General features: G+C 42.8%; 1 protein-coding gene and 1 long non-coding RNA gene across 3 annotated transcripts; both read left to right on the forward strand.

Moving 5' to 3' along the window:
* The first annotated feature begins 350 nt into the window (after positions 1-350).
* On the forward strand, positions 351-40117 carry atp2a3 (ATPase sarcoplasmic/endoplasmic reticulum Ca2+ transporting 3). 2 transcript variants are annotated; one of them, XM_015961763.3, is made up of 22 exons: positions 351-813; positions 10483-10500; positions 10805-10887; positions 15809-15913; positions 16033-16171; positions 19466-19546; positions 19630-19715; positions 19846-20310; positions 26940-27028; positions 27655-27757; positions 28321-28452; positions 30638-30754; positions 31437-31655; positions 31730-32065; positions 32557-32777; positions 32857-33059; positions 33292-33377; positions 33470-33603; positions 33845-33962; positions 36558-36675; positions 36775-36809; positions 36900-40117. In XM_015961763.3, exons 1-21 carry the CDS (start codon positions 696-698, stop codon positions 36777-36779), a joined length of 2976 nt encoding a protein of 991 aa, XP_015817249.3. In that variant the 5' UTR covers positions 351-695; the 3' UTR covers positions 36780-36809; positions 36900-40117. The 2 variants fall into 2 exon arrangements, with proteins under 2 accessions (XP_015817249.3, XP_015817248.3); XM_015961762.3 differs by lacking the exon at positions 36775-36809.
* A 10787-nt stretch (positions 40118-50904) lies between these two features.
* Positions 50905-52985, forward strand: LOC139072343 (uncharacterized). Its single transcript, XR_011521859.1, has 3 exons — positions 50905-51781; positions 51855-51946; positions 52362-52985. It is a non-coding gene; the product is annotated as an uncharacterized lncRNA (long non-coding RNA).
* Positions 52986-60287: the final 7302 nt, after the last annotated feature.

The following is a 60287-nucleotide window of genomic DNA, read 5'->3' on the forward strand; positions in this document are numbered from 1 at the left end:
CTCCTTCCAACATGATTAAGACGTGTTTGTGATTATTTAACTGTACCCATTAAAACTGCCCAATGAGATAACTTGAAAAGGAACACTCACTCGCGTACACGGGAAAATCACACGGCGGGGGCACTTAATTCACGACACCGGCCCCCTTTCTCTCTGGAGGACAAAAACAACGTTCCCACATAACTACTGACGCACAGACTTCACTAATCGTGCCTCTAAAAGTGGGTCTTGAAGCTCGGCGGTTGACATTGCACCTAAAAGACAGCATGACGTTTATCCTGATGTGTCATGTTCGGCTAACGTTTAGTGTTTTGAAGTGGCTGCGGGAGGCAGCGAGACCCAGAGCTCAGGTACGCCCGGCCAATGGGGGCGCGGGAGGGGAGGGCTCAGCGGCGGGAGGTGGTGTGGTGGCGCGCGCACACACAGCACACCCTCAGGTGGGGATGAAGTAGCAGCAGCTGCAGACGGACGGACGCAGCGCCGGAACAGCGGACGTTTCTTTTTCTTTGCCTTCACCGGGGGGAGCAGGTGACAGAGCAACGCCGACCGCCTGAGCGCCTTCACCGGGGGGAGATCACCAGCGTTCCGCCCCCCCGTCCTCCCCTCGGCCACCCACCCAGCCGACCCGCGCGCACCTTCCCGGTAGATGTTACCCAACTACATGCATTTCTATCCGCTCGTCTAAGTTATCCAAGATGGAAAATGCGCACACTAAGTCTGCGACTGAAGTTTTGGACAACTTCGGCGTGAACGAGAACACTGGGCTGACTCTGGAGCAGGTCAGAGTCAGTTTGGACAAATATGGACCGAACGGTGAGTCTAGTTCCTTCATTCCAGCTACAAAGGTGTACTATTATAGCCTGGATCGATTCACTCGCTAGGAAATCCCTCAACTGTCGTTTTGTTTCAAGCTGAGGCAGGTCGTGCCCGACAGAAAAAAACTCCCTCAGGCGCAAGTAGAAGTGGTGCATTCATTGATGCCTTTGCTGAATGTTATTCAGTGGCTGAAGTTAAAACATCTGGATGAGATGTTCAGTAAACTTCAGCCTGCTGCAGGATTGGTCTCGGACAGCTGCTGAAGCACACCTACTCTTGACAGGACCCCTCTGCACCCCAGGTGTGTGCAGCAGTGTTAAGGTGTGACAACAGGCTGTCATTGCTGAGATCAGGAAGTGCAGAGCAGGCTGCCTCCGGCTACCAGGGTGGAAGACCGACCATCAAATGGTTTAGATGGTGAAACAGACAATCTTGAACAACCTGTTTTCACTTTCAGCGTGGCGTGTACTTTACAGGTCACATTACACGATTTAAAAAATAAAAAGGAAGTCGGTGTGCTGCGCCTCTGGGATCTGCAGCCGAGAACAGTTTCTGTAGGTGAAGCTTGACTTCATTTCCTGTACGTGATGCTGCTGCTGTTGGTGGAGTGTTCTCACATTCAGCTCCATCCTGACATCAGCACACCTTCTCTCCTACATGGCCGTTCATTTGCATGTGTGGAGCAGAGTGGCACATTGTGCCCGTGGAACAGTAGCCCTTTTGTTGCAGGCCAGCCACCCAGGGCTCATAATGACTTCATGGGAAAAAGAAGCAACGTCTTACCACAGATAACATCTCTTTCGCTTTTAGCCGTGAACTTCCTGCCTCGTGTGAGCACCCTGCAGTCAAACGCTGGAGGGGAGGGAATACCCTCTTCCCTTCTCTGTGTGCTCAGCTCTGGAGTCATCCACTGCCACGGCACGAGCTGGAAAATAAAATAGAAATACATATATCACCAGGATTGGACGCATTTATTCATTTCACTGCATGTTGTTGCAGTGATGCACCACTGCTTCCATCCCCTTTATAGATGAAGCAATACCTGCATGTGAGCCTGTCTGTTCTGTTCCACGGAGCATCTGTTCAGGCGGGCCGATTGCTGACCTCTCTCCATGGGAGTCGTCTAGGTAGCAGGATGTGATTATCACCAGAATCATTAACTTCAAACATGTCAACAGACAAGCTCTCCTCTGAGCTCAGTGTTTGGGCATGAGCTGGTGAAAAAGGAGGGGAAGAAAATGACATGATCTACTGGATGTCCAACTAAGAAATAACACTCCTCCGCAATCCTGCAGCACTTTTCCACCCAGCCTCTGGATATTTGGGAAAGACGAGGGATTTTTTTGTTTTGGCTTATTTCTAATGATTAGTTCACATGTTAAGGAGACTGCAGACATGGGTTTACATTGATGGGTGCCAGAATTGTGCAGTTTAGAGGTGATCAAAACCATATGAGTATAAAATAAAAACATTTTCATGAAAATTACATCAAGTACCATAAAGCACATTGAATTAGTTTTATTTAGGATAAGATTCATTTAAACGTTTCCCTAAAAATCCATAAAACACACAAGCACCAATTAATTAGAATTAATTCTTTAATCAGTGAAATGAAATAAATATGGAAAACAGTGCTGCAGTTGTGTTTTGCTCTCGTTCTGCCATTGTTGCTATATATATATATATATATATATATATATATATATATATATATATATATATATATATATATATATATATATATATACTTTATTAATCCCAGAGGGAAATTGATTGCTGTAGTAGCTCAGAATAATAATAATGATCAAGTCATCAAAGAGTTGTTGTATATTACAATGGCTGTTGGCAGGAAGGATCTCCAGTAGCGGTCAGTGTTGCAGCGAAACTTAAGAAGCCTCTGACTGAAGACACTCTTCTGTTGTCGGACAGTCTTGTGAAGAGAATGCTCAGGGTTGTCCATAATTTTCTTGATTCTCTGGAGAATCCTTCTTTGCATTATCTCCTCCAGCGGTTCCACAGTCGTCCCCAGAACAGAACCAGGCTTTTTATTAGGCTGTTGAGCCTTTTCAGGTCCCTGCTTCTGATGCTACTACCCCAACAGACGATAGCTGAAGAGATTACACTCTCAACAACAGACTTGTAGAAGATGTGCAGCATCTTGCTACAGACATTGAAGGACCTAAGCGTCCCCAAGAAGTGCAGTCTGCTGTGTCCCTTCTTGTAAATGGCTTCGCTGTTCTTTCTCCAGTCCAGTCTGTTGTCCAGGTGAACTCCAAGGTATTTGTATTCCTCAACCACCTCCACTTCTTCTCCCATGATGGAAACAGTGTTTGACTCCACCCTGTTTCTTCTGAAGTCTAAAATCATCTCCTTTGTTTTGTTCACGTTCAAGGTCAGCTGATTGTTTCCACACCATGCCACAAAGCAAATTTATATATATATATATATATGTATAATTTTTTTAGAGCAACAATTAGTTGCACGGGCCAGCAGTAAGATGTTTTTACAAGTACAGACTCTTATTGATGTGTAAATATGATGAAACTTTGCAGTGTCTCATCACCCCTGACATGTAAGTGATGTGATGGCTTCACTCCCTCCTCCATCCCATCCTGCAAGGCAACGTCAGACTTTCTGATCCCTCTCTGAGATACTGGAAAATGAGCTGAACCGCATCTGGACGGGCTCCTCTAACTCGCTGCGGCTGGCCTTTTTTTTTCACACCTTCCATTTACGGTCTGCTGGAAGCGCCGTTCCTTTCATTCGCAGCCACGAGCTAATCTTGCTGCCGGGGACTACGAGTACCTCGTTTTTACAAGACAGTTTATCACTTTCATTGTGAAGTGGCTGTCTCTGATGTAGCAGAGGAAGTCTCTCTCACACACACACACACACACACACACACACACACACACACACACACACACACACACACACACACACACACACACACACACACACGCGCACACGCACGCATGCACACAATTTCTCAACCTGTGGGTGCACAAGGAGAGCTTCTGCTCTTGTGGTTGATGATTGTGTCCTACGCACCCACAAACTATTTTTTTAAACGTGTACTCATTTTTGACTTCGTCTGAAAGAGCTCATTGTCTTCATAGACTTTCTATCTTTTTCTTTTTGCAGTTTTATTTTTACATTTGGATGTCATTATTGAACCAGAAGGGATTATCCATCTACGTGATGTTTTCCCCTAAAAGCAAAATTTGCACAGCTGCTGATTAAAATGAATAGTCCTGGCTGTGAAAAAGCCTCAGCGCTCACTTTCCGTCTCTGAAATTTTAAATTTAATGAAATATCACGACACATTTATTCTGCTTCCCGCCTTAACGATGCTGTTCCTCTTCCTGTTTTGTAACTCAACAAAAAACGGCCCGACTTTGTCACTCCCATCGTTTGAAATATGAGAGACGTTGTGTCGTTTCCTGCTCCTCCTCCAAGGCCTCTATCACCTTTGCGGTGCTACTCTCAAAAATGTCCAGTTGGGCTGCTGTAAACATTTGTAGGCAGGAAGAAGAAGTAGAAAAATGAAATAAAAGGGAGTTAGCTTATAGAAAAGCAAGTTTAGCCATCGAGAATGCTTTCAGAGGGGCTGAGATCCTGTTGGAGCTCGTCTCTTCTTCCCTCCCACCTGTTCATCTGTCAGTCATCGTCACGGCAACCTTATGCTGAGATGATACTGAGTCACAGGGCCCTGACTCACTTGGTGGATGCTGAGCTGCAGCAGTCTGGTCCCACTGCAGGGATGCTAACGTGTTGGTGTTTTGAGAAGAGCCTAAAGTAGTTTTAAAGATGTGAAACACAGAGAAAACATTTTTGAATTAATATTTCTGATTGTAATGGGTCACTCTTGAGTTTTTCATACAGGCTGAACACGAAAATTGCTTCCGATGGAAAATAGACATTGAAACTCGAGGATTTAAAAAGCCTGACAGATCTACATTACATTCACGGACTGGCCCATCTCATCTCATGACGAGGAAGGCTGTTGTTGGTTTAGCGTCCAGGAGACAACAGAGAATATTTCGGCTAGCAGAAGCTAATTGTTAGCATTAGCAACCCCACCACACAGCAGAAGCTCCTTCAGGATTGTGTTATTTGTGGAGATAAACACCCACGCTGCAAGCCAGTGGTAGAGTCTCATCGCTGTTATCCATTCCGAGATGTCCAAATATCAAAATCTGCCATCTGAAGCTGAGTCGTTATGTAGCTCACTTCTAGTTCCTGGAAGTGGTGCGCTGGTGTATTTTGATATGGCCAGTGAAGCTAATCAACACGAGCAAACACATAAATGTCGATAATATTAATCAGTTTTATAGAAACTGAGATAAAACTTATCATGGCTGTAGCTCACTCTGACCACCATCTCATTCAATCTCTCTGTGGGTTCAGGCCTCCTCATTTGTGGTAATGTTTGTCTTGTTAGAAGTTAACAAAGTGACTTAGTTTTCCATCTTGTTGCTCTTTACCAGAACATGTCTCTTGTACCTATACTGCATGTGTGTGTTTCTCTACATCCAGAGAACCGACGTTTTCATGACTAACTTTCTACAACTTCGTTAGCTTCTGTGATTAGTAAACGTGTTCTGCACCAGAAGTGTTGCTCTGGTTTCCAGACCCAGAATATATCTTATAAATAGCTTAGTGTTAACACAGATTAAATTTTGCTCTGGTGTTTTGGGGATTGCTGACTATTTTTTCACGGCTTTCGGCTACCCTATTTGCCTACAAGGTGGCTGAGCGCCATCCTTCTAGTCCCTTCAGATATTCAAAAATGGCTCTGTGCACAGATGTGACCTCGAAGAGGAAGCTTTAAGCTCAGAAGAGATATCAGCTCTGTGCTAATCATCTCATGCATGTCCTGCTCTGTTGACAGTGTCTTTTCCTTTTCCTCTAAATCTTGATAGCCATAAAATGTCCCTTTTCTTTTTTTGATTCTTCATGTAAACTCAAATTTAACACGCAGAAGCATTTTCAAGTGCAGTTATGGCTTACAGTAACACTAATTTCCAGCTTCTCCACCCTACTGGTTGAAAGTGGAATTACAACTGTCGTAAACAACCCTACAACAGCCTGCTGTGGCTAGCACTAACAACAAGCTAAGTGGCAACAAAGTCAGGTCACCATCAGTCCGTGAATTCCTTTAGCTTCCTCAAACTAGTGTAGGACACGCCGATGTTCATCCGGTTTTAGCTCTTTATTTCAGCTCCAAAGCACACACTCGGCACCTTTTTGCTGCCGTCTGTGATTTCGTAGCCGTGGCACTAGAATTTTAGCCACGGCACCATGCCATGCCTGAGCCTATGTAGAGGAAACACTGCGCCTTGCCTGCTGTTGGTGGTCGGAGGGACCAGGGAGCCTGCTGTTTGCGTCGATACAAGGTTAAAAAGCAAGTTTATTCCAGCCCTAAGTGCCGTTTCTGGTTAGCAGAGGGCTGCAGAGTGCTGTCCCATGTGAAGTTGGTAGTTTCTACCTACACAATCACTAAACCCCACTTTTAAAGTCAATAGTTAGTGTTAAAAACTGCTTAGTGTCACTTTAAGTTGAGCTTTTCTTGAACCATATTCATGAAATTTCTAAAATTCTTGTGTAACTACTGATTTTGTCGGTGGGTTGATATTATAAAAAGGCTTGAGGTATTATCAACGAAGTCAAAACGGTTTGCAGCAAGTTGTTGATCACTGGATAAACAAAAGGTTCTGAAATGAGAAAAAATAAACTGCATCACAGATCTAGAAGCCTTTTCACACGTCCGTTTCACTGCTCAACATGCTCCTCTTATAGCATCAGCAGCTTTTAGGTTCTTTCGAAGGTTTACTGAGATGCTGCCTAGAATTCAAATAACCATTCTTTAGTCTCTTTGTTGCATACTACAATATGCACTTAATAACAGACTTGGCAGAGGAACCAGCTGGAATTTGACCGATATTTGTTTTCTGATGCCAATGCCATTATTTCAAGTTCATGGTCAGCCAGTGGGCGATATCTGCTACCAAATTCTAAAGCCAATTTTCATGGCCATTATCTGAACGTTTTCTTCTTAATTTGCATGTTACTAATAAATCACAAAATTTCTGACGCTGAATCTGCTTTTGAACACTAAATTTGACCATTAAGTCTTAATTTTGAGCACTGCTCAGTGTTAAAACCAGACATCGAACTAAACTTAATCAAACAAATCAATTAACTGAAGTATTATACACTCAATACTGGTATAAATGATTACATTTTAGCTGGACATAAATTTTTAAAGCATTTATTGTGCAGATGATATTCAGGAACGTAAATAAATATTTGAATTAAATTCTCCAGCAGCTCCAGGCTGCCCGAGGATGTGCCTGACAATCGGCTTTACTAAAGCGGTATATCAGCCAGTGCAGATATATAAAAAATAAAAAAGTAAATACCCATCTAGTGAGGCAGCCAACCAATATATCGGTCTACCCCAGAACCAACACATTCCCACATCATAATCCAGCCACCACCATGCTTTACTGCATGTGTTTGTAAATTGTTTAGACAACTTGGGTGAATAGTTTTTTTTATTTGTGTGTGTGTGTGTGTGTGTGTGTGTGTGTGTGTGTCTGTGTGTTAGGGACAGAGATGATAATGTTAGGGTTGTGAATGCAGAACATTTATATTTCACATTGGATATGGTTAATGCATTCAGCCATTTTTCAGTGGGAGAGCACATTAGGAGATTGAGTGGATATGGAAAGCCATCATTAGGGGTTACCATCGTGGTATTTATAGGTCTGTGTTATGCTCGCCTGGTTTGTAAAAGGCTTCACATCCTGGAGCTGAAGTCTGGGCTCTTGGCTCTGCTCGGCATGTGACTCGCTGTTGACCAGCTGGCCTGTTAGCTCGTTTGCTAGGAGGCGTGTCTGACTAGTCTGCGTGTCACCACCCATGCTAACAGTGCTTTTCACGCCTCCTGCACTGAGGCTTTGCTGACTGCAGTCAGGCTTTAGCGAGTCTTGACAAACTGAAGAGAATGTCACCTCTGTTGCCGTGGGAACAGCTGAAAACATTCATGTGTTTGTAGTTTACATGCCACAGCCTGAAGTCTGGCTTGTTAAAATTACTCTTCAGTTGTTATTTTTTAAAATAAACGGAGCAGGAAGAGGAGAGGAAGGGGTTTAGCTTTTATCAGCGTTTTGTTTGCAGTGTGGATGAATTGATAGTCAGTTTCCTGCTGTACTTCCGGACTATCTGGACGCAGAAAACGTCTTCCCCCTGCTGTTGTTGGCAACAATCTCCAGGAAGTGTCTCCCCTCGGCTTGGTTTTTCTGCTGTTCGCAAACAACCTCTTTTATTCATTGTCTGGACTGTGAGGGGAGGAGGCGGAGATGTGGAGCTGGAGAAAAAGCTGAAGTCAGTGTTCAGGAATGTGCCTTGGCAAGCCTTGGGTCGACACAGCCCAGATGACTGGGAGGGAATCCTTGGCAGAGGGAAGCCGGGGAACCCCGTTCAACATATCCAGCTCCTTTTCCTCCCACCACCTCCCCCTTACCCTCCCGTCTGTCTTGTCCTTCCACTCGGTTTCTTTGTCTGCAGCCAGCCTGTCTGCAGTGCAACCAGAGAGATGTGGAAATGGAGAAACACTTTTTTTTTAATGTGCCTGACTGGTGGAGCATGGAAAACAACAGAACCCACTTCTGCTGCAGCCAGAATGTCCCCTGTGAGTTCAACCGTGTCCAGTCTGAACCTTGAAAGCCCTCCAGACAGCCTGTTTGGAAAGCTATTCCCAATGACTCATCAGCTATTATTGCACAGGCTGAGGAGTGCTGGACCGGGGTAACCTCTGCACATAAAGGTTGTTTTTGAAATGAAAATGCATAGCTGAAAACACGGTGGATCACCTGCAGGCGCAGACATTGGTGAGTCTGTGTGTGGAGCTTGTTTTGGTTGCAGCAAACCCCTAATTTGACCTCATGCTAAATGAAGTACCTATGTTTTCATTTATTCCCCCTTTTCCACAACAGAGAAGTTCTCCCTGCGCCACACGAGGAGCTGCGAGACGTTTGTTTTTGGAAAGAGGCTGCAGCCTCACGTCACCGGCTTTCCTCTTTCCAGCCCCTATCTGCACACAGGGTCACGTTTGTTACTCGTGCAGCGCGCTGAGGTCAAAACATGCAGGGGAACACGAGGTTTCCACATCACCACGGAGAACACTGCTGTCATTTAATGTTCCGTCCCACTTCCTTCTAAATTTAGCCACTTGCCTCCAAACTGGCTTTGAAGATAATAAGCACGTCTAAAAGAGCAGGGGCTAACACACGTGAAATCCAGTAGGATGGGGGCTGGTTGTGACGTAGAACCTGCTCAGCAATAACTTTGGTGAGGACTCGCTGAACGCGGTGACTAATCACGCCTCAGCCCTCGCCGTGGCGACACTGATCAACAGCACTTGTTGTTTGAAATGTTTTTAGACCACGACTGATGTGCCTTCCACTCGCACCAGTGACTCATGTGCGTGGAGGGTGTTGTGTTCTCCTCATCAGCCACATGAGATGCTCAACTTGTCTCAAGCTGCCAGAAGTAGAAAATAATGCATCATTTGTTTTCATATTGACAGAAAACTTGACAAGATGACAGAAAAGAAAAAGAAAACGTTTTGGTTTGTTCCGTTAGAGCCGTGCGGCGCCTACACGCTAGTGTGATGTTGCTGCAGCAAATAAAGCACGCTGATATTTTGGGAGCATCGGATACATTTTTAGCTAATCTAGTTTAGTGGGTTTCTGTGAAAAGCTTACAAACAATACATTTTTAATATCTGTAGTTGGCTCTACGAACAGCCTCACTTTTGAAAAACGGAGATGATTCGCAACCGGATTGATGAGCTAACGGCTAATCAGACTTCGGTTAAGATCAAAGTGGTCTTGCTTCCACTTTGAGTTGACTCAAATAGCAAAACATCCATAGGAATGAATGCAAACACGGCTGTGTAAACTTTAACGTTGTTTCTGGGTTTGAATTATAAATGTTAATGGAGTTATTTGCAAATGAAAATAACTGCAGCTATCGATGGAAGAAGTTCATGAAATAGCATATGAGTTGTAGAGGATGGAGTTGTTTTAATGCGCTACCTCTGGTTTTGGTCCTGTGCTAACTAGCCGTTAGCTCGTAAACCAGGTCAGCGCTAACCTCAAGTTGGCGTCCAGAGTCCCGGGTCGACCCGGGTGCTGCTCATGTTGCTGAACATCTTCATAATTGATTTGAGTTGTTTAGTCACAACTTCTGTCCACTTTGGCCTAGGCACTAATTCTAACTAGCCATTAGCTTATCAATCAGGGTTGAGCTGATTCTCCAAACCGAGGTTGTTCAAAGGCCCCTATAATAAACCCAGAAAGTACAGGAAATTCATGTGTGACGCCTGTGTTGCTGTGTAAAAGTCTTTCTTTAGAGTTTGATTTTCTGTCCCAAACAATATGGCCAACGAGAGCACTCCTGTTTCACCTCAACGCGCGGAGCGTTTAATCCTAATCGAGCTCAACAGTTTCGCTTCTCGGAGTCTGGTTGAGTTCATCAAATGCATTAACTTCTTTTTGTTTTTCTCTCCCACACCCATCCCCACCCTCTGCACCTCCGGCTCCGCCACTTTTTATTCCCCTTGCGCCCGGACCCGACGCGGCGTGACATCCACAGAGCTCCCGGCTGAAGAAGGTAAATATTGATTCTTCTAATGAGCTGCAATCCTCCTCCCTTTACCGCCTGATTAAGTGTCTCAAGAATGGATCTTTACTTTTCTATAAACTCTGAAGTTCCTTTGGGTTTTCCACCCATAAGCACACACACACACCACCATTCTTCTATAAATACACACACCGTCTTGCTTTACAGCTGCCTGTCAGGACTCCCAGAGCTAATGTCAACACCTCTTGCACGTGGGCATCTGTAGTCCTGTGCACTTAAGGCTTATATAAAAGGTGATGCATACAGGTGTGTGACGTTGATGTGCATGTTTCAGGCAAGTCTCTGTGGGAACTGGTGGTGGAGCAGTTTGAAGACCTCCTGGTTCGGATCCTGCTGCTAGCTGCCTGCGTCTCCTTTGTGAGTAAAAACCAGCCTGGTCAAATGTCACTAGCTCTCCTGGAATTCCCTCCAGGTCTTTCAAAACAACAATCAGATCTAGGTGGCTTTAGAAGTCCGGCCACATGGAAAACAGGCTTTTCCAGACTGTGTTTAAGGGATTTCTGCGACAAAGTGGAAATAAAACTATCAATCTGTGACCCTGGTAGCATCCAGAGGGAGGGGGAGGTCACAGAGGGAGGGAGCCCTGCCTGTGTAATAATGTTTTTCCATCAATTCCAGCACTTTGAATGAAATAGCTGTTTCTGTTTCTGAGAGTTGGAAAGTTGCTTTAAAAACGTTTATATCAGAGATCTCACGGCTGCAGGACGACATGGTGAAGCCAGATTTCTTGTGACCTTCAAAAAAACAAAAATAAAAGGTAGAGTTTCCTCCGTTTCAGATCTTGCTTCCCTGTGAACGGGCACGTCTGTGATCCTTTTATTTGCTTGCTGTTTTAAATATTTCCATTGCGATGTGGGAGCGGCGGGAGATGAGTGAAGCTGAGGTAAATTTAAGCCCTAAACCAGGACTCGTTTGGTTTGCTATTTGAATAAATTCAAATTGAAATGATTAGACTCTCCTGTCTCTTTTGCATGATGCTACAGTGGAGTTTATCTCTAAACATCAAGGCAAAAAGAGGTGAGGCAGCAGAATTCATTTACTTTTACATTAATGCCACAAAATGAGTCACAACAGGGCCAGAACCTCCCAGAAAGCCACATAGCCTCCAACTACTATTGTAGGTTGAAAAGGGTTAAGGAAGAAGTCTGAACAATGATTTTCATTCAATTTGATGTTAAGAAATACATTTGTTCCTTTATATTCCTGAGACTCATCTCCATATTCATTTATGCACGTTGAGCGTAAGAGTTTTATGTCTTTAAGCAAAGCTAAATTTCATTTCTGATTTCCAAAAGCAAACATTAATATTCCTCAACAAATGTCACCCTCTAGGAGTAAAACAGAACTACTTTGCACTCCATTTGCAGTCATTTTTGGTGGGAAAGGAGGAGTGTGGCACTCCAGCTGCTCTCTGGCTTCGTGCTGATCGTTCCAAGTGTCATCTGTGCTGAGACGACCGCCACTGTTGCCCTCTGATCTCGGCTCGGTCTGACGGGAGATTTACCGTCCCAAATGAGGGGGAATGATGAGCTATCGACCGTGCTCAGGCTGCCGTGACGTGCTCTCCTGCACTCGATAATCTGCAGAGAGAATATCTGCTGCCACTGGACAGGCCCCATCAGATCGTCGTAAAAGATATTCACTTCATCCGCCTTTACGATGCCGGCGCAGCTTCATATCGGTTATGGAAGCCTATAGGTGTGAAGTCAGCTTCTTACTTCTGAATATCTTTACCCACTTTGTATTATTCAGCTTTAAAGAGAGAGAGTTAAATCTCACCAACAATACATTTTCTTGTGTTTCACAAAATAAGGTGAAATATTTTTGCTGCCATTAGGGGTTACCTAAGTTTGAAGTTTGAATCTTCACGTCGTTCAGAGCTAAAGTTAATGAATTTAGCAGAAAAAATTTGAATTAATTAAATAGCTTTTTCAAAGTTAACTAAATGAATGGTTATGGTGTATCCATCCCTTTTCATCCGCTTATCCAGAGTCTGGTCACGGGGGCAGCAGCCTGAGCAGAGAGGCCAAGACTTCCCTCTCCCCAGCTACTTGGGCCAGCTCCTCCCGGGGAATGCCAAGGCGTTCCCAGGTCAGCTGAGAGACGTGGTCCCTTCGGAGTATCCTGGGTCTTCCTTTAGGTGTCTTCCCAGTTGGACGTGGCCAGAAAACCTCACCAGCGAGCCGTCTAGGAGGCATCCTAACTAGATGCCTGAGCCACCCCAACTGGTTTCTCTCATATGGAGTAGCAGCGGGTCTATTCCGAGCTCCTCCCGGGCGACCGAGCTTCTCAACCCATCTCTAAGGGAGAGCCCAGCAACCCTGCGGAGAGAAAACTCATTTCGTCCGCTTGTATCCGTGATCTCATTCATTTGGTCACTACCCAAAGCTTGTGACCAAATGGGGGGAGCGTAGATCGACCGGTAACTCGAGAGCTTGCCTTCCGACTCAGCTCTCTCTTCACCACGACAGATCAGTAGAACGCCCGCATCACTGCAGACGCAGCACCAATCCGCCTATCGATCTAATGATCTTTCCCTCACCCGTGAACAAGACCCCGAGATACTTAAACTCCTCCCATTAAGGCAGAACCTCATCCCTGCCGTGAGTAGATGTAACGTAGGCTAAAAAACCCTCCAGTTTAAGGAAGACTGTTAAATAGTAGTTGTATGTTTGCCAATGTTAACATGAACTAACAAAATCACATACATGTACATTTTTATAATTACCATGTTCGGATTAGAAGTGCTACCTCGGATATCTCATCAGTACTTTAAAATGGAAATTTGAATACTCAAGCTTATGCTGTCAAAGCTCTGTGGAAATGTACCAGTGAGGACATTTTGACTTTTGACCTCTGACCTAGGGAACTGTTATTCTATCACAAGACATAGAAGTAGTTATGCTGCCCTGACCCTGTCATAAGACATTATTATCCTTGAGTAAACAGGCAAAGGCATTGCTCTTCTGTTTCTGTGATCTCATCACTGAACTCTTATTTCCCTCACTCATCAGAAACGAACTGTTGAACTTTCACCCCAACACGACCGATAAAGGGAGCCAGTAACCCTGTTAGAGCTCTGTTTTGCTGCAGTAGTTCTCCTATGCAAGGTTTAATTAACTCAGTGATTCCTGACCTGCTTGGTCAATAATTTTGAACATCGTCTGAAAACTAAATAAAAACGTTTTTACTGTTTAATATTGGAGCTAATATTCAAAGCAAACTCAAAGCAAACCTTTTAATAAACCAGCTAAATATTAAAATGGTTACATTTTCACTAATGAGTATTTGCAAAACGTATGCTAAAGGGGTGAAATCTATAAATATGCTACTAGCTAAGTTGATGCTAATCAATGCTAGTGTATGTTAGCAACTTGTATGCTAATTTATGTAATATAAATAAATTAGGGCCGGGACTTTAACGTGTTAATTACGATTAATTAATTAGAAAAAAATAACGCGTTAATAAAAAATTAACACATTTAATCGCAGCTTGCATTTCAAGCACGGCGGAACCTTTGTCATTGCACGATTTCCTGGTAGACTGAATATCACTGACGCACACAACAATGCACAGTGCTAATGGCTACTAAAACGGAATAAAAACAGAAAGAAGTTGCCTTGCTTGGACTGATGCAGGATTTAGGAAACACGTCCGCCTCTTTTCTTACCTTGGAAAGAAACACTTCCAGACAACAACGGAGTCCGTGTCGCGGACATTTTTCAGAGAACGTCTCTGCTGCGGCTGCCCGGTGGCACCGGAAACTTTACAAAAGTTGCGGTAAGCTTTATTTTTAACATTTACGTAACATCTGTGCAGCGCTGAAAGCACCAGACAGAATAATTCTGTGCCCTAACAGTAGTTTATGAAAGTAGTCAGACAAACGAGAGGCACCTGGCTGCCGCTGGGAGAACGCTCCGCGCTCCGTGTTCTCACTACTCCGTAAACAATCACAAACAACGTGTCTAAACATCCCATGCATTACTATCATTAAGCAGCGAGGTGTGTTGAAGCTGTCACCAGCTAAGGGGCGGATGCTTAAGTGCATCAGGGGCAGCGAGGAACGAGGAAGTTGTGATCAGGCTGGAGATCACACCAGATTCACTGCTGCAGGCGTGAATCTGCGGGTCTGTAGCATCCCCTTCTTAACGTGACAGCAGAACTTCCCATGTAAGGAAGGTCCGCTCACCTGTTCGTCAGATCGTTATTTCCTCTCCATGATCTTGTATCTTCCCATCATCCTCCAGTCATCCAACTGGAATCAGTTAGTGTTCCTGATCATTCTCAGAATATGTCATGCCTGCTCTGGTGTTAAAAGTTCCTAGATCATATTTGTGCCTGTTTTACTGTCATTTTGAAGGATTATTATTTATGTGTTTTTACTACATTATGAGTAGAAATGCTAATAAAAACTCCCAATTATACAAACAAGTGAAACTGGAAAAAATAATCTGGTGCAAATTCAAATTTATTTCAGTCATTCAACTAGACAGAGACTATTTAAAGGCTCAGGAACCTTTGCAGGTGTTTTCTATTTGTAATTATACATTTTAGTTGATTTGGGTCTTGTTTCATATCACACAGTGACATTTGAATAATTAAAATGCATTTTTTATTAAAAGCTTTAGTTTACAGTAATAACCATGTCTAATGTTTAATTCTCTGTCTCATAATTTTAATTAAAAGTTTTACTTAGAGAGCACATCTTCCTGAACGATTAAAATGCGATTAATTGAGATTAATTAATTACAAAGCCTGTAATTAATTGGATTAAAATTTTTAATCAAGTCCCAGCCCTAAAATAAATACTAATGTATGCTAGCTAGTTGTATGCTAATGTATGGTAGCTACATGGTTGCTAATTTGTTTTCTAAAGGCATATATATGTGTGTAACCTGTTACTAATCTTTAAATTTTAAATTTGAACTAATATTTTTTCAGTGTTATTCAGTCAGCTGTCTTGGAATAAAGTTAACTTAAAGTCCCATTAGTCATCTCCGTATTCGACCCATCCCCACGGGGGAGCGGTGAGCTGCAGCTGTGGCAGCACTTGGGAACTATTTGGTGGTTTAACCCCCCAGTCCAACCACTTTAAGCTGAGTGTCAAGCAGAAAGGTGTTGGGTCCCATTGTTAAAGTCTTTGCTTTGACCCAACCGGGATTTGAACCTCGATCTTCCGGTGCTAGGGCAGACGCTCTATCACTAGGCAGTGCTTGAGTGACCATGGGACTTGAAATGTAACATCCTAGCAAAAGTGCTGTGTTGTATATTTTGTAGGTGTTGGCACTGTTTGAAGAGGGCGAGGAGACAACCACCGCCTTTGTAGAGCCTATTGTTATTCTCCTAATCCTCATCGCCAATGCAGTTATTGGAGTCTGGCAGGTGGGATGCACAAATGTTTTTAATACAAATACTTTGTAAAAATTCAGAGAAATTTGTAGCAGTTGTGTTTAGTTTGTTTTCCCCCATAAAGTATTGTCAACATCTTTCTCTCCACGCAGGAGCGGAATGCCGAGAACGCCATTGAGGCTCTGAAAGAATACGAGCCGGAGATGGGGAAGGTGTATCGCATGAACCGCAAGGCCGTCCAAAGGATTAAAGCCAGAGACATCGTCCCTGGGGACATTGTGGAAGTGGCAGGTTAGCAGAGGCTGCATCTCGTTAAACAGTTTCCGTCACTCCTTGAAACCGATTTGGGCTTCGCCGACCTCCGCCTGGCGCTCTCTGTGTCACCTGGCTGCCTGTATGCTCCCATTACTACCAACACACTCGCTCAACATTTCCCTTCCGTCCATGAGGCTGGAAAGACTATTTGAATATCTCAAACTGTATTACATAAGTGTGTGTGTGTGTGTGTGTGAGAGAGAGAGAAAGAAAGAGAGAGGTAGTGTTAGCTGCCTGTTTTCAAGGCTCGGTTGAATTTTCCACAGCTTTCCTGACTCCCTTTCCATACTCTCAGTCTTACCACCTGGACACTGCTGAAAGTTTTTTATGCCCCCCCCCCCCCCACACACACACACACATACACACAAGTAGGTGGCACCAGTACCAGCATGACTTGTGTGTGTGTTAGAGATTTCAGCATTCATTCATAATCTCAGCACGGAGGCAACAGAGAGCCAGTGAAGCGTCGGAGCACGGCACCGAATCTCCCCGCTAACCTAGTTCACGTAAACTTTGGGATGTGGGCTCGTTAGAATCTGTGTTTTCGTCACACAAAGGCCACACATTTAGAAATCACAGACACTACTGCCACCGTCACAATCAACACCAGTGGCGTCTCCATGACAACAGCACCTGCTCCGTTTGGCTCATCTCCACAGCAGCAGAGAAGTTCAAAAGGTGTTTACAGTTTCAAAGTTACCTCAAAGTAAAGATTTGATCAGCAGCAGCTCTTATAGAAAAATCGATCAATTTAGAGTGTAAAAATATAAATAAACATTTAAATGTTTGATATTATTTGATCTATTATCTTCAGGTTTGATGGGGACTGATGCTCAAAAATGTAAATTTTTATTATTTTACTGTGAAATAAGGATCAGCGTGCGAAACACACTTAAGTAATAATGAAGTGTAATTGTGCCGCAGCGATTTCCTAGTGTTGTGATTTCTCACACATATGGCAATTAACCCCTTCTGATTCTGCATTGCAAGTAGAAAAAAAAAGGTTTAAATCAAAGCCAAAAGAGATTTTTCCAAACCAAATAAGCGAGAAAGGTTTATTTTTTCTTAGAATTTAGCTTACAACTTCACATTTGCATATTTTCGTTAACATTTTAGCTTCATTTAATGACTACATTTTTGGGCAGGTTCAATAAGTTTGTATGATGCAGTTTGTAGAGCCACGATGTTGTCGCACGTGCTGTGCCCGTCCACGTTAGCTGTTGCTGAGCAACTTCTAACAGCCGTAAATAGCTAAAGCTGGTTCAGTAAAGCACTCCTCTCTCTTAAAAGTGCATGTCATGGATGGCAAAGCTCTCGATTTACCGGTCGATCTATGTTCCATCTATGGTAACGAGCCTTGGGTAGAAACCGAAAGAACGAGCTTGTGGAAACAAGCGGCCAAAATGGTCGTTCCCTGCAGGGTGGCTGGGCTCTCCCTTAGAGATAGGGTGAGAAGCTTGGTCATCTGGGAGGGGCTCGGAGTAGACCCGCTGCTCCTCCACATCGAGAGGAGCCAGTTGAGGTGGCTCGGGCATCTAGCTAGAATGCCTCCTGGACGCCTCCCTGGTGAGGTTTTCCAGGCACATCCAACTGGGAGAAGACTTAAAGGAAGACCCAGGACACGCTGGAGCTCTCTCAGCTGGCCAGGGAACGCCTTGGTATTCCCCTGGAGGAACTGGGCCAAGTGGCTAGGGAGAGAAAAGTCTGGACCTCTCTGCTTAGGCTGCTGCCCCGATGACCCGACTCTGGATAAGTGGATGAAAACGGATGGATGTCGTGGGTCTGTCAGCACAGCCCCTCAGAATGAAGCATGTTGGGATACGGCGACACTGAAAGTACGTTTTCCTTTCGTCCTTCTACTTCCCATGCTTCAGATTAGCCGCCGGTTTTTCTGGTGCTTGGAAGTGGCAGAGTAATGTGTCAGAGAAGAACGCCATGGAGCACCAGAGAGAACATAAATATATTTACTCAAGTTTCCAGCTCTGCTGAGGCAGACACCTCGCACCTCCTCTGGAACTTTCCTCTGCCTTTTAAACACGGCGGTCAGGAGGAAGGAAACCTTGCTGGAGCCGTTCCGTGTGAAAAGTCACGCCTCTCCTGCACGTGAAGAAGGATCTCCACTCCTCTGTTCTGCAAGATTTTATTTGGAAACAGCCAACCTCATTCTTTAGAGGAACAAGCCTCTTTATCCATGTTTTTAATGAAGGTTATCTCATTTCTTTGCATCTTTAAAGCTTCATTAGCATAAAATAATTCTCTTATTAAATGGCGTCTGTAGGAGGTCGACGCTGGAGGAGAAGTAGGAGGCGTGTTGAATAGCGCTCCCCTCTCTTTCCTGCCCTCTGTCAGTCCCACTACAGCGAACCTGCAGCCCCCGGCCATCTCTTACACAAACACAGCACACACTCCCACTCTCGCACACACATCCCATAATGCATGTCAAGAAGAAAACAGAGAAAGGAAAGCAGAGGTTCGCAAGCTTCACTCAGTTCTCTCCTCTTTTCATCCCGATCCCTGCCAGAAAATGTCAAAATAAGATCTAGAAGCAGCCTAGAAAAGTGAATGTTAGCAAATCTGCAACAACTCCAGGATTTGCTGTAGATTTGATTACGTAAAATCAAAAGAGTGGAGTCATTTATATCACTGACAAAGCTCTAGAAGCTGAGGAAGATGCTCGGAATATCCCGTCTGCCTCGATCACAGACTGCATCGACCATTCTGCTCTCTTCTTCGGTAAATGTTCATCATCAAACTCTAAAGAGAGGAAGTGACAGTTGAGGCTTCTGGCATAAAGTTTGAGTTTAATAAGCCATCGAGAACATAAAAGGCTTTATTTGTAGTTTATGTCTGAGGACTTGTTGCATTTGGGAACCGGAGAAGGAAAATGATCGATTGAGACAGAGACGTGTCTCCACCAAGGATTTATTGAGCTGTTGTTCACCTGTGCTGCAAGCCTGAGTCTGGGCTGGGCCCATAGATGATCAGAACATTTCTGCCTGCAGAAAAAAACGGCCTTGCTCTTCAGCGAGCACATGAGTTAGAGGGAATTTTGTTTCACAAACAGAAGCCGACGGTTCCCGAGTGACAAAAAAGGAAACAACTTTTCCTGAAAGAGTGAGGAATCTGTCCGTGGCGTTCCTTTACCTTCATCTCTTCAAATTCACGTCATGGCACGTCGTCCCTGAATCGTACGCGTGGACTCTACATATTAAAGCAAGCGAGACAGAAAAAGGAAAAATTCTGACTGTTCGTTTTAAATTCTTTTCTTAGTTGGTGACAAAGTCCCCGCTGACATCAGAGTGACCTCCATAAAGTCCACCACCCTGCGAGTGGACCAGTCCATCCTTACAGGTGTGTGTGTGTGTGTTTATATACTTTTATAGTTATTGTGGTGTTTGTTTAATGGTATGAACTCTGAGCTAATCTGATCTCAGGGGAGTCGGTTTCCGTCATCAAACACACTGATCCGGTTCCTGATCCCAGAGCTGTCAACCAGGACAAGAAGAACATGCTGTTTTCTGTGAGTTGCCCCCCCCCCCCCCCCCCACACACACACACACACACGACTCCCTCATCTAGATTCATGTCTTCATAGACGGCATGTTTAGCTCCTTTTATTTGTTGTTTTTTTCAAATCCTGCTCTCCTCAGGGCACCAACATTGCTGCAGGTCGCGCCATAGGCGTCGTTGTCGCTACTGGCATCAACACAGAGATCGGCAAGATCCGTAATCAGATGGCGTCCACGGAGCAGGAGAAGACGCCGCTGCAGCAGAAACTGGACGAGTTCGGCCAGCAGCTCTCCAAGGTCATCTCCCTGGTCTGCGTAGCCGTCTGGGTCATTAACATCGGCCACTTCGGAGATCCAGTCCATGGAGGCTCCTGGGTCAGAGGGGCCATCTATTACTTTAAAATCGCCGTGGCCCTGGCCGTGGCCGCCATCCCCGAGGGCCTTCCGGCCGTCATCACCACCTGCTTGGCCCTCGGCACGCGCCGCATGGCCAAAAAGAACGCCATCGTCCGCAGCCTGCCGTCGGTGGAGACGCTGGGCTGCACGTCAGTCATCTGCTCCGACAAGACGGGCACCCTCACCACCAACCAAATGTCCGTCTGCAGAGTGAGTCATCCTTAAACATCTCCACCTTTAATGCTAGCAACCGCCATAAATCCTCTTCTTTGCAGGTGCGTGGCACCTAAAGTTTGGAAAATCCTTTCGTTGTTGTAACGTTTATCTCCACTGGCCAGGTTTGTGATGGCTGCCGGTGGAATAATACAAGCTGGCGGTCAGACCACTAAAACACTTTAAAGTCCGCCAATCAGTTTTCACACAGTGACGGCTGCTAAAATGTCAGATTGGCTGAACGAATGGGCTTAAACGTATCAAGTCCTGAGCTGTTCTGTGGGTGGCTTTTAATATTTAGTCACATTTAATCACATCAGACAACAAACACGGAAAGATCTCATCCACAGATATTCATAAGTCACTCATAACCTCACCTTTGTTTTTGTCTCTGTGTGTGTGTGTGTGTGTGTGTGTGTGTGTGTGTGTGTGTGTGTGTGTGTGTGTGTGTGTGTGTGTGTGTGTGTTTCATTGTAAACGACTTCCCTCTAAGCACAGGGTAAATGTCAGCACTGCTGTTTGTCTTTGCTCCTGTTATGGTCTCTGCACACACCTCAGTCCCGACCGACATCTCGTCCTGCAGCTCATCGCTCACCTCAGTGACTCGGTGGCCGCCGATGCGGATCGGGCAGAACCAAAACCATCCAAACCGCATTCGAACACGGATAATGTCCTCTGCTTCTTTGTTTGAGGAGAACAGTCCTCGCTACAATCTATACCTGAATATGAAACCAGATTAAACGAGTAATAATAATATTAATAATAATAGTAATAATGCATTTTATTTATAAGCTCCTTTCAAGGAACTTATTACAATAATAGTCAAACAACAAAGAAACTAAGTAAAAAAACAACAACAGCAAAATACATAGAAACATTACAAATTACAAGTAACTCATTCAACACAGGAACAAAGATCAATGAACTAAAATGAGTTTTCAAAGTTAAAATAATCCAAAACAAACAATCATTTACAAAAAGATTAGAATTGAGCTGAAATTGGGCTTTTCAGTCGCTGAGAGTTTTTTCTGTTATACAGAAAAGGATCAGGGTCACTGAAAAGAAAGACTTTTTCTCAGAAGTCAAAAAGTCAGAATTCCTTTTCTTTTCTTTTTTCTTTTCAGTGCTCTGATCTTCTTCCGTACGGCAGAGTCCTCTGAGTGCTAAAATATCTCCCTACACCACAGGATGAAAGTAAATTATGTAAATATCTTTGAGAATGGTGGTAAAAATCCAAGTTTGAAGTTAAAAGCTGGAGTCAGAGGTGAATCTTGGCGCTCGCCCTTTCTTTCCTCCTGAAGAGGAGCGTCTGGGACTGCGTTGCAGCGGGGAGTTCCCGTCAGCAGGAGGAGCGTGGAGGCGTGATCGCACCACAGCCCTGAAAACCAGAAACAAAACAAAAAGAATGAACACAGGCTCGCTTTAGTAAACATTGACTTTCTTATTTTACCGTAACTCACTGGCTTGTGGGGCTTTTAGATAAGGGAATGCACATATTCTACTTTCCAACAAGGATAAATCAGGCATTTATTTTATGATTCTTTTAAGTTCATATAGTATTTGGATTAGTTTATTCTATATTTTTATTATTTTGCTGACCTCATTGGTGCTGCTGGCACCGGCTTGACCCCTGGGGTGTCCCCGTTAGGATTTCCAGGGAATTCCCTCTGCATCCAGATGCCGTGTTTTCCCTTTCACACACAGGGTAAGCTTACTCACCACACTTCCCTACATAACCTCAGAGGAAATGAGGAGAAAAAAAGCACTGGGCCTAGTTTCCGTGGAAACCCGAGTGACTCAGGGAGTGAGGGAAAACTGAATATAGACGTTTTAAATTATTTGTGAAGTTTCAGGTTTTTTTGTGTTGTGAAATCTTCTGGGTTGTTAATATTATTTTTATGAAAATGTCACTTTCTGAATTTTTCAGTTTCATACCGATGCTCAGCTTAATATCGAGTCTCACAAAAACACATTTGGGGGATTTTTATTTTTCTACTTGATTTCACTTTAATAAGTGGTCAATTGGCTCACTGTTAAAGAGCAAGTTCACTGAGAAACCGTTTTTCACTTGTTATTTTTGAAACATGATTAGTCGCTTTGATCACGAAAATAGTCTTCTACACCTGTTTCCTGTTTTAGCCGCTGATAGAAAATAGACGGGTAAACACTCGGAGTTGAAAAGCTCCTCAGATCTACGTCACACTGTAAAGTAACTAACCCTAATCCAATTATAATACATGGACTCAAACTTCTTGGCTCATGATGAGGAAGGCTGTGTCGATTTAGCATCCAAGAAACAGCAGGGAACATCTCAGCTAGCAGGAGATAACTGTTAGCAACTCCACAACATTTGGCCTTGTGCTAATTGTGGAGATAACGCATCAATGTTAAATGTTTTCCCCAGGAAAATGTTGTGTACTGTATTCCAGGTTCTGCTAACAAAAGCAGCAGAAGAGCTGCATCACTTTTAGCCATCACGTCATGAATATTAATGTGTAAGACCTATTCCCATAGTTTTCTGTCCGCTACTTCTCTGACTAATTTCTACCCCCTGAAACGGGAGCGTCAGAGCTTTTTTCCCCCCAGGAAATGACTCATTAGGCATTAATTCATAGAAAATGTATTAAAATGTAAGTGAATGAGAGCTTTATAGAGACTACTTGGCATTAAATGTTGCCCGCCTGAAAAGGGCCGACAACAGCGCCATGAGGAACATCACGTTTCAGTCTCGCAAAGATTTAGAACATCATTTACACATTGGAATCTACCAGACGGACGAGACTTAAACCAAGGCACTAAATAGCTGCACTAACTGCCTGTGTTTCAGGCTGCTTTTTAAAACCTGTCTTGGTGGATCTGGCCACACCTGTGTTTGCTTTGCTTATAGTTTCAGGACCAAGAACCAAACCAAGAAACTCTCTGAGTAAATTTGTCACTAATCTGACTGACGGGTGTATCTGTTTATTCTCATTATGTGTTATCTTAATAAAGTCCGTGTTTTCTGTCAGATCATCAGTGAATACGTTTATTCTCACGACAACAAGGTCCAGTAAAAGGTTCCTTCGTAGCAAGATTTGAGGAACGTAGACTAGACCGACTGGTTCTCTCATCTGTATTTGGGTGATTCGCTCACAATTGAACAAAATCCTCACATTTTCTTGGAATTTCAGGCTGGATTTTCCAAATCTGCTCAACATGACTAGGAAATTTAAAAAATTAAGAAAGAAAACATCAGTGTTAAATGAAGATTTAGTTATTTATAGCTGTGTTTTTATCAGACTATTTTATGTAGTAGCTTGGTTACTGGAAAATATTGATGTGGATTAATAAAACTTGTAAAAAGCAGCAATATAATGTTAGATTTTTATGTAAACTGCATGAAATTCTCGAGCTTTGTGGATGCATTCTGTTGCTGTGCTACCTTCTTGTTTTGTTTTCATTTGTATTACCAGAACAATGTGAATTGTGTCTCCTGGGGGTTTTGGTTTCATGGAAAAGATTTGCCAACAAGGCTGAGGTCTTTTGACAGCTCTGGGACTTGAGCTCCATCTTCTTCTCTCACTCATTCTTTTCCTGTTTTGTAATTTTTTAGGGCTTGTCTGCTTCAAGTTGGGCAGTGTCAGCATCACTGTAACTCTCAGGGTGCTTAGATGTTCAGAGATGTTTAAAAAGAACATACATGAATAAATTCAATCCAGGAGCGTCTCTGGTTCAGAATCAGCCGGATGTTCCTGGGATTCGGGGTTTTTTTTTTTTACACTTAAAGGTGAAATTAACTGAGAAACGTATAATACTTGTTCTTTTTGAAATGCGCTCGGCCACTCATGCAGAACAGTAAGTCTTCTACACCTAAATGTTCGGATTTGAAAAAGCCGCACAGATCTGTTACATTAAAGTAACTCACTGGTTGTAAGTGGAATTACAACTGTCATAAACAACCCTGCTGTAGCTAGCGCTAACAATGAGCTAGTGCTAACATGAGCCAGCTAATACTAAAATAAACCACAAAGTAAAAAGATGCACGATGTTGGACAAAAAATATTATTACTGACAAGTCAAGTAGCGACAAAGCCAGGTCACCATCACAGGTCACTCTAGGTTTAGCTCTTTGCTTCACCCTCAACGACACTACTCCCTTTTTCTTACAGGCTCCAACATGTAAAAAACTCATATAATTGTCAAGATGAGTCGTAATCTTGGAACTTTGGCTGAGATTCAGACTCTGGCACAGAAGGTTGATGCCATCAAGGATAGAGCTGACAGGTCACCGCGGATTGGGATAGATTAACTACGCCATTATTAGATTCAGAGGGGTTGAGGACCAACAGAACTTTAAGACAGACTGGAAATTATCTCTGTCTGGCCCCAAAACAATTTCTTATCTGAATCTGGTGCCCTTGAGCCTGTGAGGCTGAAGCAAATACTCCCTCCTCAGAAGAAATGTGGAATGCTGCCGTCACCATGACAACGCTGTCTCCCTATCCCAGCCTGGGCGAGACTGCGACCGGAGAAGGCCGCCGATTCATTCCAGGAGTCACTGTGCTCTCTAAATCCTATGCCCCCCCCCCCCCCCCCCTCCCGGCCGCTTGTCGTGGCTGCATGCATTGATGCGAGGATAGTCCCCAACCCTACCTCCCCACCTAGTGGCCACTTATGTTGTGTGATGTCTGAAGTCTGTCTGCTTTTCTGTCTGAGGTGTTTTTTGCATAGCAAAGCTGCCCTCCCTGTGGAGGGTAACTCTGAAGTGCCTTTTTTCCTCCACCTGACTCAATCCTCATGTAAGACTCTCTTATCTCTATTAAGGTAGTGCGACTCGGGTTGCGAATGACCACAGTCACCAATTCTTGTCATGTGTCTTTGCTTATGTGTGTATGTCTGCTCTCAGAATTGTGTGTACTGAAACTCTTAATTTCCCCCTGGGATTAATAAAGTATCCTTGAATTTGAATTTGATGTGCACCAAAAAAACAAACAAACTCTTCTTGTGCTTTTTATCGACGATTGGCAAACTGAAAATTCTAACCGCTAGCACTAACAGCAGTTATACAGGTTAAGAGCTCCCCGTATAGGGCACCTACCCGCTCCACAAAACTATCTAGTGTGGTTTTTGGTCAGTAGAGGGCTGCAGAGTGCTGTCAAATATGAAACATGGTCAAGTTTCTAACTTAGGCCTAGTCCACACGTAGCAGTTTAAAAAAAAAAAAACGAATATCCGCCCCTCCAAAAACTTGCATCCACACCACCTCGTTAAAAAAAAAAAACTCCGTCCACACGTACCCGGATAAATACGTTGTTAAGGACATGCCAGACCTGTAGGCGGCAGTACTTCCCCCGTTCTTAACCTCGTCCTTTGTTTGTGGTCTTCCGCAAGGAGCAGTAATTCCGCTTGCAAAAACAAACAAGCAAAAAGCGCTTGGACAATTGATAAAGCGAGCGCAGCTCTGAGGGCATCCATGCTGTCGGCTAGTGTAAACACAGGTCGCACACGTGATGTCAGCATTTTTTTGTCGCGGAAAGTGACGTTGCGGACCTTAAAACTCCGGTTTTGTCTGTCCACACGCAGACACCCAAAACGGAGAAAACGCAGATCTTCACTTTGGCCGGAGTTTTTAAAAAGATCTGTTTTCGTGTGAAAAAACTCCGTTTTCATGTGGATGACAGGCCAAAACATAGAAAAATATCTACGTTTTGGCAGATCCCCGGCTACGTGTGGACAGGGCCTCACTGAGATCAATGTTAAAGCTCTTTCTGCTTTTACTCACGGACTCGCCCATCTTAGGTCGTGATGAGGAAGGCTGTTGATTTAGCATCCTGGAGAAAGCAGAGCACATCTATACTAGTAGAAGCTAACAGTTGGCATTAGCAATCCCACAGTGTAGCAGAATTCCTTTAGGCTTGAGTTATTTGTGGAGGTAAAACATCACCGTTGCAAAGCAAACTGAGGCAGCGGAAGAGTTGTGTTGCTGTTAGCCAATCAGAGGGGAGTTGTCCGAATATCTTGAATAATAATGAGTTTTCTGACCTTTAGGCCTCTGAAAATTGTAGCTTATTTAAACGGAAAAAAAAGCTTTTTGTGTACATTCTTGGAAATAATAGGACAGGGAAAAAAACTCACTTTCTGAGCATTTCTGAAGAAGCTTTTTGACAAATTCACCTGACAAGTCTTTTCATTTGCATTTTTCATCTAATGTGGATCAGTGATTAAAAACTTACTTCCTGACACCATTAATGCACTTAAGGTGATTAATACAAGTTAAAGTTGTTAATATTTTCCTTATTAAGCCTTTAGTGATGTTTATAGAGTCTAACCAAGAAATTTAACATTTTAGATTTAACACACGAGTTTTGCAGTAAAAACATTGTTTTGGTATTTTTAAAAGACGAAATGTGCAAAAAATATTTTTCTTACAACCTGTAAAAGGAAGTTATGTCTCAGTTTGGTGCAGATGAGGGTCAGAATAGTAAAAGATGGTTGGAAACATCCGGTTACAGAATTTTCCAGACCGGTAAACTGTCTGTGCCGAATCCTCTGACTCTTTTAACCTTTGAAAAGCAGCTGCAGCTCCGTTCTGACTGATTAACTAACTCTTCTGCTCCACCTGTGTTTGCTCTCTCCTCCTCTCACAGATGTTTGTTGCAGACAAAGTGGAAGAGTCCGGCTGCACTCTGCACGAGTTCTCAATAACAGGTTCTACCTATGCCCCTGAGGGACAAATGTGAGTTGCACAATTCTGCTACTTCTTTTAGGAAAGGCGTGACGTCTGTCCACTTTAATAGCTCCCTTGCAAGTCTGCAGACTCGCGTGTTTTAGTAAAAACAGGTTCTGCTTTGCTAAAGTAGGAGTTATCAGCATCAATCACCACCTCCAGACAGTCAGCTGCACTTTTTTGAGTTTTAGATGCGAACCTTTTCCCTCGCTTTTGATAAAAAACATCGGTGATGAGGTGTGTGTTTGTGTAGGTGTGCAGGTAGGCTGTCCAATAAGCAGCAGGATTTTAGTGGGTCGTTGTTTATTTCACCTTTTAGTGAGCACAGCATCCTGACTCTACGTGTCCCTGTCAGTTTCATAACAGCACAGTGTGGGTTTGTGTGTGGGAGCTTTGCTAACAACAGTCTCTACAGGGAACAGATCCGCAGTTGTCATGCAGTCAGGATAAGCGGTGCACACATGCACCTGCTCTGTTTACTACTCTACTGTACAACCAACTGTGCACTACAAAGTAACCAAAATACCTTCCCAACTCCCAGGATTTCACCGGAACGCCGTGTTTGTGTGTGGAGTGTTTTCCCTTGAGTTTTACTGTTGTGATTGACTCTTTATGTGTGTCTACTGTCCTTTCAGACTCAAAGGCAACAAACCAGTCCAGTGTGGAGACTTTGATGGACTCGTGGAGTTAGCCACTGTGTGCTCCATGTGCAACGACTCGTCCCTCGACTACAACGAGGTCCGTCACACACCTTCGGTTTCTGTTTTAGCAGATTCTTCATCTGTATGGACACACAAGCACAGCACTGGAGGCCTTCTGTCCTTCAGCCGAGTTAATTGTACTCTGGTGCATTGTCCTCGCTCTGATTCGACACCTTTTTTGCCGTCGCCATGCTATCATGGTAACCACGCTGAGCAGAGAGGCCAAGAATAAAGCGATTCTCAGCTTCCACGTATCCTCCCAAGATTTCAGTTTTCACAAATAGCTGCTTTCCCACCAGTTGGTCACATTTAAAAAAAGGTCTAAGATAAGTGTGCTAAATCATGAGTTAGAAGAAAGAAACGAGGCGTTTTGTTGCCATCTGTGGCTGATCAGTTTGGCATTTCGTGCAAAATGTTCATTTCAAACCATTTTGTTCACAAATGAGTGTCTGCATGTTTCTGTGGTGTTAAATTCAACCATTCTCACAGTCATTAATGAAGTTTGGCATGAAAATGCACATCAGTCAATCAATACTTTATTAATCCCAGAGGGAAATTGACATGAAGTCAAATAAAGGACGGCTGGGTTCTCTTTTACAGGCTAAAGGAGTCTATGAGAAGGTTGGTGAGGCCACAGAGACGGCTCTCACCACCCTGGTGGAAAAGATGAACGTCTTTAAAACAGACCTGTCGGGACTCACTAAGGTGGAGCGGGCGGGAGCCTGCAACTTGGTAAGCACAACTTTATTTAAAACTGTGGAAAAATCCTTCAGATGATGCACAAATGATGTTCAAGTGACCTTTAACCCTTCCCAGAGAGAGGGCCACCAACAGTAGCTGATGTTGCTCCTGGGCATCATGTTAACACACACCTCCATGCTCCAGACCAGTTCCTGCTTTCAGAGCTTCTTTTAATCTTCGTATTTTAACTCAACTAGAAATAAGCGCATAAAAATAAGATGGTAAAATAAATAAAAATATTATTGATTATTGTTATTAGTCATTGATTACTGTTAATATTACTACTGTTGACAGTACTGAGCCTCCTGGCTGAAAAGTAGAATTACAACTGTCATAAACAACCCTGCCTGCTGTTGCTAGCTCTAACAACGAGCTAACGCTAGCATGAGCTAATGCTAAAAAAAACCCCAACCAATACTAAATAAACCACAAAGTAAAAAAGATCCACACTGTTGGACTAAAAATATTGTTACTTACAAGTCCAGTAGCAACAAAGCCAGGTCACCATCAGTCTGTTATTTTGTAGCCTCCTTTAGCTCCCTCAAGAGTGTTGGCTGCGCCGATGCTCACTCTGGTTTTAGCTCTTTACTTCACCTCCAAATACATTACTCTTACTTTTACATCCAGGTTCGACCATGATGCCAACAGAAAAGCAAACTTCCTCTTTTTTTTTGTGCTTTTCCTCGATGATCGGTGAACTGAAAAAGCTAACTGCTAGTCTTTATATGAGCTACCAGCACAGCTAAACCGCCAATTCCGTAAAGCCGGTAGAGACCTTCAGCTAGTGTTCCGACCTGAACCACAAAACTGTTAAGTGCAGTTTCTAGTCAGAAGAGGGCAACAGAGTGATGTCCAGTGTAAAGCGGCTCGGGTTTCTGGCACAAGAACCACTAACACCAGTTTGAAAGCAGTAGCTTAAAGCGTTAAAGGTGTGGCTCACTGATTATAATCGGTCACTCCGATTTTTTCACCCAGGCTGATCATGAAACCATCTCCTACACCTATCTCCTGCACTGGTTGATAAAGTAGACGGTGGAACTTCAGGATCCAAAATGCCTGACAGTGTGACATCACACTGTCACTTAACATTCATGAACTCACCCATCCTGACTCACGATAGGGAAGGCTGTTATTGGTTTAGCATCCAGGAAACCATAGAGACTGCCTCTACTAGTTGAAGCTAACCGTTAGCAACTCCACCACATAGCAGAACTCTTTCTGTTTTGTATTATCTATGGAGATCAAGCATCAACGTTGCAGTGCAAAGTCAGTGGTAGAGGTGTGTTGCTGTTAGCCAATCCGAGGCGAGATAAGACCGTCTGAAGCTTCTTTCTCCTCCAGCTGAGTTCTGCTTCCCGATATCTGGGCTTTTTCTCCCCTGAGTATGACTTACAAGGTGTTCATTCCTACTAGAGATCATTGCAAATGTACTGAATAAATGAGTGTCCCACACCATTAAAAACTCTTTAGTGTTGCTTTAAAAAGTAGAAGTGAACCAGCATGCTAATGAATCAGCCCCATCAGCAGGTGTGTTTTGGCCGTGCGGGACGATAAGTACGCCCTCATGTTTTAACCGTTTATTGTCAGTCTGACCGCTCTAAAAACAGTGATGTTGGTTTTCTGTAAATATTTGATCAGACTTGTTTGTCTTGCCCCATGGAGATGCGATTATTACTCCTCTTTGTTCATTGAGAAATCCACACTGTTTGCTCCCACAGCTGTGTCTGTATCCGCGCTGCCGCTCCCAGCATAAACACGCCAGTGAGACTGTAATTACTCCGCTTGTCGTATCGCACTGTGGCCTGCCTGTGGGCGGGGAACACAACGACCCGGTGTGTGCTCCAACTCGGACGTATTTTAAAGTTAAAGTGTCTGTTGATCAGCTGTTCTCTGATAAAGAGGCTCAGGGGTTTGAAGCCCCCCTGACAGAGTTAATCAGTCCTGCTGCTGCATCCACCTCTCCCACTCTCATCAGCACAGTCTGAACCAGAAGGGCCCCCTGCTGGTAGAAAAAGCTTAAATAGTGTTATTAAGGAGCAAAACAGCAGGTTTTATTGGGTATTAAGCTTTTTTTCCTCCAAGTCTTTCTATACAAACATGTAAAGTGCAGCTGCTCAAATCAGAGGTTCAAATCGATCCTTCGCTTTCCCCCGTTTCCATTTTTTTCACGCATCAGGTGATCAGGCAGCTGATGAAGAAGGAGTTCACTCTGGAGTTTTCTCGTGACAGAAAGTCCATGTCCGTCTACTGCACTCCGGTCAAACCGGGCTCCCGGAGCAAGATGTTTGTTAAGGTGATTTCATTTTTCTCCTATCAGAGGTTTTCAAATCATTTAAAATTTTAACAGTTGAGTTAATCTGATCTCATGATTCTCCAAAGAAAGGATGAGGTAAGACAGGGTATCTGCGGGTCCTTAAAAAGTCTTAAAAAGTTTTAAATTTGCTTTTCTAAATTTAAGGCCTTAAAAATCCTTAAAAATGACAAATAATCCTTAAATACAGTTTCCAAAGGTCTTAAATTACCAAAGACCCAATGAACAAGAATTTCTAGTTAGTGTTCAGCATTTTTTTGTATGATGTTGGCGTAAGCGGAACCGTACACATTCAGTTGGTTGTGAAAGGGGGCTATTTTTAGATGAGCACATTAGCTGGTTAAGCTAGTGGTAGCTTGCGCCATGGGGAAGTGCAAGTTTAATGATAGCTGGAAATTATAGCTTAAATTTAATTAAAAAAATAGTTTAAATTTGGTCAAAGTGGCCTTAAAAAGGTCTTAAAAAGTCTTAAATTCGGCTCCCTTAAACCTGCAGATACCCTGGGTAAGAGTATTTCACATACAGCAGCGTTGACATTTTAATGACACTTTTTTTTGTTGATATTTAATCATAAACTCTTGTCTACTGCTTTTTTAATCCCTGAGATCAAATTTCAAAATTGTAGCTCAATTTTTGGATCTTGGCTATTTTTTTGTGCCGACAGGGCGCTCCTGAGAGTGTGATCGAGAGGTGTCAGCACCTGCGTGTGGGAATGGAGAAGATCGCCATGACACCCGCCCTACGCGAGCAGCTGATGTGTAAAATCAGGGAGTGGGGGACTGGGAAGGACACCCTGCGCTGCCTTGCACTGGCCACTCATGATGCTCCGCCTCGTAAAGAAGACATGGACCTGGAAAACTGCACCAAGTTTGTGGAGTATGAGGTAGGACACTCGAGTGTTCTGCTGTCAGCAGGACGGCTGAAGCTCTGCCCTCTGATTATTCTCTGTCCTTTCAGAGGGGCCTCACCTTTGTGGGCTGCGTGGGGATGCTCGACCCTCCCAGGAAGGAGGTGATTGGCTCGGTGAAGCTCTGCAACGAGGCAGGCATTCGAGTCATCATGATCACAGGAGACAACAAAGGTACGGCCGTGGCCATCTGCAGACGCATAGGCATCTTTGGCGAGGAGGAAGACGTGACTGGAAAGGCCTACACGGGCCGCGAGTTCGATGACCTGCAGCCGGAGGTGCAGAGAGACGCGGTGAAACGGGCGCGCTGCTTCGCCCGCGTCGAGCCGGCTCACAAGTCCAAGATCGTGGGCTACCTGCAGTCATTCGACGAGATCACGGCCATGGTGAGAAACGTGAATAACAACCTAAGGATGCATGAGAACGAGTCGGCGAGGCGTGCCGTGTGTCAGGTCTCTGTGAGCCTGTTTTCTCAGACACTGCAGTCATCCGCTCCGCTGGCTCCTCTGACATACGCCTCAGAAGACAGGCTGATCGGGGAGGGCGGGGGCAAGACAACGGGGTCACTATTCGCCTGTCGGACGTTCTCCACCTCTCTGAGATGTCCAAACGGCTCTCAGGCCCCGCCAGGACTCGTAAATGTCTCCTCTGAGGACCCAGTCGGGGGTGTTGATCACTTTCAGTCATTATTACTCGCGTTGTATTTTAGTATGAAGAAATTTTCTACTTTCCTAAAAATAGTTTGAGTTTCTTTACTTCAAAGAGGTTTTATCCAGTTTGCTGATCCAGATTTATTCATTTTATCTCTTTAATTTACTTCCTGCCTGCAAGACGATCAGATAAAACCTTCTGAAGTCTGGTTGTTTTCTTCTCCCAGACCGGGGACGGCGTGAACGACGCTCCTGCCCTGAAGAAAGCAGAGATTGGAATCGCCATGGGTTCTGGCACCGCCGTGGCCAAATCGGCGTCTGAAATGGTTCTGTCCGACGACAACTTTTCCACTATCGTCGCCGCTGTGGAGGAGGGCCGAGCCATCTACAACAACATGAAGCAGTTCATCAGATACCTCATCTCCTCTAACGTGGGAGAGGTCGTTTGGTGAGGATGAAACACGGCCGACGGGGTCCAGAGCCGTCCCACGTCCCTGACTCATCTGTCCCCCTCTGTCTGTCCGCAGCATCTTCCTGACCGCCATCTTGGGTCTCCCCGAGGCTCTGATTCCAGTCCAGCTGCTGTGGGTGAACCTGGTGACTGACGGCCTTCCTGCCACGGCTTTGGGCTTCAACCCCCCGGATCTGGACATCATGGACAAACCTCCCCGCAATCCTAAGGAGCCGCTCATCTCCGGCTGGCTCTTCTTCAGATACCTTTCCATTGGAGGTACGATTTGACTCTAAATACGTTCATTTTTACATTTCAGCTCCTTGGTTGTGTTTCTCTTGCCATTACCGCTAGGCTTAGTTTTTTTCTATTTGTGCTTAGTTTTGTGGTTACCATGGTAAATCTTAAAAAAAAAAAATCACTGGCAACAGCTTTAACATTTCTGTTAACACGTTATTGATCCAGTTGCGGTGTGTCCTTCAGTCCTGATGAGGGTTTTGTTTTCTTGTAGGGTACGTGGGTCTTGGCACGGTGAGCGCAGCCACCTGGTGGTACCTGTTTGATGAAGAGGGCCCGCAGGTTTCTTTCTATCAGCTGGTGAGCGCCGATGTTAGGATGAAGGGAAACTTTGCGCCACGTCGGATCTGGACATGCGTTCTGACTCTGATCTGTGTGTCTGTGTCCTGCAGCGACACTTCATGCAGTGCACGGAGGACAACCCCGTGTTTAAAGGCATCGACTGCGAGGTGTTTGAGTCGCGCTACCCCACCACCATGGCCCTGTCGGTGCTGGTCACGATTGAGATGTTTAATGCGCTCAACAGGTCAGTGTTCCGATGGGGTGTCAGCGTAACCCGTCCTTAAATGTCAGGGCTGTCAGAGAGATATTACAGGGATCAGACGCCATCTTAAACGAGACAGGCGTCCCTCTGAGAGAACAGGAAGGAGCTGCCTGGAGGGAAAAGCTTTTTGTTGCTGTGCAGCTCTCTTTTCTTCCTGGAAGCGGTCAGATTGAACAGCTGAGACATCGTCGTGTTTTGATTGGTTGAATCGTGTCTCTGACAGCTTGTCTGAGAACCAGTCCCTGCTGAGGATGCCTCCCTGGGTCAACATCTGGCTGCTAGGAGCCATCATCCTGTCCATGTCCCTCCACTTCCTCATCCTCTACGTCGAGCCTCTGCCGGTGAGTCTGTGGAAAATTTCTGAACGTCCAACTTAATCTGAAGGATTTAAGTTTGTTACTGTCAGAAAATAACTGGGTCTGTTTTTAGTGTTGTAAAGGAATCGGAATGAAAAAAAAAATCCACTTTTCTTATTTTTAAAGCGTTTTTCTTTTTTTTAACAATTTTCTACATGCTTCTCTCATATAAAAACTTTGTTTCTTGAATGTAATAATGTTTTAAAACTTTATTTTTATATAAAGCCAACTCTGGGTCGGGAGAGAGGTCCTACCTCAAGTGGAGGAGTTTAAGTATCTCAGGGTCTTGTTCACAAGTGAGGGTAGGAGGGATCGGGAGATCGACAGGCGGATTGGTTTGGCGTCTGCAGTGATGCGGACGCTGAGCCCATCTGTCGTGGTGAAGAGGGAGCTGAGCCAGAAAGCCAGGCTCTCGATTTACCGGTCGATCTACGTCCCAATCCTCACCTATGGTCATGAGCTTTGGGTAATGACCGAAAGAACGAGATCGCGGATACAAGCGGCCGAAATGAGTTTCCTCCGTAGGGTGGCCGGGCTCAGCCTTAGAGATAGGGTGAGGAGCTCGGACATTCGGGAGGGACTCGGAGTAGAACCGCTGCTCCTCCGGATCGAAATGATTCAGTTGAGGTGGTTTGGGCATCTGGTCAGGATGCCTCCTGGGCGCCTCCCTGGGGAGGTGTTTCGGGCATGTCCTGCCGGCAGGAGGCCCCCGGGTCGACCCAGGACACGTTGGAGAGGTTACATCTCCAATCTGGTCCGGGAACGCCTTGGGGTCCTGCCGGAGGAACTGGTGGAGAAGGAGAGGACGGTCTGGAGCTCCCTAGTTGGGATGCTGCCCCCGCGACCCGGACCCGGATAAGCGCAGGAAGACGATGACGATTTTTATATATTTTTGACTGTTTACTGTTTTCTTTCACGTTGTAACATTTTTACACTTTTTTCAAGCTTGTTATTTTAGAGGTTCTTTTACTTAGAAAAATATTAGACTATTTTATTAGTTTTATTAGCATTTCTTAAACACTTTTTTACTTTTTAAAGCTTGAGGCAGTTTTGAAGGTTTTAATTTTTTAGCATTTTCCAAAATTCATTATATTTTTTTACTTAAAAATTCCTTTTTCATTTTTTATTTTATTTTTAAAACAAGCTGTAATTTATGTTCAAATATGGTCACTAGTTCTAAAACAGTTCATTTAATCTATAATACCTATGTCTATAAATATCTATAAAATCTCAGGCCTATAAATGGTAAATGGCCTGTATTTGATATAGCACCTTCTAGAATCCTGGAACCCCCCAAGGCGCTTTACAACACAGTCATTCACCCATTCACACGTTGGTGGTGATGAGCTATGATGTAGCTACAGCTGCCCTGGGGGGCGCACTGACAGAGGCGAGGCTGCCGAGCACAGGCGCCACCGGCCCCTCCGACCACCACCAGCAGGCAAGGCGGGTTAAGTGTCTTGCCCAAGGACACAACGACAGCGACATGTGAGCTCTAACAGGATCATTTAAGGGAAATCTGACCACGCAAACATTTTAAACACTGAAGAGATTTGCATATCTCTCTCTCTCTCTGCAGGGCAGAATATCGTCAACTATTTCAAGTAATCCGGATGGATTATGATGCATAAAAGGCAAAAGCTTCAACCTCAGATAGACGCATGACCTTTGACCCCTCAGACATCACTGTTCTTAAACATTAGCTGATAAAATCAGAGCTCTTCGATGCACATTTGTTAGCTTTACCCAGAGAGTGTGGACCGTGTTTGGGCTCGGATGCATCTGAGATTAAACGTCACACATGAGAAGAAGCGATCGCGGTGTTCTTTAATCCAGAGATGAAAAGCACCATCTCGGACTGTTCCTGTTGGAAAAATTACAGCTAGGTGGTTTTTATGATTGTAAGCAGCTGAGTGGAAATTTGAGGAAACTCTTTAACTTTGTGATAACGAGTTTTTGAAAAAGCTTTTATTCAATCAGAGGACAGTTTGACCTGCCATCAGGGTGGGATCAGACACTTAATCTACATGACAGAATTAGAGGCTTGAGGTATTTGTGGAGATCAAACGTCAGTGTTGCAGAGTTAACGGAGTCAGTGGTGAAGTCACGTTGCCCTTATCCAATCCGAGATGTCCAAATATCAGGAAATATCTGGTCTTTCTCCTCCTGCTGACTCCTCCATTCTCAAACAGACGCACCAGAGCCTTTTTCCCCCCAGAGAACGACTTACAAAGCATCAATTCCTACTAGAGGCAACGACTGAAAATGTACTAAAATATGAGTAAACTTGACCTTTAAACTGAGATTATCTTGAAAGAGGGAAACCGTGACCCTAACCTTCTGGCCTTTTATGTGTTGACTGAGTTCATTTAGCTTTGGCAGCCATTTTTGAACGTGCCGATTCCATGACTTAATTATCAGGATGTAAATTTAGTTGTGAGAATCAAAATAAACCCTCCAGTGGTTTGTGGGATACTTGAGCTTAAACACAGGGCCAGGCAGAAACATGAATCCAAATAGAATAATCTGTGTTTATTCATTTCCCGTCACGCCTGAACGTTCTTGTTTCCTGTCCATCAGCTGATCTTCCAGGTGACCCCCCTGCGCTGGTCCCAGTGGATCGTGGTTTTCAAGATTTCCATCCCGGTCATCCTCCTGGACGAGGCTCTGAAATACATCTCCAGGAACCATTTAGAAGGTGTGTTCTAAACCGTTCTGCTGGACTTGTTTCTTTCTCTTGTTTATCTGCTGATGCGTTTCCTGCTTGTCTCTCCTTTCTCCTGCGTTTCCAATTCAGCATAAACTGTCTTTACCTCGCCTTCCGCGACAGAGGTACTCCGACCTTCTCTGTGCTGCTGTAGACCCAGCCGGCCGTGGACTCCCGCGTTCCGTCTCTAAACCACCCTTTTGTGTTTTTGCCAGGTGACGAGGAGAAGAAATACCGGAGGAGACGGCAGCTGAACTAAGACCTCTCCCTCAACACACACTCGCATAGTTAGACACACACAGCTACTCTCTCCCCCTTTTTTTTTTGAGCTAGGACCCTATTTCTGTAACCCCCCCACCCCGCATGTCCAACACAGCACCACTAAAACTGAGCAAGGCTTGCGTGAAAGAGCGTTAGCGTTCCTGCGAGCATGGCTTCATACATCTGTGTGTGTGTGTGAGTAGATCAGGTGTGTGTGTGTGTGTGTTTAAGAGAGGAAATAAAACAAATGGGCAGAACTTTTGCTACAGGAGCGGGAAAAAACAGCAGAGAAAAGATTCAGTCCTTCGTTTTGAGAGGATAAAAGATTTCTTCTCACTTGCTCCTTTTTCGCTCTACAAACATGGTGCAGGAATAGACTCTGGGGATGGGGGGTAATCGGGTAACACCAGGTGTGTGGGGACGGAGGACGTGGTTCTGATTCAGCACAAAGACCGAGACCTGCTGAGAAGAAAAGACTGTTGGGACACATTGGAGGACGAGTCCTGAGGCCGCTGCCGTCCCTGTTGGAGGAGCGCGGTCTCATTTCACTTCCTGTTTCATCCATCTGGCTTTTTCTTCTGCCTCTGTTTCTCGCTCTCTGTCTCATTAGGACACGGGAGCCGGGGGTTATCAGGCTTTTTGTGGAGGGGTGGGGGTGTTAAGGTGCAAATAACTTTACCCTGCTTGGCTGCTTTATTGGAGGAGCTGAGGTCAGCTGACCCACTGGGTTCCCCACCACATCGGTTTGGTATCAATTACCTCCACAGATCTGATCGTTCGCCACCATCCTCACTCTGATCCAACATGGGGGGGGTTGGAACCACTCCCATGTCAGATATGTGGCACATCACTCACCCCCTCCATTAACCATGTGGTTTCAACGAATGTCACAGCTAAAGAGCTCTTAACCTTCTGCAGCTGCTTTAACCCCAGATGACCTCCTGCTTCCAGACCCCGCCCACCACCGGGTTCTGCTCCCTCAGCTCCTCCTGCTCTCAGCGCTTCAGCCATTTACTCAAGTTATTGTTTCATGACTAGAGAATAATGAATTTGACTGAATGAATCCAAGAGGTTCGGATTGTCTTTTAAGTCTTATTTTATTTTCTTATGGGTATTGTTGGGTCTTGGTACTCAGTTGGCCTGGGTTGGTTCTTTTTGGGTTCTCGCCGCTTCCACAAAAAAAATGTTCCGACTGCCGTGCCGGATCATCAGCACACTTTTGCTTCTCACTGAAAAACGGAAAATGCGGGGAGAGGATGATGAGGATGGTTTTCTTGAATGTAACTTGAGTATTTAGGTTATTTTACTGTTATAGATGAAAGGATGAATAATGATCAGCATCGGTTCATTTGTTGGTTACAAACGTGACTATAAAGGGAACTTCAGCCATTTTGAATTAAACGTTATGACTGCTAGCTTCTTGAGCAGCTTCAGTTTGGAGAAATAGCTTTTCTGTCCTTTGGAACTGATGAGCTAACGGCTAGTTGGCGTTAAAAATGTATTTTAGATGTGCTATAAACTCTAATCTTTCAAATTTTATAATTCTAGTTATTATTAATTCATAAACCTTTTCTCCTTCATCAGTTTAGCATTATTTTGGCAAAAATAAAGAAACGTCCTGTTAAACTTGACATCTAGACTTTTATGCTGGTGATGATTTTACTTATCAATAATCAGAGAATTCCATCTGTGTCATAAAAAACAGAAATCTTGTTGGGATATTCATTTTAAGATGGCAGCAAAACAAGTTGCTCTTTGCTACAATCAGTCTAGCCGTTAGCCCATCAATCCTGTGGAACATAAACTATTTCTCCTAAATGCTGCTGCCTCACCAGCTGATTAAACAGCACAAGCACACGTCAGACTGGCTGACAAATCCCTTTAAAGGAGCTGTTGAAGAAATCCGCCCCCAAAATATTTCTTCTTTCCTGCTTTTCTTGCTTCCAGTCCTGAGGCAACTTGGACTGGTCTCTCGAGTGTGGCGTAGCGTTTGGTTCAGACTTGTAGAGAAAATCCATCCTAGACATCCGAGATCAGCCTGCTGACTTACTGCATCTTCTGGTTTGTTGCTTAGAGGTGTTTTTTTTTTTACTTGAGACAAGGAAGGGGGATAACTTCCTAGGCATGACATCATGGATTCCAGATGTTTTCATAATTTTCTAGTTTCTCATGCTCTCAGGGGTCACTCCTGGTCATGAAAGTCAGATTTTTAATCTTTGTAGAAGTGGGCGGAGCTTGTTGGATTAAACCATAAAGTGAAATAAAAAAACAATACAGAGAGGACTGAGTTAGTGGTGGAATGTTCCTTTCATTTCAGACCAGAAACTGGATGCTGGTTTGCTTTAAAAACAAAAACAAAAAAAGCCTGTGATGTTTCCCACCCGTCCACTTGTCCCTCTGTCCAATTGTCCTCACGGGTCACAATAGGTCTGCATCGCTGTTATTTACTACTGAACTGACTGTACAGATGAGAAAAATAGAAGCGCATGGATCCTTGTCACTGTAATAATAACCTATACAGTATGTAATATTGAATTGTTCATCACGCTTACCAACAGCAGACAGACTTACATGAAATTATCTTATCTTTTCAGCATCACCCAAGGATTTTCTTCCTCTTCTTTTCATTATTGTGTCTCTAGGTACAAAGTTGTTTCCTCGTTGCTCCTGTTTGGTTTTTTCATTTTAATTTTTTTGTGTAGGAAAAAGAAATCAACAATAAGATAGACAAGAGTAGTGCTTACCTTAATTAGTGGCTGATTTCAGCGAGGGCTTTCTGGTGTGAAAATGCTCAAGGAACTGCTAATGAACTGGTTTACGCGGAGCGAAACGCAGCCGTGATGCTATGAAGTTTTCTGACTGTATTTTGAAGGGCTTGGTGGGAATGCAGGCTCTAGAGACCCATTGCAGTCTCTTCCGGCGTGGCACTTAAAGCCCTCCGTGATCTGTAAAACAGTTGCTGCCCTCGCTAACATTAAAGGAGCAGTCGATCTTTTGCATCCAACCGATATATTTTGGTCTCTGTACAGACAAGCAGACCCGTCTCCAGAGCCTGAGTTCCACCTCTGAGAAATAAAAAGCATTCTCTGTGTTGCCTTGTTAATATTAATTGTGAACACATAATTTTATAAACAACAGATGTGGAAATAAAGATTATTTATCTTGTTATTTATTCAGAGCTTCTTTTCTTCATTCAAACCATGGTTGAGTTATAAAAAATAGACCGAAATACATTCAAAACAAATCCGAATAAACAGAAGTCTGAAATGACCCCTAGTGGTTGGCTACAGTGCTCATTTTAAGCTACGCCCCCTACATGTAAATACATGCTGAGGAAATGTAAATAAACACGGAGCACATTTGGACCATTTATTATTGAATAATTAATTTAAATGAACCCGTTATAGGGCATAAATAGAAATAATTTAAAACTTAAACTTTCAACCCCGGGGTGTAATTTATGTGGTGCCAATTATAAAGTTCAAAAGTCACAATTTAACACCAGTATTAAGGGTTATTTAGCCCATCATAAGCTAAATATTTAGAGTGAAATGTTTATTTTACAAACAAAAAATTTGGTCAGACTTAAATGTAGATTGTAAAATAAAAACTTAATTTACTAACTGATTATTTCATTTAATATATTTAATATTTTCTTTCCAAAACAAATATAGTTCAAAATTAAATTTTTAGATTCCAATATACATATTTACATCCTAGCTACATATTTATTTAGGAGCTTAACATTTTGTTGGCAAAATCAATATTTAGGTTTGGCCCCAAAATAAATATTTAATTGGGATCTAAATATTTATTTAGGAAAATAAATATTTAATTAGCTAATAAACTAAATATTTAGCTCCAAATAAAATTTTGTAAAATAAATTAAATATTTATTTAATTTAATATTTATTGCACAAACTAAATATTTAGGTCAGACCTAAATATTTGGTTTGTAAAACAAATAATTTACTATAAATTAAATATTTAGCTAAGTTATTGATCAATAGAAACCATTTCAAATATAAATATCGGAATATTTTATAATGTTACATAATTGAGGATCTGCCTCAGTGTCATCTTCCTCCTCTTCATCACCAATGATTGCAAGATTGGCTGATGCAATAACTGTTCCTCCTTTGCATATTTGTTTAAAACTAAAAAACATATTCAATGTTATAGCCATCATTATCAAGATTATATATAAAAAACTGATTTCACCTAAAAATATACGTGATTTATTTAGCTTGTTCAGGGCATATGATCAAATATTCAGACGCACCAATGTTTGGCGCATTGCGCATCAAAGACCCGCACTGATTGGTTGAAAGTCGCCATGGTGCCGACTGTGACTTTTGGTTGGGTGAAATCCCATAATTCTAAGAATTCATTGAAGGCACACCAGCATCATTTATGATGTAATTCTAAATGTAGACGTTATCCCTATGAAGGGTTAACTCACCATGTAGATTTTATTATCACCTTAGATAGTAAAATTATGTATAAATTCTCTTTCCTTGGTCTCGTGTTTTTTTTCCAGCAACCAAAAGGTCAGTGAAGTATACGAAATGAATGAATTTTTTATCTTGTTTGTTGTGCCAACGGTCCCATGGAAAATATATATGTGTTTGTGTGTGTGTGTTGGGGGAAGGGGGGGCAAAGAATGCACACTGCCCATTTTTGACCCTCTCAAAGGAAAGGCGACGCAAAAAAGCTGCTTTGCACAAAAAGCAAAACAGAACCCAAAGGTTAAGTTAGGAGCAAATGAATATATCTTTAACAAGATGTTGAAACAATAAGATGCCTAAATGCAAACAGCTCTGGTGAAGGGAGACGGCTGCTGGCCTACTGAGGTCTGACTTTAGATTCTCAAACAGGCCAGAACTGATCTAATGTGAATCTGAAGCTTATTAAGTTAACCACGGTGAGGTCTTCAGCCCAGCAGGGGGAGATGTTGCGCTATATTCCAGTTCCTGGTGCTATCATTATGTTCCTTGTGTGGTGATAATTAAACAGCTGTGCTGATTGTGTTCTTTGGTGGAGGTCCAGCTGTGTTTCATGGCAACACTACAAACAGTTTGGTGGAAAAATAAATATCTGCATCATGTTTTAGCTAAAAGGCCAAAAAACTGAAACATGTTTTGGTTTCTTGACACTTTTATGAAGCAAAGTCACATGGTTGATGAGAGAATGACATGCAGTCACACCCTCTCTGGGGGAGAAAGTTCACAGGGAGAATCCCAAAGGGCTGCAGGCGGAATAGAAGATCTCTGCGGTATTACGGCTGTTATTTCCACACCGAGCCTCACAGGGATGCTGGATTTGGGAAGTCAGCGGGGACTCTGTCTCTGGAAAAAGCACATAAACACACAAAGAGCACGGATGGCAGCTGAGAAAACGCCATGTAACTGATGGTGAGACCTTATTTCTGGTGTAGCAGCTAAGATTTTCAGATTTTTATAATAAGAAGAGAATGCCTCGAATGATCAGCAAAACCGATGAGTTTCAGCTTAGCTTTTTATAAATGGAGAGGGTGTTAGTACCCCACACCCAAACTGGGCACTGACCAAATTCACTAAAGAATTGCAGGTCTACTGAGAGTGCAATTTAGCCTTTTGCCTGAAGAGATATGTGTTGTTCATTCTGTCTAAACAGCATCTCAGGGCTGGTGCAGTTTGATCACATGTTAAAGCTACAATTACACATCTGCAAGACAAGTTAGCTTAGAGCATATGTTCATGGGATAGCTTTAGCTATATTGTGAGGATTTTAAAAAAGAAAAGAAATGAATGAAGTGGTTCTGTCGGAGAGGAATGCTCAGGTGGCCTGAGGATTGGGTCTCTGCTTTTTGCAGATGATGTGGTCCTGTTGGCTTCATCAGAACATGTTCTCTGGCTCTCACTGGAGCGGTTTGCACTGCAGCCGAGTGTGAAGCAGCTGGGATGAGAATCAGCTCCTCTAAATCCAAGACCAGGGTCTTGAATTGGAAAACAGTAGAATGCCTTCTCCAGGCCAGGGACAAGGTCCTGCCCCAAGTACAGGAGTTTAATTATCTCGGGGACTTATTCACGAGGGATGGAAAGATTGATAGGCGGATTGGTGCTGCGTCTACAGTACTGCGGGCGTTGTACTGATCAGTCTTAGTGAAGAGAGAGCTGATCCGGAAGGGAGGCTCTTTTATGTTGCTGGCCAGGGAACGTCTTGGGATTCCTCCGGAAGAGCAGGAAGTCTGAGCTTCTCTGCTTAGGTGTCATGTTCTGTGTCCCTTTGGTCCCCAGCCCCCTCCTGTTCTCCCTCCAGGTGTCCCCTCAGGTCCTGTGCCCCTTTTGGGCCCCAGCTCACTCCAGGTTTCCCTCATGTTTCTCCCAGTCACTCCTCTGTAGTTTTCATAGGTTCAGGTTTTCATTTTATTCTCTAGTATGTGTGTGTGTGTTTTCTTTCCCCACTTGTTAATGTTGTGATTATTAGTCAACGAATAATTAGTAAGCTTTACTTACTTTTTTGGATTCATCAATAAATTCGTAAATATGGAAATATTTACCGATTTATTACGTAATTAGGAAATCCTTGGATGTCCTCGGGGCACCATCCCTTTTTAACAGGGAAAAAATTGAATCCACACCTCTATCAATCTTGTCTAAACTTTCCGTGAAATTTTTAACGAGCTGCAGTTATTTTTATATCAACACAAACAAACTCACTTGAGACAAATGCTTAATTGGCAATAACATTTATTAACTAATATACCCACTTCAGCTTCTCCCAAAGTGTTTAGCCAATCAACATCAACCAACTTATTTTAGCAAACGAATAACAAGTGATTAACAATGAGATGATAATGTGAAATGACAATCTGAGGTGATGTAACTCAAGATGGAGGTAGTTTTGAAACAAAATGGCTGGTCCCTTTGTCTGAGGAAGCAAGGACCCGACCGTGTATGTGGGATGTGTGTGTCCTCCCAAACACTGAAAACCAGAATATGTGTGTGTGTGTGTGTGTCTTGTCCCCCCAAACACGGAAAACCAGAATGTGTGTGTCCTCCCAAACACGGAAAACCAGAATGTGTGTGTGTGTGTGCGCGCGCGTGTGTGTGTGCGTGGGCAACTTTCACTTTAAACTTCCAAAGCAGTTCAATCACAGTAAAACTTAACTTTCAACAGTGATGTGGTAAGTTTCCATGCACAGTAACTTAAACAACTTCAAAACCGCTTCATAAAGATCAATAAACAAAACAAACGATCAATCATAAATGAAATATCTAATAGTTTGTCAGCCTGGCCACAGCATAAAACTTAAGATATTAGACAATGACAAAAACAAAACGGCTTACTCTTAAGATGATCCAATGCCGTGTTTTGGTACGGAATATAGAGAAAGCCGTTGTTACTTTAAAGCAGTCGCGCAATTTGACTGCTTATTCTTTTGGCTATAAGAGAGATCGGGAGAGAAAGAGAAAGGGAGAGAATAAAACTCTTGGCTTATCGAACCCGAAGCATCCCTCGGAGTTCAAACGAACCAGATGGCGGTTCCATTGCTTTTCAGCCGTCAGGCCTCGTGCCTGAGTCCGGAGCTGGAAAACGAGTGCCTCTACACGCCAGTTGAACTGGAACAAAAGAAGAGTTAAGTTTCGTTCTGCCTGGCTTTTCATAGCTTTTCAGCGGGCGGACCGTGGGTCCGGGGTTCGACGTTGCTTTGGTGACGTCATCATGTTGCTTCCGGGCAGAGAATCATGGGAAATGGAGTCTGCTGGCGCTGGAATTTATCATCTGCTTTTTCAGAGTGCAGATGACAGTCTTTTGGAGAAATAGTATATTTCATATAGTATATAGTATATTTCATAGTAAATTTTCTCATGAGGGCAGACCCTCAACATTAATTAGTCTCCCTCACTCCTCAGGTCATTTGTTATTTATATTTGGTTCTCCTGTGCCCTTAGTCTTTTAGGTTTATTTATTTAAATATTCACAGGTTATGGTTTATCCCCTCCTCTGCTTGGTTTTCCCTTCTCATTCAGTTAACTGATCTCACCGTTCTCTCCTCAGTTCTCTCTCCCACGCACCTGCTCCTCATCTCCCAATCTTCCGGCCCCTGTGTATATAACCCTGTCTCGTCTCTCAGTGTTTGCGGTCCATTGTTGTTTGTCAGCGTTGTTTTGTTGTCGTCCCCCCCCCCCCCCCCCCCCCAGGTCTCTAGGTCTCTGCTCATAAAATGAGCTTTTGGTTTTTCTCCGTGTTTGATATTAGGTTTGGCTTCCTGCCCTTTTTGTATTTTTGGTTCATCATCCTAAATAAAGGATTTTACTTTTTACATTCGCTCTGGCCTCGTGTCGTCTCGTGTTCTGCATCTTGACGTGATCTCAACGTGACATTAGGCTGCTGCCTAGAAAATGGATGGATGGATGGTACTCTCGGATTGGTCTATAAACCTCAGCTAATTACACGGCTCGATCTGAAATCAACTATTGGAGCATCCAGTTGTTGACCTCACTGAACCACCGCACTTTCGCATGTACCTGGATCCTCCATTCAGTATGCACTCATGCATTTTGCAACAGAACACCACTGGTATGAAAGGTTCTCGGCTCAATAACATCAGAGAAGAAGAAACAGCCGGCTGCTACCAATTCAACTTTAGGACAAACCATCCAAAAAGAAAAACACCATATGTGGAACACAAAAGACGTTTGAAACCGGCAACCAGTGTTTAGCACTATCTTGTTTACTCTGGCAATGCGTGTTCCGGTATCAGGCGAACACGGCCCAGGGATGATTGTTGACAAGAGGGGTGAGTGTTCCATGACCGTGTTTGTGTTTAAAAGCTAGCTCGTTCTGCAGATTTGCTATTGCAGCTTGAATGAATTATTACACACATATTCAAATGAAAACCAGGTAAAATCTTGGCAGAAAGCATCTGATTCTCAAAGTTGAGATCTCTGTAAAACAAGACTAGACAGAAATAATTAGCTGTGCGCTGGTGGATTTTATCTTTGGAAAGAAATGAGGGAAAGCAGCATCTGCTGAATGACTTTGCAAAAAAAAAAAGCAGACATGTCAGAAAAAGTAAATAAATCTGTGTGTCATTAGCATATTAATGATGTTGCCCAAAGAAACTACATGAAGAACAGCAAATGACCAAAAGCGGAACCTTGGGGGACACCATACGGTTTCTGATACTGCTCTTTATGCAGATCAGCAGAGGACAGTCTAGAGTCCTTGTCTTTTCAATATGTCCAATTTAGGACTATGATAGCCATCTGGTAGGTTGATGAAACAAACATCCCTGAAAGACCTCTGATTTGAAAAAAAACAACAAAAAAACAACTCTAAACCTGAAATTTTCTAGCCGAAAGGAAAGATGGAACTCAAATGTGAATTTACTGATAAAACAGCTGGATAGGTTGTAACGTACACCATAATATCTCAGCTTTCATATGTAGAATTAAACTGTGTACTGTTCCTCTTTGTGTTTGACTGTTTGACTCTACACTATTCTTTGCCATTGATCATCAAAAACCTCTCTTTAGTTTAGGGGAGACCTTTTATAATGATCCAGTTATGCGGCAGGCTTTTTTTTCCCCAAAAAAGTCTTTTGATAACCAGAGTCACAGTGGCTGTGATGCATTTTTATTACGGTTCATATGAAAACAAGCAAATGTGAATCTCTGGGATGATGTGCACATGAAAAACCTGCCTTGGGACACAAAAAGCTGGAGAAACCCCATGTTTTTGACCAACTGAGCTGTGGGGAAGTACATTCTGCCTCCTGTCCCATGGTGTTGGTCTGACTCTGAGTTGTGCTGTGAGGCTGAAGCTGCTGCCAGGAAACCAAATGAACTTGTTAAAAACCTCCAACACGTGAACGTGGATCAGCAAGTCACGGCTCATGTCTCCTTCAGTGTTGATGGTGTTGAAACACCAGACACTCTTTTGCATCATCCCACCCACCAGACGAATAGAAGGCCCTGATTGGACCACAAAGCGGATAAAGCACTATGGTTGGTTCACAAGCAGCTAGAGCGCTATAATCGACCCACCATTATGGACCAATCACAGCTCTCTAGGTTTGAAACCCCTCTAGAGAGCTGTGATTGGCCAGCCAGAATGCTGCTAGGGGCTGCAGAGGCTCCAATGGAGCGTTCCTAGACCAAACTTTGACACATCATGACTTGTTATATAGAAATTCCAGAAAATCTAAAGCCCTGCAGGCCTCTTTTAGTTAGGGTTGATGTCAGAACCTGAGTACAGTTGTTGCTTTCAAGAGTCTAATACCCAGTTTGAGGGTTAATTCCTTTTCACATAGAACCAGGTTGGTTTGGGGATGGCTTTGCTCCCTTGGGTTAGGGTTGGGGATGAAACAAAATCCTCATTTGAAAACATTATAGTCGTTGAGGTTATTTTTCTTTCATGTAGAATTTCACTGCTGATCTGAAACATTTAAGTGTGACAAAAAAAAAGACAAAGGCTATTTCCTTTGAACAGCTCTGTAAACACGACAATTCACTCGTACTTCAATCGTCTTTACTCGTCACTTTTCCAGATTTTTGTTTTAGACACTTTGATCCAAAGTGATTTACACTTCAGTAAAAAAAAAAACCTGAGCTTCAGCAGAGTAGTAGAGCCATTCACAAGAAAGATCAGTTAAAGAAGTGCAAAGTAAGTGTGATTTGTGTGTGTGTGCTCGTGTGTAAAGGAGGTGTTAGGAGAGGTATTCTCTGAAAAGATGAGTCAAAGAGATTATTGAAGGTCGTACTTGGTACCAAAAGAATCCTCGATCCAGACTGGCAGCAGATATTCTGCTTAGTGATTTTTTGGGGTTTATATTGATCTTGAACTAAGGTATCCTCAGGTCTGGCCTTCAATGGGAATGGAATGGGCCCTATCTACCCAAGAATGTGGGCATCCAGTGGATGCCATCCGCTGGTATACAGAGGGAATCAGAGGGTAATGGGGTGAATTCCTTCTGGATATGACCCCTGGGTGCAGCAGACAGGCTAAATTGTGCTGCCGCTGATATTTAATATGTACATTGTCAAGTCCCCACACCTGTGTGCCAGCAGCTTGTCTACTCCCCTGTTACTTGTTCACTAATCACCTGACCCACTCCTTGTCCTCCCACTCTGCCTTCAGACATGATCTCCCTCCCTGCTGTTTTGCTTTGGTAAGTTTTGTTTCCTGCTGCCTCGCCCGATTACCTCTTTTAATCGTTTAAAAATAGTTCACGGCTTCTGTCGTTGGCTCTTTGGGTCCAAAACCATTTTAAAGTAACAACGAGCAGTTTGTTGTTTCTCCGCCCTACTGGTTGAAAGTGGAATAACAGTTGTCGTGAACAACACAGCTGTAGCTAGTGCTAACAATGAGCTAATGCTAACATGAGCCAAGTAATACTAAAATAAACCACAAAGTAAAAAGTTCCACAAAAATATTATTACATGCAAGTCCAGTAGCAACAAAGCCAGGTCACCATCAGTCCATGATTTAGTAGCCTCACTTCACCCCGGTTTTAGCTCCTGGCTTCACCTCCAAAGACATTACTCTCTTACTTTTACTTCCAGGCTCTGCCATGATGCCAACAGAAAAAAAGCTAACTTCTTCTTTTTCTTCTTCTTGCGCTTTTATATTGATGATCAGTGAACTGAAAATGCGAACAGCTATCAGTACAGCTAAACAGCCTTTAAGCAGCTAAAGAGCGCCCCCTATAGGGCACCTACCCGCTCCATTAAAATATCTCGCGTGGTTTTTGGTCAGCAGAGGGTCAAGTTTCTAACATATGCTGGTGAAGGTTCTCAGTCATCCAGGTCATAATCTAAAGGGGTTCAGATAAAGGCAACTGGACTTCTTTGGGTTCTTGAAGATGTTTTGCTTCTCATCAGAGGAGCTTTGTCAATTCTGACTGGAATATGGGAGGGTCAAGCTTATAAACTGTGGATGTCTGTTGTTGCTTAACGACAAAGCTCCTTGGACGAGAAACGAAACGTCTTCAAGGAACCAACAAAGTCCAATTGCCTTAATTTGAACCCCTTAGGATCAGGTTTCTAACCCAATAATTACTGAGATCAATGTTAAAGCTCTAGCTTAAAGTTTAAAAGACTGTCTACTGTTACTTTAAATGCAAATTAAACTACTATTACCTTTGGACTAGTCCACCGCGCACAAGGGAGTGTGCTGCCGATCTGTATCGGACCAGGGGTTGTGTGGGGGTCGGGCAGAACACTTAAACTTTTTAGGAAACAATGCGGAGTAGAAAGTACATATAGTTAAATGTAGATATAAGTAGAAGTAAAACATAGGCCTTGAGAAAATTACTTTAGTACAGAAACAGAAGAACTATACTTGAGTACAGTAATGAAGTACTTATATTGTGCTTAATTACATTCCATCACTGGTATTCACAAGGCTGCATTCCACTTCTGCTGACTGTTCTGCTTTAAGACTGCTAACAAGCAGAACTTCTAACAGGGATGCAGCCCTAACTACATATATTACTTCTAAAAAAAAATCTAATCTTTGATGTGAAGGAACTTTGATATTTAATGTATTTATTTATTTTTATCTATGAAACATTTTTCTTTTTCAGGATGAGCTCAGAATGATGAGAAGAGTTTGGCGTCAGATCACTTTTTTTAAATGAGACGGCGCAATTCATAACACAACAAGCGTAAAAACGGGTTGGGGAGAGAGTAAAATGATATTGTGGAGAGTAAAACTGTTATCATGGATGAAATGTTTTAGTAACAGGACACATGAAGTCACACTTTTGTCTCACCTTTCCAAAATGTATTCTCACTTTAGCCAAACACTCGCTCGTTTTTGTTATTCCTACGTTTACTTGTTCAACATACACTCTTTCACTTCTGAACGCTGCGCTCTCTCGCTTCAACATTTACCAGGAAGTGACGTCATTTCTCCAGACTCGACCAGACGATTAACCGATCTGTCTTCGATTTGCACCCTAAGCTGTGTTACACCCAATTACTGTAAGAACTGGTTACACCATTGTGATGGATGTCTCAAACGCTTCAGTTTTTCAAGATGAGGTAAATTTAAAAAATGTTGTTCTTTTATACATTTAAAACAAATAACTTAAGTATAAATTGTTTATTTAAAATTGATTTGATACTTGTACTCTGACTCCAGAGGAATGTATACTAGCATGCTTATAAATTTTACAAAATATAACGAAGGATAATAATGTTTAATTAAATAAAAGTAGGCTAAATATCAGCAAATAAATCATGAGCTTTGTAAATAAAAAAAAGGTAATTCAAAATCTAATAAACTATTCTCAATAAGAACAGTTCAGTTAAAACTATTTTTTATATTCTCATAGTATATAGTTTATAATGAAAATAGTGGTTAAAAATCTTTATCATGATAAAAATTGGCTTCATTTGAGCTGTGTAGTAATATATAGCATATATGTGGAAATCCTAGCTTAGAAAATACATTACAGAAAGAATTATGATATATTTTGGTGATTATTTTTTGTTATAAACAGTGTAAAGAAAAAGTAACATTTCTGTTAAGTAGTAATAATAAATACGTTGTTTTATAATTAACTGTTTACTAACTATTGTCACGGTGTAGGAGGTGGAGACGGCGGACCATGTGTGGATGAGCTGAGCAGGAGGTAAAAATGCAGGCTTCAGTAAAAGTAAAAAATGGTTTAATGGCAGGATGGGATGAACAGGAACACCAACAAACAACAACAATGATCTGACCAAGGACAGTGGCAAAACAGGTGGTAGAAATACAGAGGGCTAATTAGGGAAACAGGGGCAGGTAAACGAGGGACAGGTGAGAACAATAAGGGTAATCATGGCAGGAGAGGAACACAGTCAGGCGGGCAGGGGCAGATCGTGACAACTATACTGTAGATGTAAGTTTTTGAAGACTAAAATATAGTTAATTTTAGCTGTTTACAATATTATTGTATTTTATTATGTTTGTAACTAATGCTAAAACATTAGCATAAAACTTCAATAAAACATTAATCAACCTTATTGTCGTTTCAGGACATTTTACAGCACAGTATACTGGACCATCTTAAATCTAAGCTACAATGGATACGTGCACAACCATCTGTTGACCTGGATTACATGGAATGTGTCATCAATCAAGAATACATATTAACTGATGCAGCATCTGAAATTCTGGACATACCATCCAGCATTATTCAGGGTCTCGTCCAGATGGAGAGACTTGTACGTGCTGGAATTGAGGAAACTCAACATCCTGTGTTGTTCGCACTTGCACAAGGAGAAAGAGGACGACCCAAATATGAGTTCTCTGTGGATCTTCTGACACATCTTTTGGAAATGCCCTTGCCAATAAAATATGTGGCCAGTCTACTTAGAGTAAGTGAGGCTACAATCTTCAAAAGAATGTGTGAAAATGGGATTTCGACAAGGACGTTGTTCAGCTCAATGACTGATGAAGAACTTGATGACAAAATAAAAACTATTAAAGTCAGAGGGCCTAATGCAGGTTATAGACTTACAAAAGGTCTTCTCCAATCCGAAGGCCATCATGTACAGAGGGAAAGAATCAAAGACTCTATGCATAGAGTCGACTCTGTGGGTATTCTGTCACGACTGACACGTATGGGATGTACAGGTCGCCGTACTTATTCTGTGAAAGGACCACTCTCACTTGTCCACATTGACACTGATCACAAGCTAATAAGGTTATTCATATTATTGTACTGTTTTGTATTGTAAACTATTTAGAAAATGAATTAACTGAATTTAATCAAATGACTTCTAATTTGTAATAATCCATTATGTGTTTTAGGTACAACGTTGTGATTTTTGGAGGTGTGGATGGCTATTCTAGAAAGGTAAATGTACTATTCAAATGAGATAGTTTATTCTTTTGTTAAAGCTTTAACATGCAATAATATCTATTTACAGATTATGTACCTGAATGCTGCCACAGTTAACAAATCTAGCACTGCTCTCAACCTCTTCTTGGAATCTGTTCAACAATGTGGCTGGCCACAGAGGTATGCTGTTATTTCAAAATCCATAATTTTTAGAATGAAATATTTCTGAATTGTCACACAAGTCAAAACTCCAGCCCTGCTGGTTGTAAATGTTAAAAATTAAGCAAATGAGAACATATATAGCAGGCTTTAGACGTATATAAATTTAACATTTAAGGCATTATCCATTACATTGTGCTCACGCAGAGAGCAGAACTGAACAGTAGTTTACTTAATTGGGGCACATTCCAATTAGCTTTTCTAAAAGTTTCCCATGTAAATGCTTTATGTGGCTGACAAAATGTAACAAATTTGTGGAAAACAAAGTTTCTCTCTTTCTTTCTCTTTTACTTAAAACTGAAAAAACAGAAGGGCACTGCTTTTTCCTAGGTATCACCGTGTAATACATAACTTCCTTTTGTGCGCCCTACTGCAGGTAAGAGGAGATGAAGGAGTTGAGAATGTGTCAACAGCCCGCTGTATGTTTACAGGACGAAGTACAGGCAGAGGCAGCTTTGTTTCAGGAAAGAGTGTTCACAACCAAAGGTATACGTTTGATTATGTGTGGACATACCATACATAATATGTAGTAATTATATAGTTAATTTTAAAGAAAGTCACTTCTTAACTCTTCTCAGAATCGAACGATTGTGGAGACATTTGGATGGCTGTGACACAAGTATATTATGAGGTTCTACATACCCTGGAACAGGACAAACTACTTGACATCTGTAACAACATCCGTATGTTTTGTGTACACTATGTCTTCCTACCACGCCTCATTGATGATCTACAAACCTTCACTCATGGTTGGGACAATCATTCGATCCGCACTGAACAAAACCTAACTCCAAACCAGCTGTGGGTGATGGGCCACATGAAAACGACCATCGATGAGCCAGAGAATCTTCAACAGGTGCATAATGAAATTTATTAAATGTCTTACGCACGCACGCACGCACGCACACACACACACACACACACACCAGTGCCCTACTTTTTAAGTCACTGACTAATATCTTTGTTGTTTTCAGGAGTCTGATAGGCTGGACCTATCTGATGTCTGTGTGCAATAGATATTTAGAGAATACGTTTTGGCGGAAGCATTTTTAGACCCTTTAAATGAAAGAGGGCAGTTAGCAGTCATTTTATATAATATAACTTTTTGTTGTTGCAGTATATTGATGACAACAGTCCTGACTGGGAAAATATTGGAACCCCTCAAGAACCCAACCATGAAGTTGAAGTTCCAGAGCTTCTAAACCCATTTAACACTGAACAAATGGAACAACTCTCACAAAGAATTAATCCAAGACAGCCATCACAGTGTTTTGGAAGAGATATTTATTTAAACATGCTCCAGTATTTTCACTCCTCTCAAACGAAAACTTATGAACACACCTTGACAGTAACATGTTTATGGAAAATGATTACAACTTCCCTGCACAGAGAACAAGTGGGAAGGTGGAAAATCATGTTTGTTTATTGGACTTTGCCTATTGATGCATTACTACAAGTTACTGAGCTAACAGCCTTGGAGCTGGAACTATTTTCTTTTAAAGTATTTTTGGGCTTCCACAATACAATATGAAGTATTTGTATTGATAAACATCAGATCAAATGACAGAATAGTAAAACAGTTGTTTATGATAAAAATAAACTGTTGCAGCCTGTTTAAATCATTACATGGTATCTTTGTATACACTCAAACAACTGTAACATAAAATATACTATGTGTGACAAACTTTTAGGATTCTTTAAAACAACTTTTGATGGATTTCTCTTTTTAATGTCTCATTATTTTCTAACATGTTTTGGGTGTTATTTGCAAATGTTCATTTTTAGTGAAGAGAAATCGATTAGCTCTCTTTTTTTCTATTACATGGTCTTGTTGAAACGTTCAAATATAACAGTAACAAAAAAACTGCCGTTTACTTTTTCTCAAATGAAAACTGAATAAACACAACCTTGTCAGTGACACACACTCCTCCGGGAAATAATTCTAAATGTAAATATAGAAAACAAGTGTGAATAGAACAATCACTGTTTGCTCACCAAATTAAAACCTGCCAAAGGTATTTCCAAAACGTAGAGCCATATTCATTACTTTTTTAAATTCACTGTATGCTGTCATGTGTGCCACTGGAAAAGTTACAGCCTTAGCACATGCACTTACTGTAGGGAAACCAATGTCATGGTTCAGTTCTTGTTGGCAGTAGGCTTGGGCGGTATTACGGTATTAGTATACACGCGGTATTACAAAATAGTGACGGTGTCAGTTCCAATACCGCCATGAAAAACAGGTGTGCATGCGTGCACTTAGGAGACAAGGATTAAAAATGTAAAAATCAATGAAAAAGATAAATAAGTCATTTCATGTATAAAACTGATATTTTAAAATATTAAATATATTAAATATTAAAAATATTAACCCATAACATTTTAAAATATTAAAATATGTTTTGTAAGCTTTGGAGATATTTCATGAAGTTTATGAACGTGACTTTACGTAATCACGTGACAGTGCGGAGGAGAAAGGCTGAGCGAAAGATGGTAGGTTGCGCGTCGACTGACTTGGTGTCCAAAAAGAAAACAACCTCTGCAATTTGGGAATTTTTCGGCTTCGAACCAAATGACAAAGGAGAGCTGGTGAATCCCAATGAAGTAATTTGTAAATTATGCAATAAAAAGGTAACCGCGAGAAATGGAAACACCTCAAACTTACGGATACATCTCAGAATCAACCACCCACTCACTGCCGCGAGAATGAATTTGGCTCCGAGTTCAGTCGGTGCAACAGTTTCAACATTTCTCACTGACACCGATGCAGGACCAGGGCCAACAACAATGTCCACCACCAGTTACGCGCAGCTGACAATAATAGGGGCCTTTGCCAAAACAACAAAATACAAAAGGGACAGTCTCTGTTGGAAAACTTGCACTGATGCTGTGACAACATATTTGGCAAAGGAAATGGTTTCTTTCCACACGGTGGGAAAAAAAGTCATTAAAGGACATGGTAAAGGTCCTAGATGCCCAGTACGAGCTGCCCGGACGGAAACATTTTTCACAAACAGCGATCCCAAGTTTGCGGCAAGTCTGAGGGACTGTTTGAGATATAATAGGTCACATATGATGGTTCTGAATGACATCCACCAAGTTTGAAGCAGAAATAGTATTTCATTGACAAGTTATAGTCCACAATCACTTTTTGGCAGGTCGAAAATGTCATATTATGGGTATTAATGTTCCTTTAAAAGTTATTCAGCAGTCCTTAGAGACTGTTTGAGATGTGATGTGTCACATATGATCCTTTTGGATGATACCAGTCAAGTTTGAAGCAGAAATATTGTTTCAGTGACAAGCTGTAGTCCACAATGACCTTTTGGCAGGTTGGAAATTGCATATTATAATTTTCATTGTTTCTGTACAAGTTATTCAGCAGTTCTTGGAGAGTTTTTGGGATATAATATATCACATGTAACCCTTCTGGAATATATCCAACAAGTTTGAAGCCGAAATATTGTTTCAGTGACAAGTTATAGGCCACAATCACTTTTTGGTAGTATTGAAATGCCATGTTCTCAGTCGTTATTCTGAACAAACAAGAAAGAGTCATGGTGATGCTGGCAAAACAGGTCTTTATTGGTTAAACTATTATTCGACAGTCTTATAACAAATATGAACAATGAGAGTAGTCATACTAAACCTGTAGGCATTAATTATGTCATAACCCAAGTCCCCAAACCAGCCTCTCACAGCTAGCCAACCTCCACCATGGACCACAACACCCAGCATGCCCCTCGCGGGGATTCCCTCCACGTCGCACCTATGTCACGAACCGCGACTATATATGGAAGTCGCCTCCCCAGCTCACCACTCAGTCATCGTTTTTTCGGATCTATGATCAGAGTTTCCAAGCAACCGATCCATCTTACGAACACTTCATTGACGCTCAAACGCTCGGGGTTCCTAGATTAAACCGTGAGCCGGCGTTTCACCGACGCTATCACTTCCGCGTCTGTGAGACCACGCTCTCTACAAGCTCAACTCCCGTATCCAGCCGACCAGTCTGACAAATTATTCCATCGTGATGCGTGTAGTAATTCGTGACAGCGCTACACGATGAAAGCAAACTTCTGACAAGTGTCATAATTCGGTTACAAGAAACTTTAAACATTCCATAAATGCATACCTTTGCCTAATAACAAAGGCAAAGGCATGCCCCCCCCCCCCCCCCCACGTTATATCAGTTGCACACATCGACATATAAATATTGGACAATGGGTTTCCATAGGCTCCAATAACATGTTTTTGAGGCCAAATGGGAGGTGGCCACCACCGCCATTTTGACCATGTCACAGGTTCCATCAAGCCCAGACAATTCCACAAAAGGGAAGAGAGGAGGAGCTGAGGGTGGGGCTGTAAGGCTGGGATCAATTGATGACACCCGGTCGAACTAGCTACAAGCTAACCTGAAGCTAACCCAAAGCTAACGCAGAGGTGGGAGCTAAGCTAACGGAGGTAGCAACCTAGCTACAACCAGAGTTAACTGTGCACAACACCAGAGCTTCTGAGTCAGAGATACGCCGGGCTGGCCGCTGGGTAAAACCGGGTGGAACACAGAGGTCTCCCGAGAGCTCTACAAGCCGGCAGCCCGCACAGCAGACAAGCGCCGCTGCGATCTGAGATGCGCAGAGCTGCCGCTGGGGAGAACCGTGTGGAAAGGTTTCCATCCCAGAGCTCCACAAGCCAGCAGCCCGCGCAGCAGTCAGGAGCCGCGATCAGACAGAGATGCGCCGAGCTGCGGGGAGGGGAGAACCAGCCGGCAGCCCGCGCAGCAGACAGAAGCCGCGATCAGACAGAGATGCATCGAGCTGTGGGGAGGGGAGAAACGGGTGGAAAACATCGGTCTCCCGAGAGCTCCACAAGCCGATAGTCGGAACCCAGCTCCACCAACATGTTATATTTCAACCCATTTTCTAAAGTGCAGCATTATGTTAAATGCACTGATGACAGAGCGCGAGACCAAAAAAAACCTAACAACCCCTCATCCCCCCATTCCACTCTATTACCGTAACAGAGAACCCAGCACAACAGAACTATTAGCTGCAAAGAAAATGGCACATGGAACACATACTGCTGACATTCTCAAATAGGACACAGCTTAAGTGCAGAACGTTACAATACAATTATTGGCTTTAACAAATGTTCAAATATCAATCATTTCAAATCCATTCACAATAATATCTTCTGTTTTTAGAACACAATACCAGACTGCAAACTTACGTTTTCTGCAGATGACATCACGGATCGCGCCGTATATGTAAGTGAGAGTGAGGGACATCTATGGACAGTCTGACACAAGGGCCGCTGTTCTAAAACACTGGCAGTAAAACCGGTTGATCGTCTGGTCGAGTCTAGAGAATTGACATTACTTCCTGGTAAATGTCGACACGAGAGCGCAGCATTCAGAAGTGAGAGAGTGCATGTTGAACAAGTAAACGTAGGAATAATAAAACCGAGCGAGTGTTTGGTTAAAGTGAGAATAAATTTTGGAAAGGTGAGACAAAAGTGTGACTTCATGTGTCCTGTTACTAAAACATTTCATCCGTGATAACAGTTTTACTCTCCACAATATCATTTTACTCTCTCCCCAACCCGTTTTTACACTTGTTTTGTTATGAATTGCGCCATCTCATTAAAAAAAGTGATCTGACGCCATGAAGAGAACCATCTTTAGGAGACAAGTCACTTTTAATTATGTTTAATTATGACCACAATAATTATTCCTCTTAGAGAAGAATGCAACAAAGTCCTGCCACAAGTGTTTTTATGAAGTATTTAGTAGCAGAAGAGCAATGATCCAAATGTGTCCACCTCTAAATTGTTGGTTGATCATGAATCAAAGAGATAGACACATCAGAATCAACATTACTTCACTACCGCAGCTCAATTAAAAAGCAGAATATTCAGGAGAAGGGTTGAAATTCCTCGAGAGAAGGGTGGAAGCTGATCCTCGGATGTGATTTTTGAATCCTGACAACAAATGCTTGCATGTGTTACTGTGGAAATATCATCTAATCCATCTTTCCGTGCTTCTTCTTTTTTCTTCCAAGATCTCATGACATCTGTCTTCAGTGATAGGACTGAGCAGACTGAGGATGATATTTCGTCTCTGTGATTCATCGCTGCTGTCATGCTGCTCAGATATGATCCATGAGCAAAAAACACGCAGTCGCATGAATATCCTGTGAGCGTTTCATATATAGAAACTAACAAAAACACTGAACTATCACTGGGCACTTGTTATGCAGGTGGGACATGTGTATTACCTTTTTTTTGCATCAGAAATGTTTTCTTCTAAAAGCTGAAATGTGTCAGTAGCTATATTTTAGGTCACATACAGCAATAAACAATCACACATCTTTTAATCCCACAGTCTGAAACTTCTGCAGGTCATTTTGACACAGAACAAGCTCTTTAAAGCTGTATTTCCTTCAAAAATGTGCTTCTCTGCCTGAATGTGCTTTCACGTCCATTATTCTGGAAGATGGCTGTGTAAGCTTTAATGTTCAGCTGCTGTGAGAAACTGCTCTTAAATCTGAGATGTAACTCGGTCTCACTCAGACACTGCAGGGTTTATGTTTTTGGTCTTACTTTTTTCTACGTTAGAAAGAAGCAGCTGATTAATAATCCAACTGGGATCTGAATGAACGTGTTTATCAAGATGACAACACGGATTCATCCTGCCTTTGGGATGTGGTGGAATGTGAAATTCCCATCGTGGATGCAGCTGTGTGACGTCCATTCAATATAGACCAAAACCAGGGAAAAAATAATGAACAGGCCCCACCCCCTTTCTTTTGGCTCCTCCCCTTACTCGCACCTCCTTAATACAGGAGAAAGCCAGACATGACAAATACTGTCAAACAACCATAAAAACATGACGTTATTTTACCTTTTCGACCCATCGTTGATGTCTATTCTGCCCCACAAGTCCTAACGTAATCCACGTACATAACAGCCGCGGGACGTCCAGGCTTCTGACGGACTCTTCATAGTTTAGCGCTGGTCGGAGGTTCTCCAGAATCCAGCCCAGTTGAATATTTAGCCTCTGTCTTAAAACAAAGCTGCCAATTTGCTGCAAAGCTAAGCCAGTATCAGGGAGCTTTGGCTGTCCATTAGTAGTCAGATTTTACCGGTGATGGTTATGCCATGGCGGCATGGTGTCTTGGCACTGCCACGGACTTCATTTTAGCTTGAACATAACTCGCGTGTTATTGCGATTGAAGCTGCGTAAGATTTGTTTTCCACAAGGTGTTTGTCCTCAACATTCCCTGTAAATGTCTGGTGATCTGAGCTCCAGCTCTAGCAGAGAAACGCTCCCAGAGCTCTGCATCGCTCCAGTTTACCATCTCAGCTGATTCTGTTTACAAAAGCAAAAATGACTGCCCTTGTTTACTTTCATTGCCAGTGTAGTTGCTGGCTGGGGCTCAGCGGACAGTCCACATGTGATCATGACACCACCCTCTGCTGCACCCAGGCATGATCTTCATTCACAAGTCTGGTATTGCGGTAATATTACTGCCAAGCTTGGCGGCACAAAAGTCACCAAATTCTCGCATCTCCATAACGTCACGGCACTTTCACAAGAAACACCATGGCAACAATGTTGCGCTGATTTGCCGACATGGTGTGTCTTATGAAAGTGACTTTTAGAAAATGCTACTGGGACCTAAATTGGAGATGCGGTGAGGGCGACTAAGCTTATTAAACTGGAAACTCCCTCTCCTACTCCTGCTAAGGCTACAATACCGCATACCAATTTAGCATGTTAGCTGACATAGCTAGTCCAGCTCTGGCTTCACTTCCTGTTCAGCTGCTCCGAGCCGAGAACGGGTGATTTGCACACATAGAGGGGTATGTGCAGAAGCAGGACGGTTAGAGGGCAGTTTGATATTTGGCTCATGATCCAATCATTAAGGTTGGGACTTTCACAATGATTGGATGAGGTTTTTCCAGGATTGTCTGTTTCAGAGGTGATAAAAATTATTCCTTTTTTCAACATTTAATTCTGGTTGCCCTCAGTATGTGAAGAGCATTTCAAGCAATATGGCAAACATTGTTCAGAAAAGCATCTACTCAACCTATAAGGTAGCTTTGGAGGCAAAGGGGCTCCAGCCTGGTATGTGCATAATAAAAAGGCTAGTCAGAGGTTTAATAAGATATTATTCTTAGACTAAAAATCTTAATATTCAATCCTGGTCATTGGCACTATTTAGAAGGCCCCAACAACTATTAGTGTATATAATACATTTTCATAAAAAATGCTGCATAAATTTGAGCCACAGCAGCTCTT

Source organism: Nothobranchius furzeri, chromosome 10, assembly GCF_043380555.1.
Source record: "Nothobranchius furzeri strain GRZ-AD chromosome 10, NfurGRZ-RIMD1, whole genome shotgun sequence".
Taxonomy (NCBI): domain Eukaryota; kingdom Metazoa; phylum Chordata; class Actinopteri; order Cyprinodontiformes; family Nothobranchiidae; genus Nothobranchius; species Nothobranchius furzeri.

Bases quoted from the DNA above. Each gene is read 5' to 3' on its own strand.
- atp2a3 (XM_015961762.3), top strand. From the start codon at position 696: ATGGAAAATGCGCACACTAAGTCTGCGACTGAAGTTTTGGACAACTTC. The intron at 33,963-36,557 runs GTGAGTCTGTGG...CCTGTCCATCAG, and splicing joins TCTACGTCGAGCCTCTGCCG to CTGATCTTCCAGGTGACCCC. The intron at 36,676-36,899 runs GTGTGTTCTAAA...TGTTTTTGCCAG, and splicing joins CTCCAGGAACCATTTAGAAG to GTGACGAGGAGAAGAAATAC.